Raw genomic sequence first — 71,592 nt, 5'->3', positions numbered from 1 at the left:
GCCTAGAGTTCCCCACCAGCTGGGATTTCTGGAAACCGTAATTTCAAAAATTCTTAAGGAGGTTTAGTTGGAAAAAAACAGTTCCTCCCAAAAACTGACTATTACTTCATGAGGTCCATGAGTACCCATTCCCAGTTGAGATATTAGAAAAGGAATGGGCTCTAGGACTATATTTAACAAACCAGGCTTAGCATATTGTTCAAACCCAACTAATTAAGGTTTATTTAACAGAGCCTTCTTTAGCAAACTCAAGTTTATCACACTAGTTGAATCAAATCTGCATCTGCTCAAGAAATCCAATGAATTAACAGAAAGAGGATGAAAGAGAAGTCCTCAGTTATTACTGAAACCAGCTCTCTATTGGCAGGGAGACCATTATTTAGCAGAAAATTTGAGTTAACATCTTCAATTGGATTATGGATGGCAACTCACTGATGGGGGAAATACAGGGATTGCCATGGAATGTGACTCAGAAAGCCATCCATTTGAGAAGGTGACTCATCTACCCCAATCCCAGCTAAAAAGGGAAGCTGATCTAAGATTAAATATTACAAAACATGCCACAAATCTCAGGAGAGCTCTCCACCAAAAGGAAGCCAAGTTTTGTTAGAACTGCCTCTGGAATTTTGCGGTGCTCAGAGAAGCAAGGAGCAAGTAACTCTAAGGTTGTTTTTTTTTTTATTTTTAAAGCCAGTAATTCTTGCAAACTATTCACTGATTGGGTAAACCCATTCTTTAGTCTGCCCATCACTACATCATGTTCCCAGTTGGAAGTTTTCATGTTAAAATACGATTTCACCTGGGTAAGATATACAGTGCAATTTCTCAAATTAATGAGAGAGATGGGGGGAAAAAAACCCCGATCTGTTTCCTCTGGAAGGGGATGGCGTAAGCAAGTTTCAGTTTGTTTTTATAGATTGGCTGTTCCATAAATCCACTTCAATCCATCGCTCTTCTGCTGCTCTAACCCCCCACTCCTTTCCCCCCCCTCCCCAAGGCAGAATGGTTGGGAAAGAACACACAGGATTCAGGCAGTTCCCTATTCCCAAGGAATGACCGTTTTGTAATTGTAATTTCATTAACAATCAGCCCCGTCCAACAGAACCCATCTAATGATGTCCTTCTTAAGATTCTAGTTTTGTTTCAGCTTAAGTGTCGAGATGTGGAAAGGGACGAGAACAGCAAAGGACAGCAAAGAGTTTGAGTTTCTTTTGGAAAAGGAGAAGCAAAAAAAAAAATTGCATCTTCAGTTGCAGTAATGTGAAAGGCTAAATGTGGACGGAATAATAATATGTAAGCAGTTTCTAAAGTTTTCTGATGGGAATACTTAACGGCAGAAGTATGCTTTCCCCTGGAGACCCTTCTCCACCATTTGGTCCAATTTCTTACTCTGAGAACTGAACCAGTTCGTGATGTAATGCTCAGGGGAAGACATTCCTCTGAAAAGTGTGCCTTTCTAGGATTGGAGTAAACATCTTAATATTGCTTAAATCAGTCTGGGTGTTTGCTAGCTGGTGTCTTTGAATTGGGAAACCTGAAAAAAACCTGAAAAGGAGCTCTTACTTACTTACTTACTTTGATTTATATACCGCCCTACTCCCGAAGGACTCAGGGCGGTGAACAGCCAAACAGTAAAAATACATAGATACAAAATTTAAAAGAAATGGAGAAGGATGGAGAAATAATGTAAAAAAAAAGAAGAGAGACCAAGGAAGAGAATAAAACATTTGGGTCTCAAATTTCATGTAACACCGCTCCTGCGCGAGCTGCACTGGCTCCCGGTGGTCTTCCGGGTGCGCTTCAAGGTGTTGGTTATCACCTTTAAAGCGCTCCATGGCATAGGGCCTAGCTATCTCCAAGACCGCTTGCTGCTACCGATGACCTCCCATCGACCCGTGCGCTCCCACAGAGAGGGCCTCCTCGGGGTGCCATCAGCCAAACAATGTAGGCTGGTGGCCCCCAGGGGGAGGGCCTTCTCTGTGGGGGCTCCCACCCTCTGGAATCAGTTGCCCCCGGAGATAAGAAGAATCCAGGACCTCAATGCCTTCCGTCGTTCCCTGAAAACCCATCTTTTTCAACAAGCCGGGTTGGCCTAAGAAGAAATTTTTAAAATTTTTAAATTCTTTTAATTAGTCTGTGATTCTTAACTTTCGGGCCAAAATTTATATATATTTTTAAATGTTTTAATATTTGTATTCTATGTTTTTTATCTTGGCTGTACACCGCCCTGAGTCCTCAGGGAGAAGGGCGGTATATAAATTGGAATAAAAAAAAAAAAAAAAGTAAAATTGAATTAAACAATTTGGCCCAGACAGATTAAAACACCCCAATCATTTAAAAACCGATTAAAATTTGTATAATTAAAAAGAGGGAAAGGATTAGGCCAGGCCCGCCTGGTGGGATACAAAGGTCTTAAGAGCGCGGCGGAAGGTGCGCAGATCCGGGATCCTCCGTATCTCCGGGGGGAGCTCGTTCCAGATAGTAGGTGCCCCCACAGAGAAGGCTCTCCCCCTAGGGGCCACCAGTCGACATTGTTTGGCCGACGGCACCCGGAGGAGCCCCTCTCTATGAGAGCGTACTTGAATGTTCAGGACAAGCATGTTGCACAATCCAAGACTTCTAGATTATTTGTGGATCCCAAGAACCTACCTAAGGTGTAGCCCCTGCAATCTTTCTAAATGCTGTCATTAAAAGTGTGATTTTCAGACAGATGCAACAGAATGGGAATGATAGGATCCTAACAAAGATGTCTTCAAATATTTTTAAAATGCAAATGAATTAAGTCAAATTTGTTTCTGTCATGGTCAAACCTATTTTGGGGACCAAAATCTTCACTTTGCATGGGATATCCAAAGGACCTTGTAACCTGTTTTTGAGGCTCCATCCTCTACACTTCACTTACTTTTTCAGGCTCAAAGACTATTATTAGGCTGTTGAAACCTATCCATTTTTTAAAAATTGCTCTTCAGATGCAGTTTCTTCCTTAGCTCCCAATCCAGTCTCCCGTCCCACTCTCTCCACAATCTCTCCCTTTTATTAATTTCTTATGTGACTGAACAACTTGTCCAGTCAGTGAGCAGGAAAACTATAGGCATGATTTTTTAGTGGAGAGGGCTGGAAATCAGGGGTGGGCTTCACAAATTTTAGCAAGGGGTTCTCTGCCCAGTGGGCGTGGCCATGGTGGGTGTGGCCTAGTCAGCCTCCTGCACCATGGCGTGGGGGAAGTGTTTTTGCCCTTCCCGGGCTCCAGAGGCTTTTCTCAAGCCTCCGGGAGGGCGAAAATGGCCTCCCCAGGTTCCAAAGGCCTTCTGGAGGCCAGAAGCGGGCCTGTTTCCAGCCTTCCCGAACTTCCGGTAGGCCAATTTTCCTCCTCCCCGAGCCTCTGCACGTGCCCTTTGTCCAAAATGGTCCACGTGGGGGCTCCTGGGAGCGGAGGGGTGGGTGGGGCTAGCCAGGAGTAGGATTTGGGGGTTCTCCAAACTGCATAGAATCTTAGCTAGAGGTTTTCTCGAACCCCTGCGAACCCCCAGCAGCCCACCCCTGGTTTTGTGAAATTGTCTGTCTTTTGACCTTCAGCTAAAATCTGGCAGAATCACATATAAAAAGAGATTAAAAACTGTTGTTCGATGCCCCAGTGTAGTGGAAGGACACTAACTATTTGTAGTGATTTAATATGATTTAATAATAACATTGAGTCATTTTTAACAATACTGAAGAAGCTAATGAAGAATGAATTTCTTTTAATCTGTATTATGATAGCTGTTAATTTTATTTGCATATATATTATTATATATGATACATAATTAAGTAAACTGGCCCAGTTAGCTTTTGGCTTATGAAACCTGACTAATTGCAGTTTTGTGGTGAGGAATAATTTGGTTTTAATTGTGTATTATATTTAGCTTTATGACATATTGTACTCTGTGTTTTATATTTTGTTTAACGAGTAGAGTTGCCACTGCTCTGTTGTGAAATCATCTTCCTTACCTTTGTTGGCTGTATCAATTATATTGTATATCATAGACAAGAAGCCTATTTAAAAATTGAGCCTTGGTAGTACAGTGGTCTAAAGCACCCTGTTATTAAGACCAGCTGCCTGCAATTACTGCAGGTTCGAATCTCGCCAGGCTCAAGTTTGACTCAGCCTTCCATCCTTTCTAAGGTAGGTGAAATGAGGACCCAGTTTGTGGGGGCAATAAGCTGACTTTGTATAAATATACAAAAGGATGAAGGCTATTGCTTAGTGCATTGTAAGCCGCCCTGAGTCTCCGGAGAAGGCCGGCATATAAATCAATTTTTTTTAAATAAAAAAATCTTATTCTTGACTTTACTTAGGTACTTGAAATTTTAAACAATGTTCTTGGAATCTCAGCTGCCTTTTTTATTACCAGTTGCCAGCTGGGTTGATATGAGAAAAATAATAAAGATTTGCAAGGGGTGGGGAGAACTAACATAAGGACAATTTATTTGCCAATTAAAAACCTGTTGGTAAAATGTGTGGGTGGAGAAGCAATACAGAAAAATATGTCAGAAGTGCATGAGACAATGCATTTGAATGTGCATTATTATTATCATTATTATGGCTGGTTGCGGAGTCAGACAGATGTTTAGAATAGATTTGGCATTTGTATCCACCTATTGAGTCCTTCCCAAGGATCAGGACAGGCAGATGTTGTTTGATGGTACTAAATAATAAGCTATCCCAAGTAAAGCTGCCTTTTGCAATTGACTGATTTTGTCAATGCCGATGGTGTTCAAGTGATGCTCCAGTTGTTTTAGGATTACATACAAGGCACCTATTGCTATTACAATTGGTACTATCTTTGCTTTTTTTTTGCTATAGTCATTCTACTTCTACTTGCAGGTCTTTATATTTCATTGTCTCCTCCAATTCTTTCTTTTCTCTTCTGTGGTCTCCAGGTACAGCTACGTCCACTATCCACTTTTTGTCTTTTATATCAGTGAATATTAAGTCTGGGGTGTTAAATGGCAGGTGCTTGTCTGCCTGTTTGAATTCTAAAACTCTATACTCTGTTTCCCTGAAAATAAGACATCCCCTGATAATAAGCCCAATCGGGCTTTTGAGCACATGTGTTAAAATAAGCCCTCCCCCAAAATATTTAAACGTAGAGTTATAGGCAAGAGAAGCCCCATCTTGCTCCACGCACCCCAAAAATAATAAAACCACCCCCAAAATAAGGCCCTTATTTCAGGGTTCAAAAAAATATAATACAGGGTCTTATTTTCAGGGAAACACGGTAGTACTTTAGCTTCTTCATTTTCTATTATTTTACCTATTCATGGTCTCACCAGTCCTGTTCTTGCTTGCAGGCAAATGGTACTTCTTGCAGATCTTCCAATGAGCCATTGTTGCTACTTTATAATGCCGTTGTTTGTAATCAGTCAGTGTGAATTTCTTGCAGCAGTTAAGTAGGTAGTCCATTGTTTCTTCAACTTATTGTTAATATTATTATTACAAAACTGAATAATTTTACGGCAAAAAAAACCGAGATGTGCTTATGAAAAAGATCTTTGATTCTGACAAGGACTCTGATTCATAGAGTTGAATCATAGTTTTGCAATCTAAAGATGATAGGAACACTAGCGAGAAAAAGAACGCTTGGCCTCTTTGTGTGTGTGTGTGTGTGTGTGTGTGTGTGATTGCACACATATACAACTGTTTATACACTCAAGATCAGTGGTGGGTGTCTACCAGTTTGCACTGGTTTGGGTGAAGCGCACGCAGAAGTGTTCTCTTCTGCTACTTACCTAGCAGAAGAGAAACTCTTGGTCAGGAATGACATTTCTAAGAGCCCCTTTCCTTCCAGTTAACCAGCCTATGTTTGCACTTCTCTGACCATCGACAGAATTTGAGCAGCATCTGCTGACAGAGCACCAACATTACGTTATTAGTAAAAGGGAAAAAGGGGGAGGGAGGGAGGAAAGAGGGAGGGAGGGAGGGAGGGAGGGAGAGAGAGAGACTTTCTGGGAGTATGCAAGATGTCCAGCCATATCCAGCAGAGATACAAATTTTGAAGTTACTAGTTGAATGAAGGCATTGTTTTAGTTTAAGGCAGTGTACCAGACTGATCTTGTTTTTCTTACTCATCCTCTAGGGGCTATAGACTTTATTTTATTTATTTAATTAATTTATTTATGTTGTCGAGTACATATTAGATAATATATATAAGTATAAGCATGAATTGAATACATAAAATGAATACAATTAAAGGGAACATTAGGACAGGGACAGTAGGCACGCTGGTGTGCTTAAGCACGCCCCTTACAGACTTCTTAGGAATGGGGTGAGGTCAGTGATGGGATTCAGCCAGTTCACACCATTTCGGGAGAACCAGTTGTTAACTTTCTGAGCAGTTTGGCAAACTGGTTGTTGGAAGAAATCATTAGGGCAGAGAACCGGTTGTTAAATTACTTGAATCCCACCACTGGGTGAGGTCAACAGTAGACAGTCTTAGGCTAAAGTTTTGGGGGTTTGGGGATGAAACCACAGAGTCTGGTAGTGCATTCCAGGCATTAACAACTCTGTTACTGAAGTCGTATTTTCTGCAATCGAGTTTGGAGTGGTTCACTTTCAGTTTGTATCTATTGTGTGCTCATGTATTGTTGTGGTTGAAGCTGAAGTAGTCAAAAAAAAAAAGTACTTCCTTTTTTGTGATGGAGTTGTTCTGGCCGACTTGTTGTATGGCAACAGAAAGTGTTGTCCAATTGCCCATCATTGTAGCACTCTACGGCTTCCTTGACTTCTTCTACCTCTTGATTCCATGGTGGGGAAGATGAGAAGATGGGAGAGGGTAAGGATGGAAACTAGGGGGAGGGAAAATGGGTTTCCTTCCAATTCTTCCACTGAAACCATGAGAGGTCAGTGGGGGGGGGGGTTGCACATCAGAGAGAAGATTGAGGGGTCCTTGGTGCTCTCTGAGCTTGCTTGTTTTTTTTTTGTTGTTGTTGTTGTTTGTTTGCTTTAATTTATATGCCGCCCTTCTCCGGAGACTCAGGGCGGCTTACAGTGCATTAAGCAATAGCCTTCATACTTTTGTATATTTTATACAAAGTCAGCTTATTGCCCCCACAAACTGGGTCCTCATTTAACCTACCTTGGAAAGGATGGAAGGCTGAGTCAACCTTGAACCTGGCGAGATTTGAACTTGCAGTAATTGCAGGCAGCAGATGTTAATAACAGTGCATCAGGCCACTGTATTACATCTGTTTTCTTGCAGATGTGTCATTACTCAAACTAGGTAACATCATTAAGCCTGATGATATTACCTAGTTTGGGCAAAGAAACATCTGCAACAAAACAAGCTGGCTCAGAGAGCACCAAGGACCCTGCATTTCAAGCCTGAGCTACAAATATTCTCCTTTACTGAGAGAGAAGATTAAACATTGAATAACGGGATATTTGACCCTCCTGTCCTCCCGTGCTTGTGAGGAAATAAGCACAAAAATACAACATGCCAACCATGAAAATTTCACTGCAAATCTTTTCTTTTGGAGGGCAGCGTGAAGGGGATGAAGGCACTTTCTTTCACTGTCAAAATGTGTGAGAATATCAAAGGAGGCAGAAATGAAAATTTCAGCACAGGGGTCGTTTTGACGCTGCTGGAAATACTTATCCTGAAGAACAGAGAGTATAACTCACGCCTACTAAATAAACAAAATTATATCCTGTGACCGAAACAACCAATGTTCTTGATACTGTAGTAATTGTTAATTGCAATCAAGAATCTTGGTTGGGTTTTAGTGGCAGAATCTAATTTTGCAGGTAATTGTTTGGGCAAGTTATCCACGTGCAATTATACAAACGCCAGGGTTCCTCTGTAATGAGAGAATTTGTAACTTAGATGACGTGTATGTGCTCATGCAGGTAGTCCTTGTTTAACAATGACAATTGGGACTGAAAATTTTGTCATTACGCAAAATAGTTGTCACGTGAAATTGTGACTGTGCTTACGGACTTGCTTTAACTTTCCATAGTTTTAAACACCTGTCAAGGTCATAAATGCAAAAACTGATTGCAAAGTTACTTTTCCATCGCCATCCTACCTGCAAATGGTTGCTAAAGGCAGTTGCTAAACAAAGATTCGACATGCTTGCATAAGCTCTCCACATGTCCGTGCGTTTGTGTCTACACATAGATCGAATTCGTCTAATTTATAAATATAGGTACCCATGAGCATTTAGAGAAATACACTCTTATTACCTTGCAATAATAATTCCTCCTTTCTAAATTGGCCATGGAAATTAAACTTACCCTGACTTGAAGGGGAATTCCCAAACATTCAGATCAGGCTAGGTTCTGAGCACATGCCAATCTTGTTTGCGCTGCCTGTCAAGCACCAGGGAAATCAGGAGATCCAGGCATTTTAAATGAGTATAAAGATTGATTAAGCCCTCTACAAGAATCTGAACTACTAACGGTCAAGGGAAATTAGGACTTAAGAATAGAAAGGAATTCAAGGTGGTCTGGACTTTGATCTCTTGTGGGTGCAAAGGATTCATGACTGATAATCATCTCCTACATTACCTTCCATCATACAGTTGAACAAAGCCAACAAATTTGGAGATTAAATTATTAAGTGAAATTAAGTTGCTTTTTCTTGGTTAGTATTGTTTAGATTGCTTAACTTTTTATTTGTCCAAGGAGATTTTATCGGGAAGGTGATTTTATCGGGATTTTATCAGGAAGGTATTAGTCTTAGAAACACCACATTTACCTAAAACGTGGAGAATTTTTGGCTCACCTCTTTTTTGCAGTGCCTAAATGCCCTTGTAGGCTCCCTGCCAAAAAGTTATAAGTTTTTATTAATAAATACAGTTGTTATGCCATAAAACCCGATGTTGCATTGCGTGATACCTTTTTATGATTATTGAACCATAGACGTTCATCACCAAAGTGATTTATGCCGTCAGAAAGAGCCTTAACAACTATTCATAAGGAGGGCATTTAAAACAAAGCAGAACTTGGAAACTAGTCCAGAGAAAGCATCTATCGGGGGATTTGATTGCCGTCAGAGTGTTTAACTGTAAAATCTGCCCAACTTAAACATTTATGGAAATTTTGGCTTGCATAAGCACTCCCTAAAATTTAAAACTTTGATTCTCTGCTCGGCATTATCGCCCATCAAGGAGCGACGCTCAAACTGCCTTTTAGGAAAGAAGCACCTTCTGAGCCGGGTTTGTTTCAGTAAAGCCTACAAATTGAAAGTATTCCAAAAAGCACTTTATGAGTCCTGATCTTATCTGAGTTTCACCTGCAGAGGATAAATATAATCTCTCCCCCCCCGCCTTATATTTTCTTTGGCTTTAATGTCTGGGGCTGAAAATGTCCAACACCAAATCTAGACTGAGTGTAGAACTGTAACTCCTGCCAGTTTGAGTGAAGGACACATTGAGGGTTGGGGAACACAGTTTTGTTTGTTTTGGCAGCCTCGTAGGGTAGAAACGGTTTCCATTCCATCCGAAAGCAGTCAAACGCTATTGAAATATGGCACAATAAAAGTCATTCATTATAACTGTCTTCTTGGCTTTCTGAAAAAAAAAGAAAACAAAACAGAAAAAGGCTGACCAGTTTCAAATCTGTGCAGGGGGCAGGAAGTGAGGAGGCGAGAGGTCATTGGAAATAGACCAACACTGAGAATTTTTTTCCCCTTTCTGGGTCTCGGTTAGGGAATATGCTTCATATTTTTATTTCCATCACATACTAGATTTCCCTTGAGTTCTCCAAAGACTAGCTCAAGTAGTTAATTGCTCTGTTATGCACAATTTACAAGGTTTAATTACAAAACTAATACATTAACCTTCTGGTCTAAGTGTCAAAAGCAAAGTTATGCCTTCCCTTAAGCCCTGTGGGGCAGTTATAGCCGTCTTCAGACATCAGCGTGAGTGCGAATTCTGACATTGGGAAAGACAGGGGTCTGTACAGAACGCGGAGGGAGAGAAAGAACGTTGGAATTATTTAATCATTATGACATTTCTTTCCTGCATTCTCTTGCGGGTATCGAGTAGATACACAAAGGTTTCCAACTCATTTTAGAACCAAGAGTCCTGTTGGGTAGGTTGGCTCGAGAGAAAGGGACAGAACTAAAGTCACATGCATTTAGGAGCTGAGTGGAGGTTGGTTTAACGACTGCAGGTATAAATTAAGAGAAACTTTTCCCTTCTGTTCTGTCCTTTGCGTTTTCTCTTATCCTTTTAGGTGCCAGCATTTGAACCCGAGACTTTGATAAATGAAACATTTCACTATGAAACTCTGCTCCCCCAAGATTATCTCTCTCATATAAACACTTGAACTCTCTGTGCTTGTGTGTGACTAAATAGGACACCCCAACTAAAATCAATGAACAATTAAAAGGTTGAGAAACACTGCTCTAATGAATTATTTCCAGTCCAAATATTCCATAGCAGATAGTCTCATCTCTTATCAAAATCTTAAATTGGAGATGCTAGTAATAAAACCAGAGACCTTCTTGATCAACTGTAAGGAAGAAAACTTGCATATACATACAGGTAGTCCTCAATTTACAACCACAATTGTAACCAGAATTTTGGTGGTTAAATGAGTCAAGTCAGATTTCATTTTTTTGTGATGGTCGCTAAGCAAATCACTGCACTTGTTAAATGAAATATGCGGTCATTAAGGGAATGCAGCTTCTTCCATTGAATTTGCTTGTCAAAAGCCGGCTAGGAAGGTCACAAATAGCAATCATATGACCTTGGGTATGGTAATCACTGTAAAATTTTGGCCAAATTTTGATCATGTGGTTGAGGATGTTGCAAAGGTCTTAAGTGTCAGGACCAGACATAAGCCATTTTATTCAGTACCACTGTAACTTTCAACGATCACTAACTAAATGATTGTAAGTCAATGACTACCTGTAATCGATCAAAGCATTGTCTCAAGAAATAATGCAGCACAACGAAGAATTTTTCATTTTTATACAGCTGAACATCAGAAAGAACACACCAAGATACTTCTGGCACCATAGATTTTTCTAGAAATGCAAACAGAAATCAGAAAGTTATCTCTGTTTTGAGAAGTACTGCAGGCAGGGGTGAAATGCTCCCGGTTCAGACCGGATCACTCGATCCGGTAGCGATGGCGGTGGATGGTTCGGAGAACTCATAGCAAAAATCGCTGCTCCCCCCCCACGCCCAGCTGAGCTGCGCGATCATCAGAGGCTTTTTTTTTTATTTTTAAAAGCATTTTTTTACAACCTCTTCAGCTGAAGAGGTTGTAGAAAAATGTTTTTAAAAGAAAGAAAAGCCTCTGACGATCAGGCAACTCAGCTGGGATCGTCAGAGGCTTTTAAAAGCATTTTTTTACAACCTCTTCGGCCAACTTTTTTTAAAAAAAAAGTTGGCCACACCCACCCTGTCACATTACCCCCACCAAGCCAACCCATAGAACCGATAGTAACAAATTTTACATTTCACCACTGACTGCAGGTCTGTGCACGGGAGACAATTGAGATTAGAAGAAAAAAAAAATAGCCCTTAGCCCAGCTCTATTTATTTAAAAAAAAATAGAGGTCTTTTGAATAAAGCAAGGATGTCCAACCACAAATGAACAATCCTTCTCCCCAAAATCACAGCACTGATCAAAAATAGGATTTAAAAAACTTTACTTGTAAAGCCACTGATAGGCTCTTACATTCATCTGTGTAAGATTAGACTAACATGAGGGCTGGATAATTCAGTTTGATGTGGGAACAAAACTATTTGGTATATTGCGCTTCGTTCACGCAGTCAATATATATTGTTTGCACGTCAACATGTTATGTGAATATTTCAATTGTGCATTGTTAGCTGAATTTAGCCTTTGTGCCCCTGCGGCTAGCGACTTTTGCTAAGCAGTACAATGCAAATTTCCCTGGGTTTCAATCTCTCTCCCAGTAGAGGAAAAATGAAACTACGCTTGAAACGGTTAATGTTCAAAATTCATGTTGCCCTTCTGGCATTCGTCCAGATTTTCCAAATGGGAGGCAGATGTGTTTGACTCCAAACCCACAACAGGGAGCTGAGAGCCTTCAGAAGCTGTAAAGCAGCGTTTCTCAACCTTGGCAATTTTAAGAGTAGACTTCAGCTCCCAGAATTCCCCAGCCAGCATGCTGGCTGGGGAATTCTGGGAGTTGAAGTCCACCCATCTAAAAAAATTAATTTTGATAAAACCTGTTCTAAAATACACTATTCTTCGTTCCTCAAAGATGCAGAGGCTTACAGTTACTGGATGAAGTGTTTTACTTACATAGTTCAGAAGTGAACAAGCTCTTGCCAATTTTCAAATCAAAGGGTCCCAAATATATAGGGAGCAAGTTGCTAAGTGTTTCAGTGAGATTTACTTTACTCTTTAATTTACGCTTCAAGCCCTGATTTTGCTCAGGTTACAATGCCCAGCTTTCAATTATTACGTGGACTGAAAGGCTAAACAATAGCTGTTAACAACTCCCGAGTCATCTTGGATTCATTACTTTATTATTTGCACTCAACCTTTCTTTGTATATTAGCAAACTTGTCTTTTGATGCCAAAGGTAAGTGTACAGTAGAAACAAACCAAGACTGATAGATGGATCCCAATCTATCATTCAATCATGTATACACAGTGTGAACCTCTCCGTTCCCCACCGACCCACCCACGTTTTACCTACTGCTCCTCAGTACAAAAACAGTCAAGAGCGCTTCACAGCATCCATAAAACTGAAACGCAAAAGGTGAAATGATTTAAGGTAATGCGCATTTCAGACCATCAGAACTGGAAAGGAACACCTCGTTTTGAAATGACATGTATTTATTTTCTGCCTTCTGGTAGCAATAAAAGGCTCTGGGGTCATTGACTGCTTAACCTACGAAACTAAAATATGCAGAAACTTTTTTTTTTATTTTTTATTAAAGACAAATATCCTTTTGAACTGGAAACGTCAAAACTTGATCCCCCACAAAACTAGAAATTACAAATCAGAGCTATGTTTTACTGTTCTAAAGGCAGCTCCGATCCAAGCAATACCCAACTTCCTGGACTGGTAAATAAAAACAGTAGCCCATTCGGCTCTGTGCACAATTGCAGTGAATCAGGGTGTCAGCTCTGGAAGCCATATTAGGCCGGAAGCTTCCACGCTGCAAACCATGGGATGGATACTCAAAGGATTTAGCGACACCCTGTTTTCTCCTTCTGAAGAAATGGTGCGATCCATTGAGGCTGTGGAGGAGGCCCAAAGGCTAGGCGCTCGGCCCAAGGAGTCGGATTCCTGGAAAAGTTGCCAGCCTGATCCAACTCCAGAAAGGGACCAGAGGAGAGACCGCTTGGATACCGTGCCACTCCCAACCCAATGAAGTCATCCCAGGAGCCAGAGTGGAGGAGCGGGACAGCTTTGGGATCTGGAGATTCCCGGGACTGGAACCTGTTGCCCACATCGCGAAGCCAATCATTAACTGGGTTCCCTGAGCATTTTGAACAATGGAAGTGGGAAGTTATGCACATCCTTCCCAACCTCAAGTGAGATGGAGCTTAGCGCAAACTACATTCACTTTCCCCAATCCAGGACCTGGCAGAGGAATCAGCGGTGCAGGCACCTCTCAAAACGAGGAGCAGCTCAGCGCAGCATGGCCATCCCGCAGATGGGAGACATCAGACACAACCAGCATGGGGAATGCAAAAACCCCCTGCTGGCCCCCTCGCCAGACTGCTTTTGTGCTACCTCCTGCTGAATGTATCCCCCCCAGGCTGGGGATTCAATCCTGGCCAGGGGTGGGTCCAGTGCCAGTGGTATCCAGCATCATCTGATTAAATTTTCCAGTGATCCCCATGGCCCCAATATGGCCCAACAATCCCAGCACCGCAAGGGGGTGCTTGTTGTGGCTCCGTTGCCTGAGCCTGGGCTATCGACAGATGCAGACTCTGAGAGTGAGGGAGAGGAGTTGGCAAGCCCTCCCTCTCCAGGACCTCCTCTCTGGCAATGCCTCCGGAGGACACTGAAGGCCAAACAATAGGCTCAGAGCCAAGCATGTCCCTGCAGCCACAGGTGGACAGCGACGAAGAAGATAAGTGCTGGCTGAACCCGCGACAGAGGCGCAGGGAGAAGCGTGCACAGCAGAAGGGAAGGCGTGCCAGATATTAGCTGAGTCACTGGACCACACCCCACAGGGTATAAATGTGGGTGTGGTGGCCGGTTCAGATTGTGACGAGCAAAAACTGGAAATACTCCATGATCTCTGCGTTACTGGACTTTGCCTGCTTTATCGGACTGCATTTGGATTAATCCTTGTATTGTTAACACTCTCCCTGTTTTATCGGAATGCTTGCAGTCTAATCTTTGTTTTGTGTGAGTAAAGTCTGAATTGGCAGCTAGCCACTGGGTTACTGCCAGCTTTATCTTCAAAGAGTTTTGTCGTTTGGCTTATAAACTCCGGGCCATCTGTGGGGGTGCGTGTGGGGGATGGGGACAGAACAGTGCTAATCCAGCAGCTGACTGGAGTTTCCCTCCCCCAACTTTGTAGCCCAACAAGCAGCTCAGCTGTCGGCCCGTCTCCCTCAGCAGGCTGCCGTCCAGCAACCAGCAGCAGCTCCGCCACAGGTTCCAGCTCAGCCGCCCGTCGCCAGGCCCAATCCACCTGCAAAGCCAATGTCACCCCACTTCAGAGCAACATTTGATGGTAAGCCTGCCAAACTGACTTATCTCCTCAGCAGGGTCTAGGCTCATATAGATCAGTATGGAGACCAATACGAATCAAATCGGGTCTTGGTATCAGCGATTTCTGACAGGATGAGAGAGACTTCTGAATGGATAGCCCAGCTGCACAATAAGGGCGCTGCGGAACTAAATGATGCCGATGGATTTGTTGCGCTGCTACAGGCCAGATTTGAAGACCCAGACCGAATCAATGAAAATAAGCCACAATAAAGGTGATGAAGCAAGGTAATCGACCCATAAAAGACTTTGTATGGGACTTTAGATGGGTCACAGGGAACCTGGCGCATTGGCCGGACCGCATACTTCTACACTATTTTAAAGAGGCCATTGATCAATTAGTCAGAACAGCCTGTGGGGTCCGAGGGCTGCCAGAGCGACTACACGACTGGTACACCATGTCCATAGCTCTGGGCAGAGAAATTCACCCCCACCGCAAAACCCCAGCAGAGAAGCCTCCTTGGAGAACTTTAGCTAGATGGCCCCTTGAAAGCCTGCTGAAGTCTCCCCCTCCTCAACCGGCAGGGGTGATTAAATGCTATTGGTGTGGACAAACGGGGCACCGAGCTTCTGAGTGCCTGGCCCCTGCCCCAGTTCCATGTCTGGCCATGGCTGCCCGAGGCAGAAAGGCTCCAAGGAAGGCCCCAGACACCAGTCGATTTGCCAGACAAGCCGTAGAGGTTGCCCTCTCCACTGAAGAGAGTGAGGAAGCTCTGGCCAAAGAAGCCCCTCCCTACGAGGCTAGCAGAGAAGACGACCTGATGGTGAGTTCATCCATCCCCCACTTTTCAATTAAAGAGAGACTGGTAGTGCCAGAGACAGGGGAGCAAAGAGAACTGCCAGCAATAATAGATACAGGCTGTACCAGATGTTTAATTGGACTTCCAATTGTTGAACAATTGGGGATCCAAACAAGAGCCTTAAAGCGCCCAATTAAATTTCAACAGGTGGATGGGACATTAATTGGAGGAGTCCCAGCCCCCCAAATTACAGAACTGGTTAGATTAGAAATTGGAAGACATTATGAACTTATACAATTTATAGTAACCCCAAAGATGTGAGAATCTGTCATACTGGGCCTGGCTTGGCTGGACAAATGGGCCCCCACCATTAAATGGGAAGATGGATACCGGAAAATCATAATGAGTGTCGGCCCACTATCTCCTGTCCGTCCTCCCAAGGAACAGCCTACTCATAAAAGCCAGCTGCCAGAAACAGCAGCTGCTGGTTCAGACAGGCCTCCAGGCGAACCCCAGATTCCTAAAGTATATACAGACTTAGCTGAAGCATTTAGTGAGGAGGAATGTAACATCGTCCCCCCTCATCGGGCCACAGATTGTGCTATCGAATTAGAACAGGGAGCCAAGTTGCCAAAACCCAGGATGTACTCCATGACATCTGCTGAAATGACCGAGCTGAGGAAGTACATTGACAACAATCTAGCCAGAGGGTTCATCGAGCCTGAGAAATCCAGGGTGGCCGCCCCCATATTGTTTAAAGAGAAGATGGGGGGGGGGGAGGCTGAGATTATGTGTGGACTTTAGGGGCGTAAATTGAATTTGCATACAAAAATACCTACCCCCTACCACTAATGAAAAACTTGCTGAACCACTTGTCAAAAGGCAAGATTTTCATCAAGTTAGATCTAAGGCAGGGGTCTGCAACCTTAAGCACTCAAAGAGCCATTTGGACCCATTTCTCACAGAAAACAAAATACCAGGAGCCACAAAACTTGGGTGGGCATGGCCAACTCAATGTCATTCACTTCCACCAGTCACATGACCCCCCTAGCCACGCCTACCCAGCCGGTCATTAGGGCAGAAAACCAGTTGTTAAAAAACACTGGGAACCACAAAACCCTTTTGACATATCTCTCTCCCCTCCGTCCCCCTCTCTCTCTCTTCCCCTCTCTGTATCTCTGTTTCTGCCCTGGCCGCTTCACCATCTCCTGCCGTTACCCTTCTCAGGCCAGGCAAGTGACTGGGAGGGGAGGGCAAGAGGTGGGGCCAGCCAGTGGTGGGATCACCTTACTCTAGACTTTACAGGGGTTGGTTACAATATTTGGTACACTGGAAAGGGTACTCGTTGTCTGAAGCTACTTGGGTGAAAAGTTGGGATGTAAATGCTGATACTCTAATAAAGCAATTTCATGATAAATTCCCTGAGAAACCAAAGGGTCCTCCTGGAGGGGGGGTTAAGAGGTTATGTACAAGGTGTTAACCCCATCTTTTCTGTTTTGTCTGTTTTATTTTTCAGGGTGTGTTTTTTTCTGCAGGGGGACACACGCCTGTCAGCTTTGGAAGCCTTATTATGCCGAAAGCTTCCATACTGCCACCTTCTCATGTGTGGGAAAGTAGGAGGATTTAGTAGAGGGGTTGTCTTTAGACATAGTAGCATTCTTCCTGCCGGTCAAGGTCAGGCCGATCTGGAGAAGGAGTGGTCGGAGTGCTGTCTCGAGATGGGACGGATGGTGATTAGAGCATGTGATCGACTGAGGAGTGAGGGGATGGTTTTGGGGGTTTTGATTTACTGAGGGAAACCCTGGACCTCTCAGATTCAGGTTTTCCCAGATGTGCCAGTTTACCTATTCTAGTAAATAGAACTTTGAAAAATGCTTGCTTCAGAGTTTTTATTTGGAATGGGGGTTTTCTGGAACGCTGACACAGGGTGGTGATGAGAAGGTAACAGATGGAAGAACTTTGATCATAAGTGCTACAAGAATGGCCTCATATCACCTCTAGAAGAGCAAGGGAGAAGACACACTCTATACAGGCAATTGTGAAGCCATATTTTTGTTAATATTATATACAAAGCAACATGTCCAATAGGGTATTTTACAGGTATTTCCAGCAATTGTTAGGTCTACCCCAGTGGGTATGCTATTTAAGGCTTACGGGAAATATAATCAAAGCAATATTTTTCAACTTTAGCAACTTTAAGACGTGTGGACTTTAACTCCCAGAATTCTTCAGCCAGCATGCTGACTGAAGGATTCTGGGAACTGAAGTCTACACATCTTAAAATGGCTAAGGTTGAGAAGCATGGATCCAAAGCCTGCTGGTTGGAGAATTCTGGGAGTTAGAAGTCCACACATCTTAAAGTCGCTAAAGTCTTAAAAATTTCTTCTTGTCCCGCAAAGAAATAAGGATTATGTAGATTTTATTTTTATTTCTTCATATTCAATGGTAGGTGTCAAAAGAGAAAATCTCATTGATATAGCAAGTCAGGCAAAAAGAAACCGGGATCTAGTAAAAGGTTTCTTGTTACTCTTTAAACCCATAGCGAGCTGCGTGTAGATCTTGCTGAATTGAGGCCCAATGCCAATCTGGCCCCTGCTATTTTATTTCTTAATGCATTTCATGTCTATACACATGGAGAATCAACATTCTCCATCTAAGAAATAGCCTTGAGGTTTCTAGGTGATGAAAAAAAGGAAACAAGAATAAACCAAAATAGTGGAGGGAAATGGGCCAAGCATAGCTAAACTCATCTATAACAAATGATCAGCTAGAAAGTATAAGTTAATGTCTCCTCTAAACATGCCCCTGCTCCTTTTCACTCTATTTTAGCCAGAAAATACTTCATCACACTTTAGCTTGTATATCAGTCTGGTTGCCATTCAACCCAAGTGATGTCTTTCTTCTTAGATGCCTACTAAGTCAACAGTAGCGTTAAACGGGGAGTTTAATTTCTCTAATTGATGCTAAAGACAATTAGAGCAATCACCACCTTGATTGCCACAGACCTGCCCTGCTTGGAAAAGGATTAAAATACATCTCTATTCACCTAAATTTTGTCACTTCACTATTTTTTTTTTTTAAAAAAAGCAAAAACAAAACTCCCAGTGTGATGATATACAGTGCTTTTCACAAAATTAAAGATGCAATAACTTTAAAAGTGTTTAGAAACACCCATCATTATAGATGCATAAAACTCATGCACAGCTATACATCTTGAGAAAGGAAGAAGACAGAACACTTGGGGCTGCCCTCCCACCCAAGAGTCATAGCACCCAAGATATTCTTTTAGTACTTTAATGATGTCCACTTCAAAATGTTTGGAGACCTGTTTCCAGGGTTATGTGTTTGATTTTAACTCTTATCCACATTTCTGGTAGAATTCCATTCAACAGTCGGTAATAAGAACCACACTTCCTACAACGGATCAGTTTTGACAGCTAGGTGCAGTCTTAAATTTCCAATTCTTCTGAGTAGAACCTATTTGATTGCCATTCCTTTCTCCGTTTGTTTTTAGTTCCCTTAGTTTTTCTCTTTACTTCTTTTTGGGAAAAACAATGGAAAGGGAAAAAGTCAAAGGTCTACGCATTCTTACAAAATATATCTGAATGACGACATTTAAAAGCTTTGCGTAACTTGAATGGCTGAAGCAAAATCTTTCACACATTCCCATTTTGGACAGCATCTTAATTTAAACAAGAGCAGGTTGATTCATTAAGAATGTACTCATTTCAAAGGTTTTTCGATAGCGACGGTCACTTTTGTAACCCAGACTGGCTCTTCTATTCCTTCGAACGTTGACGGTGACACCTTGATCTTTTTCAGCATCCAATGCGCAGAAGCTCCTTCTTCTTTTTGGTCCATATGGGCTACTCACTGCGTGCTTTGACTCTTGAGGACCAGCAGATGACAGCCTTTTGGGGACTTTGCAAGGGATCTCAACCCAGGCCAGGCCCTCACCTTCTGCATCTTTCAGACCCCTCATGCTGCGTCTTACTTTTTTTGTTACATTCCTGTTTTCCTCAAAATGGTTTAAGAGTGCAATGTCATCTGCTGTCCAAGAACAAGGTGGCAACCCGCCCAGGTTTCCTCCAGGAACACCAGTGCTGTTTCCAGGGCTTTTTGGCTCAGCGCCCTCGATGCTCAGAAAGTCTTCCGTCAATCTTCTGCTGTTTTTTGGGTTCCTTTCAAAGTTCTCCCCGTTGCTTTCACTCATTACCTCCGTTGTAAAATCTACGGTGAAAAATGAATTTTCTTTAGCCTTGATATTTTTACTAGGTCCACAGATGTTCAGTAACTCCACCAGCTGCATTTCTGTCCTACTCGACAGACAGTCCCTTCCTACCACCTGTTCATTTCCATTTAAAGAACTCTTCAGTTTTTCAGGAGAGATTTTTTCGGGCACGCATCCAGGAAGCCATTGTTTTCTATTCTTCAGAGCAAGTTCTTGAAGCTGCACGAATGAATTAGCTAAGCCACCTTCTTCCTGAGGGGTAGAATGTTGATCATGGCTGTCCACTCCTACAGCATAAGGTAGACTCTTTTTGTCTTCAGCCGTTTCATCGATAAACTTAGCATGCAGGTCACTTAAAGAATCGTCTAAAACAAAGTTTCAAATGAACAAATCAGAATGTGTTGTCATCTAATTGTACTAAACTAGATTTAACACAAGGTACTCAACCCCATTGCTTTAAAGACATTTTGTCTTATAATATCCTCCTTCTAGCTATTTTCACCACTAGCTATGAGAGTTTTGCATGCTATATTCTCCTGTTCTTTTACCAAAGTCAGTTCATTGCAATCTGGCCCTTTGTGAAACAGCTTCCTGACTTATGCCTTCCTTGTTTACTTTGCCTCTTTTTGAAATATTTTATTATCCTAGGCAGCAGTCCTGGGTCATTCAGTACTTTACGTTCATTTACTAATGAATGTAAAGTATATAGAGGGAGTCCTTGACTTATAACCATGTGTTTAGCAACCATTCAAAGATTAAATGGCACTGAAAAAAGCTGCTTACACCCAATTCTCACACTTATGATTGTGTCCTTACAGTCATGTGATTGTGATTGGGACGCTTGGCAACTGGCATGTATAGTTGCAGGGGAGTTACACAATCACCATTTGCAACCTTCCCAGACTGGAATGGGACAATTGTCACAGCCAACTCGCCACAGCCAACAAGCCATGGGCCAGCTCGCTGTGGGACAATTTAACAATTCTGTTGAATTATTTAAAATAAATACAAAAAATATTTTTATTTTTGTCATTCACATTTCATTCTGTCCCTCCTTTTGCATTCTTTCTTTCGTGATTCTATTCCACCATTTCTTTGATATTAGTGTAAGTCCTGTCCCGCAGTGAGTTGGCCACAGCGAATTGTCAGAGACCTTTCCGAGACAGCTTCCAATAAACAATGTCAATAGAGGAAGCCAGATCTGCTTATCAACCACATCAAAAAACAGCAGTAAAATCAGGCTTGGCCACGTGATAGATCTTTTACAACTGCAACACTTAACAATACAGAAGTTCTAATTCTAATTGTGGTGGTAAGCCAAGGTCTACCCGTAATGCATATGGCTAAACTATTTTTAAATTGACTGGCCAACACATCCTAAGATTTTGTTGGTGGAAACAAATGTGCTTATATTATGAAATCTCCATTACCTATGCATATAATTCATGTTTGTTTGTTTGTTTTTCTTTTCATTGCTAAATGAAATAAATCCATGATACTTAGGAGAAAGAAGATCCAGCTTGAAAAATACTCTGACAACACAAACAACATAGATATTACTATTTATCATATATCTAAACTGTCATCAGTAGTAGTTCTATTGCAATTGCAATGAATTATAACGTCCACCCACATTGGACTGAATTCTAGTCTTTGGCGTTTCATTCTTTTAACTTTGTCTGTGATCTATTCTCACATAGCAACGGAAGGAGCCTTGTTAATCCACTAGTTAAAGAAAAGATGAAGAAAGGCAGCCTGTAACTTTACATACCTGAGGTGGAAACGTTTAATGTTGGCGTATTTGGATAAGAAAAACAAAAGGATGCATTTTCTGATATTTCTAGGATAGGACTTAAGAGAGGTTTCTTTGATACTCTCTCGCGTGGCCCGTAAAATACTTTCTGCTCCTGTTTCTTCTTTCTCCCCCTCCTCCTTTTCCCTGCCACTTTGGGTTGGACAGCCTGAAAATAAATGGGAAGACACCCCATTAATCCAGTGCTAAAGATTGTCACTGTTTCTAGGCACTTCCTTATGGATTCAGAAAACAAATTTACATATGAAATCATGTCATGAAGTGGCTCGGCTTTTTTATCTTGCTTTCTTCTTAACCTTATCACAATAAGGATTAATATAACACACAGTTCAGTTGACTTGAATTGTAGCAAAGGATATAGATAATAACAGAAGATAATAAATATACTGTAGATGACACGGGTAGTTCCCCACTTACAACTATAATTGAGTCTGGCAATTATGATGACCATTTTTATGGTGGTCGTTAAATGGATGTGGCAGTCATAAAATAAACCCCTTATTTGTTATGCTTACTATTTTTTGCTAAATCGGAAGTAGCTGGCGATTTCTGACAAAAACATCATAAATGGCAGTCAAGTGATTGCAAGGCACTGCAAATGGCTATAAATGTGGGATGGTTACAGGGTCCCCAAAATGTAATCAAGTGACCATATGGGCCACCCTCCCAATGTCTTTTTTTTTTTTTTAAATTTGATTTATATGCCGCCCTTCTCTGGAGACTCAGAGCGGTTTACAATGCGTTAAGCAATAGCCTTCATACTTTTGTATATTTATACAAAGTCAGCTTATTGCCCCCACAAACTGGGTCCTCAATTTACCTACCTTAGAAAGGATGGAAGGCTGAGTCAACCTTGAGCCTTGGCGAGATTCGAACTTGCAGTAATTGCAGGCAGCTGGATGTTAATAACAGGCTATTAGTCTGCTGCGCCACCAGGCCCCTAGGTCATAAGTAGCTTGGAGTAGCTCATTGTGACTTTGAATGGTTACTAAGTGATAAGCGTGTATAGATAGAGCTATATTTGTAGAGCGCCAGTTTGGTCTAGTGCAGAGGTCTTCAAACTTGGCAGCTTTAAGACTTGTGGACTTCAACTCCCAGAATTCTCCAGCCAGCATAGCTGGCTGGAGAATTCTGGGAGCTGAAGTCCACCGGTCTTAAAGCTGCCAAGTTTGAAGACCTCTGGTCTAGTGGTTAAGGCTAGAAACCAGGAGACTGAGAGTCTTATGGAGATTCTCAGTCATTCAGGTCATGGTTGTCCCAAAGGTGCTTTTTCAAGGGGGAACTGGACTTTCAGCTTTTTTCTTTGACGACAGTTCGCTTCTCATCCCAGAAGCTTCTTCAGCTCTGACTGGATGGGGGGAATGGAAGGATTTATATTCCTTGCAGACAGCTGGTTATTTGCATTCTTTTAGCGGGTCGTTACGGTCACCTGGAGATTTATCCGTGTGGTTATCTGTTGTAGAAGTTTGTATCCTTTCAACAGGTCCAAGAAGGCTCCACACCAATTTGCATCATTCAGGTGACCCTGAGGACACAGATAACCCTCCAAATGCATCAACGACTCTTTAAAAGGATGCAAATGACCACCTGTCTGCAAGGAGTATAAATCCTTCCATTCCCCACCATCCAGTTAGAGCTGAAGAAGATTCTTGGATGAGAAGTGAACCGTCTTCAAAGAAAAAACCAGGAAGTCCAGTTGCCTCTTGAAGAAAAAAAAACCCTTTGGGACAGGAGACTGAGAGTTCTAGTTCCATCTAAGGCTGGCCAGGTGACCCTCTGCCCAATTCACCTCACAGGTTTGTTGTTGTGGAGAAAACAAGAAGAGGAAGGAATGTGAGGTATGTTTGCTGCCTTGAATTACTTATTAAAATGATAAAGGTGGGATGTAAACAAATAAATCATCAACAAAGTGTTTAACAAATGTATTTTTTAAAAAAAATTCCGACCTAGGACAATGTGTGAAGGCAACCATCACAAATACCACTATGAGAGTCACCTTGAGGCGAGATGGACAGCGAGTAAGTCAAACAAACAAACGACTATAAACTACATACATCTATAATGTCAATTACTTACCGGGTTTTTTGGGCATTTGGTTGAAGTTTTGGCTTTCTGCAATTTGCTGAGCTGATTCTGGGCTTCAGTTTTGATTGCAAGTTTTTTTTCTTCTGCTTGCACTACACACTATTGGGAAATATATGTATTAAAACACAAGGCCTGCTACTGTATGTAAACTATATCTTACATACGGAGCTATAAAAACAGGAACGTGCAAAGAAACAATACCACCCAACTTGGAATTTTCAAAACAGAAGAGAGATGCAATAGATTTCACATTCTCATCTACTGAACATTTGCTAAATAGCCTTAGTGAAAAATAAGGAGAGGTAGTCCTAGACTTAGGACAACAATTGAGCCCAAAATTTCTGTTAAGTTAAACATTTCTTAAGTGAGTTTTGCTCCATTTTATAACATTTCTTGCCACAGTTGTTAAGTGAATCGCTGCAGTTAAGTAACCCGGTTGTTAACCGAATCTGGCTTTCCCGCTTGTCAGAAGGTCACAAAAGGGGAGCACATGACCCCGGGACACTGCAAGCGTCATAAATATGAACCAGTTGCCAAACATCTGAATTTTGATTACGTGACCATGGGGTTGTTGCAAAGGTCGTAAGTGTGAAAAACGGTCATAAGTCACTTTTTTCAGTGCTGTTGTAACTTTGAATGGTCACTAAATGACCTGTTGAAAGTCGAGGACTACCTATATTTCAAACAGGTATCTATAAAGAGAATGGAAAGTTCCAGCAAAACTGCAAAACATTTATATCTGTCAATCAACTTCCTTTTTATTTATACCTTCCTTTTAGCAGAGTTTCGAGTGGTTCTAATCAAAGGAGCCCGATGGTCAGAATTAGCTTTTCTTCCTAAAGATGAACAAAAATTACGTTAGACACAAATCTTTGGCTTTTATTTCAGCAAGATGTATGGTAATTGCTTTATTAGAAGCACGTACAACTTATTTTTAAAACCCAAGTGCAGTTTGAAATAATGTATTTTTAAATAAGGAAAAAAAGAGAAGGCAAAAATTACATAGTTGCAATGGCTGGGAAAGATCAGCATAAGAAGATAAGATTTAACAGATGCCTAAGGCACATATGAGAGGCAGTATGGGGTAATGGTTAAAGCACCAGGTTAGAAACCAGGAAATTGCGAGTTCGACTCCCACTTTCGGCATGCAGCCATTTGGGTGACCTTAGGCCAACACACTTTCTAAGCTCTAGGAAAAAGGCAATGGCAAACCACTTCTGAAATCTTGCCAAGAAAACTGCAGAATTTTGTCAGACAGGAGTCAAAAGTGACTCGTAGATGCACACAAACACACATGGCACATACTGTACGCACATGGTACAGCACAACACAAAGCAGAGGCTGTTCTGTGAGATAAGTATTGCTGCTAAACTATTTCTACATCAACACCAAAAAGCAGTTTCTAAGTTATTGTGCAGAGGGCAAGTTCCCCGGTAGGCTAATAGAGTTATCTATTTATTTAATCAATCAATTAGCCATTTAAATTGCCAAAGGAATTCAAGGTAGCATGCAATAATAAAAAATAAAATCAAAACACTCTGAGGGGACCTGAGCCTATGCTGTTTAGGGTTTTATATATATTTATTTTATTTATTTTATTTGTTACATTTATATGCCGCCCTTCTCCAGAGACTGTGCGGCTTACAATGCATTAAGCAATAGCCTTCATACTTTTGTATATACCTGCTTAGTAGGGCTTTCGCCCCCCCCCCCAAGCGGTGTTCCTTTTTATACAAAGTCAGTTTATTGCCCCCACAATCCGGGTCCTCATTTTACCTACCTCGAAAGGATGGAAGGCTGAGTCAACCTTGAGCCTGGTGAGATTTGAACTTGCAGTAATTGCAGGCAGCTGGCAGCTAAGTACTACTTTAACAGCACTTAATCCACTGCGCCACCCAGGCTCCTAAATATTAACACTAATATTTAGAGTCTGGTTCTCTAGCAGACCAATACTAAAATACAAATTGTAAAAAATATAGGAACACATCTTCACCTTCAGGGTCAAAAGATCCAGGACATATCAGTGTGGCCATTTCCCCTGATGATCCTTGAAGATCCTTTAACAAGCAAGCAACATTTCAAGCATTAAGTTCTTGAAAAACCTGAAGAAGGTTCTTTAATTGGTTTCAAGGTATTTGTTGAAGATTTGCCAGAGAAAATAAACGTATAGTTAATAATTCAACACCAACCTTCAAGCCTTCCGCTACGATTTTGACTGGTGTTTTCTTCAGAACTGAACGAAGGGAATTGGGAAATGAATGGCCTTTTCCCACAGGTGTAACGGGTGGTTTGCTTTCGTCAAAGGTTTCCAAACTCTGCTTTTCTGAAAACCGAACCTTCTTACCGCTGGGTTGAGATGTGTCGCTTCTGCTCAATTCTTTGTCTTCACCTCCACAGTACAACAAAAACCACATTGCAAGCAATTATGACAACACTCACTCAATGATAAGCCAGAAATAACTCCACAGAACATGTGTCCATTGCTAAAATAAGGTTCTCCCTTTCCTTTGCAGCTTATAAGCAATAATGTGCTTAAACATTTGTGATCAGCCTTCATGCTGCATTTAAATTCAACAACTTTTGGACTCCGGTGACTAGAACTTAGTGGGCAGCTTCCATCAGTGATTCAGTGACTACAGAGTAGTCCTCGACTTAACAACCATCTGTTTAGTGAACTTTTTGTCAACCTGGTTTAGTGAACCTGGCTGGAGCCATCTTGGAGGATTCAGGGTTGCCACACAATGATGGGAGGGTGGGAAATAGTTAGATGGGGTTTTGTAGCCAAAACAATAAAGTTTTCCTGTGGGAACCAAGGACATTCTGACAGGTGGCCGGCCAGAGGAGGAGTGAAGTAACCAAGCAACTGGCCAGCACTTTGATTGGACAGCGGGACCAGTGACTTGGGGGAAAGGGGAAGCTTTTATTTTTTAATTAGGTGAAAGCCGCGGGAAATTTCAGAGTCGGCTTTCACCAGTTGTGCCAATATGATGTATCCAATAAACTGTTCTTTGAGGAACTCGCCTGCCTCGGAGTTTTGTTTTCTATGGGTGCATTACTTGGAACACTGACACTTTTGAAGTTACGACACTGAAAAAAGTGACTTATGACCATTTTCACATGACCGTTGCAACATCCCTGTGATCAAAAATAACAGGGGCTTGGCAACTGACTCATATTTGTGACGGTTGCAGTGTTCCGGGGTCATGTGATTCCCTTTTGCGACCTTCTGATAAGCCAAGTCAATGGGGAAGCCAGATTCACTTAATCATCGTGTTACTAACTTAACAACTGCAGTGACTACTTAACAAATGTGGCAAGAAAAGTCATAAAATGGGGCAAAATTCACTTAGCTGTCTCGCTTAGCAACAGAAATTTTGGCCTCAATTGGGTTGTAAGTCAAGGACTACCTGTACATGAACATTTAACTTAACTAATTTGTTGTTATTAAGCGGCCATTTCTAATCGGGCATCGCTGAAGATATTGATAGGAACAACTGCAGATATTGTTCAATATATTTGGAAAGTGGACTGTTTCTAGGAATTGGTGGGATGCGTTAACTTACAAAGATAAGTCAGCATTCAAAACTATTCGTGTACCATTTTCATATTTGTGGCCAATATTACAAAAACACAATGAATGAGACTTGCTATAAAATCAATCATCATCAAAACGGATACTACAGTATTGTTGTCTTTGCTTTTACCCAGAAAGAAACCCTACACATCTTTTTGTATTAAAATAAAGCCTTAACATGCAAGTTCATTCTTACCACTCTGACTCTTTGATATGCCCGTATTTGGAGTAGCTACCAAAGATACACGTGTAGATTCCACAGCGTTCGCTGGTGAGACCAGAACGGCCTGAGAACACACAAGTCAAGTTTCAATTCTGACGCATTATTTTAGTTTTAATATGTGATCAATGGCCATCTTTGGAGTTTGGGGATGTAGCCATTCAAAACAATGCAGAAAAATTATTGGGAGTGGGGAAATAGAAAGGCTGCTGTGCTACCAATCCATTCGCTGGTTGTTTAGCTTCTAAGATTAAGGCCATAGGAAAATTTAAGAAAAGGAAATTAAAATCTGCTTCATTTCCTACACTTAGATTAGATTAACAGAGTTGGAAGGGACCTTGTAGGTCATCTAGTCCAACCCCCCGCCCAAGCAGGAGACCCTACACCATTTCTGACAAATGGCAATCCAATCTCTTCTTGAAAGCCTCCAGTGATGAAGCTCCCACAACTTCCGAAGGCAACTTCTGTTCCACTAGTTGATTCCTCTGTCAGAAAATTTCTCCTTATTTCTAGGTTGAATCTCTCCTGGATCAGCTCACATCCATTATTCCTTGTCTGGCTTTCAGGTGCTTTGGAAAACAGATTGACCCCCTCCTCTCTGTGGCAGCCCCCAAATATTGGAATGCTACAATCATGTCTCCCCTGGTCCTTCTCTTTCCCAGTTCCTGCAACCGTTCATCGTGTTTTAGTCTCCAATCCCCTAATCATCCTAGTTGTTCTTCTCTTCCATGGAATAACTGAGACTATATCTTTGATAGATTGAAAAGAAACACAGTTGGCAAAGTCATACAATGCTACCTTACTCTATAGAGATATCTATAATTCGTACCTTAGACATAATATTTGTGCCAGACAGAAGGGGTTTCCATGATGGAAATCTGGGACTGTGCATCTGGATATCTACTGATATACCATCTCCGTTCATAGATTTATTATTTAAGTTTTCTTCAAAAGCATTATTCGTATCCTCCTGGGACCATGTCTGGCTCAACGTTGATTGCTCATGCAGTCTTGTGTTTGCTGCATTCAACACAGATGTAAACATTACTAAATAATGCCCATTGTAAAGGACTGAGTTTTTTCAGCTATACAAGTTTCTACAATGCAACTCATCATTCAGTTTCTCTCAGTGCAATATCCTTCACCTCCAAAAAAAAATAAATAAATCGTAATTTAAGCCAGGAAAAAAAAAAAACATTTTGGTTAAAATATTCTGTACTTCTTTAACAAATCTTTGTTCAATAATAAAATGCTTCTTATAACTGAGATTAGATGTGGGTTACTTACAAGTAGAAGGAATATGGACTGCCTTTTCTTCAATTTCTTCAAGGGCTTTAAATGAGGATTGGAAGGCAGCTATTTTGTCTTTCAGCAACGTGTTCCGATGTTGACAAGGGCTGGACTGCTCAAAATACAAGGAAATATCCAAATAGGTATTATTACAGAATAGTTTTTCTTTTCCCCTACTTCCCCATGTTATGGCAAACTTGAGAAATCCCTAAACGAATTTACTTATGTTGAATCATATAGAGGGCTTGCATTATACACAACTAATCCAAATATTTAAGTTTTATTTCAGTAAAGTGTCACATTATTACTTACTCAAAGTCTGCTTTATATACATATACATCTATGTATGTATTATTTATGATAGATTTTAAACAACTGTTGATTGAATAAGCTACATTTTGCTGGCTTCATGTACAACAGGGGTGCTCAGGTCCATGACCTAGTGCTGAGCTGCAGCCATTCAGAACCAGGCCACAGAAGCAGAAAAGGTTGGAGACCTCTGATCCGCAACATTAAATTAGAAGCCATAATATACAGACCCTTATCTCGATATACATACAGATAAACACATACACACATGTATGTATGCATGTATGTATGCAAGCATGTATTTATGTATGTATGTATTTATTTATTTATTTATTTATTTACGGGAGATAGATTTTAAACAATTGTTGGTTGATAAGCTACATTTCGCTGGCTTCATCTACAACATTAAATTGTAAGCCATGGTATACGGATCTCTAGAATTAGATCCATATGCTATCCTAAAGGAATATTGAACAAACCAAGTTATGGCTTAGTGCAAAACCCAAATCCAGCCAGTAAAACATAAAATGCAGTTAGATGCTCCAGGACTTTTGAAATGCCTTTCAGTTCCAGAGCAATAGTCCTGTCAGCACCTACTTGGAAAAGGGAATAAGGGAAAGACCTCCTGCATGGAAGGAAATACACCATCGCCACCCAGTGGCAAACTGAAAGTTTAATAATCCACCAATATCTGAATTTGCCTCTTAAATCAAAACTCCAAAATAGATCCCTGTTAAAGTCAGCAATTGAATCTTCAAAGCATGACCTTCTCAGCACATGCTTTTAGCCTATGCTAGATTTCAGGAATGAATCAATACTTCTCTGAAAACACAAGCTTCCAAAACATTTTGTCAAAATAGCCAAACTATTTTTTTCCCCCAACTGGATCTGATTCTATCATCCATGTCCAATGTGGATACAGTTACCTGATCTGGGCTACAAAAATCTTTTTTTTTTTTCCTTTCCATCCAGCAGTTATCTGGAGTTTGGCATCCCAGATATTAATCTTTGCTCATTTCGACCTAAAACATTTTTGCGCATCACACTTACTTGTGACAAAGTTTCTTGCGCCTTCATTCTCCTTTGCCGAGCCATATATTGGATGAGAGAATCATTTTCTGGAGAACCTCGTGCTCCAATTGTAGACCGTCGTCTTAATTTTTTCAATACATGCTTGAATTCCTCTAAAACAAAGGCAGGCTATAAGAAACACCCAATGAAGATAACACAGAAAAAGCCATTCAAAAACCCACTTTCATTGAGGAAAAAACTTTAGTATTCTTCTTAATTTCGGGATGATAAGAGTTAAAATACCCACAACACCACAATCTTACTAATTTTCCATATTCAGTCAATCTTATGCTGTGGTTCTCTCTGAATTTAGGTGTTTGTTTGCAGGCATTTCAATAGCTTGCCCTGCCAGTGAGATTAAGATTAACTCTGGACAGGCTAAATCAGAATTTCAACTGGGCAACTATTAGCATTTTAGATCAAGCCAAATCTTAAATTAAGCCAAACCGCTAGAATCTAGACAATTAGTGGAAGCTTGGTACCGTGTTTCCCCGAAAATAAGACCCTGTCTTATATTTTTTTTAAACCCCGAAATAAGCGCTTGGGCTTATTTTCGGGGAGGTCTTATTGTGGAGCAAGATGGAGTTCCTCTTGCCGTCTTACCTGATTTCTAGCTCTGTGTTTAAATATTTTCAGGGAGGGCTTATTTTTTGGGAGGGAAGGTTTATTTTAGCGCATGCACTCAAAAGCCTGATTGGGCTTAGTATCAGGGATGTCTTATTTTCAGGGAAACAGGGTATACAGACAGATCAAAACAGTAGACACATAGAGATAAACCACATTCACACGCCATTCAAAAGGGACAGTTAAAACTCCTAGAAAGGAAACAAAAAAACTAGACAACATCCCCACTCCCCCAGAATCTGATTAGGGATCAGCACCAGACAATCAAGCAGAAAACCATCCTCTTATCAAGGAGCTACGAAGAAAGAAACTGCATCTTCACTGGTAGGGCAAACTATTGAATATAAAAAAGCAGCAAATCCCACACTCACTCACCCTGTTGACATAACCCAGTTGGGTAGTAAAACATCTGCAAGCAAGCAAGCAAGCAAGCTCAGAGAGCACAAAGGACCCCACAGTTCATCCCTGAAGTAGAGATTCTTTTCTATTGGAATCCTAATTCTGCTGCATAGCAGAGGTAAGTTATGAATATACTATTCTTCAGAATGCTAGCTGCTTGATGGTATTTTCCCAACCATCCCTAATGTTCATAATCCTTACCTTTATTCTGGCTTGTAGAAAACTCTGGGTTAATTTTATAACCAACTGCCGTACTGTCAGACAAGCCTCTATACGGTGTAACTTGGTTACTTGCAATTTCAACATTTGTATTCTCTTCTGATTTTCTCCTGGGAGTTGTTAAATGATCTGTATCATTCATGACGATAGGGTGATTGTTTATCAGGGTGCTTCCCAAACTCTTAGGCACGGCAGTGCTTGTACACAAGGTTGCTGCTGGGGCGTCTGATGAGCCACTTGTGAAGAGAGAGTCCATCTTCTTCATGCTATTGATTGGGTTTCCATGCCCCAAATACAAGTTACGTTGAGTATTGGAACACTCGAAAAGTACCTTTTTAGTATTCTGATTCTCCATTGGGAATGTCTTTGCTGTTGCCAACTCATTGGTGATATTGCTGCTTTCTTGACAAATAGTTTGGTCTTCCGACTGGGACTTTTAAGCAATATTGTACTACAGAAGTCTGGATATCTTTCTTTTGAAAGAAAGGGATAATATTAGTCATTTGCCTGGTTACCTATATAGCACATGATCTGCTCCATGATTAATAGTCTTCAGGCTTCAGAAGTCAAAGTTCAACAAGGCATAGAACAAGCACAATTCCCCTCCTTTCCTTTTACTCTCCAGAAAACCTCCCCAGGGAGGGTCAAAGTTTACAATACTCCCCTTCCTTCTATGGGCCGAGATCCCTTTTGCATGACAATTGTCTTGTCCGCTGTTTCTGTCTCCCAAACCACATTGATGGGCTATCTGCTAAAATAAAGCCAGGTCGTGACACACACTTGAAAGTAAGTCAGGAAGACATTAATTGTGGAGTCTGTCTGGCTTATCCACAGGAAATATGCATGTGTAAAGCTTGTAACAATTCTGGGTAGTTAGAAAGCTGATAAAAGTAACAAGTTAGGCAACTTGCAGACCTCAGCTAAAACTTAGGAATAGAGATGGCCTGCAGCAAATAAAAGGTGTATTGTTAGATAACTCCTGGAGCATTCATTAGCCAAGGTTTAGGAATAGGGACAGCTAGAGACCAATAGAACAAATTGTAGAATTATTACTAGAATGTTTATTAGATATTTCTTATTATCCCAGTGATGGGATTCAGCCAGTTTGCACTTATTCGGGAGAACCTAAGCAGTTCCGAGAATCAGTTGTTGGAAGAAATCTTATTTTGTTTTTTTCCCACTTCACAGGGCTAATCCTGTAAGGAAGGCAGGAAGGAAACATTCTGGTGTTATTTCTAGCCTAATCTTTATTGCCTTGCTTACAGAAACTGCCTCTCTGGTTAATCCTTATTACACTGTAACAGCTAACGCGAAGCGCCCATCGACGTGACGTTGAGTTGGCCATGCCTACATGGTCACATGACCGAGTCATGCCTACCCAGCTGGCCATTAGGGCAGAGAACCGGTTGTTAAATTATTTGAATCCCTCCACTATGTTATCCCGCCTTCTTTAGTGAAAATGTATAAAGCTTTCATAATCCTTTGTTCTTGGCTCTCTTGGCATTTTGGCCAGGAGCCCTTTTCCTTGGGGGTATCCCAATAAAAAGCAATCAAAACCTGCACCTCGTGTCTGGCGTTCTTCTTTTTATATATATATATATAATTTTAATTTTCCATTTTTCCAATTTACATAACAATAAGCATTTTTTAACATTACTGTGTCATGTGTCTCTTACAGTTATCTAGATTTATTTCTATACATTTTTGTTTCTCTGTTCTAACCACTTATCCCAAAGCTCATAAAATTCTGTTTCTTCCCTGCCTTTTATTTCTAATGTGAGCTTATACATCTCGGCACATTCTAATATCTTATGGATAATATCGTTGGCTGGTATATTTTCAAGTTTCCAACATTGGGCATAAACAATTCGTGCTGCTGTTACTCTATGTAAAATGAGATGTTGGAGTTGCTTCTTTATCTTTTGATTAATTACTCCTAATAAAAATAATAATATTGCTGAGCACATTGTAAGCCGCCCTGAGTCTCTGGAGAAGGGCGGCATATAAACCAAATAAAAAAAAAAAATAATAATTCAGGTTTAGATTCAATTTGTTCTCCTGTTATGCCCTGTAACCATCTCCTTATCTGTTCCCAATATGTCTTTGCTTTGGGGCGTTGCCACCACATGTGATAGAATGTGTCTGGCGCCCTTCATTGGCCTCAGCACCAGGCTCAGATACAAATTGATGACGACAACATCTGTCTCCGTCTGGCCCACACGAGGTCATTTGGAAATCAGAAACCAAGCGTAAAATAAGTGCAACTGCCATGCCCCGCAGTACAACTTGCACTGCATTTTATTTTGCTGGTGATTTTTATTTTATTTTTTTCCCAATTTATGTATGCGCGTGCATGCCTACGCACCTTCACAGCCCTGTTGGATGGGGCTTTCCACAACAAGTCCCAGTTTCTCATGTCCCGTCCCTTGAGAAAATGAATGGCCCACCCTATCTCAGAAGCATTGCAAACTCTGGACCAAGAAGGTGTCTAAAACCTCTGTATCTGGCCACACGCTCCCTCTTGCACATCTGCACACTAACATGAAACGTGCATTCCCAAAGAAGGGAAGGTGCTTTGCTTTCTCCTTCTTAGCTTGGCATATACAAGGAATGCCCTTAGACTGACTTGTTTTCCAAGCTTGGCCCCTTTAAGATGGGTGGACTTCAACTCCCAGAATTCCCCAGCCAGCTTTGCTGGCTGGGGAATTCTGGGAGTTGAAGTCCACCCATCTTAAAGCGGCCAAGCTTGGAAACCAGTAAGTCTAGAGCTTCTCTATTAATCCGTCGAAGCTTTCAGGGCTGCTGTTGGGCTTACCGTAAGTATGCAAAAGGATGCGCCCTCGGTGCGCTCAAACAACACGATCCGACGACTTCGGCGCTAACCAACTGCCGCCGGCGGGCCTCCTCTCGCGCCCTTCATTCAAAAGCGTTTTCTCACCGCTTGCCAGAGCCGTGTATCCCTCCGCCGCAAGGAGGAGGAGGAGGAGGCTCCTTCTCTCTCCACCCAAACGGAGCCCGAGAGACGGTCCACCGGCCTCAGATAGAGAAACCACTGGGGATGCCTGCCCTCTCCTCCGCCGCTGAAGGAGACAAATCGAGCAGGCCAGTCGCGGACTATTTTTTCTCCTCCCCTTGGAAGAAATCCCGGCCCGGCGGATGGGTTTTGTTCGTTCAGCAACGATGAAAGAACGGTTGGTTGGAGCATCACGTGATACGAGTCTGGCCAATGAGGAGCGAGGCTCGCCTTTCGGAGAAGAGGAGGAGGAGGAGGAAAAAGACGAGGAGTCTGCCTGCCCCGCCCTTCTCCGTAAACCCCGCCCTTTCTGCCTCCTGAAAAAGCCAATCGCACGGACGGACCCGCCTCCCCAGCCTAAAAGTCCCGCCCCCAACCTCATTTTCCTTTGAATCCGATTGGGCAGAGGGGAAAAACAAGCAGGGTGGCGGATTGGTGGGTGGGCCTGTTGGTTAAGGACGCCACTCTTCCGGGTTTGTAGCCAGGCTGGTAACAGCAACTCCTAGAGGGAGGACATGAAGAGAGTCACCCTGTTTGTTAATGGCAGCCCCAGAAATGGGAAGGTAAGCCGGGGAAAGAAGCCCCCTTTTACAACTGGCCCTCCCTCTTTTTGATTCTGGGTGCATTACAGTAACAAGGGTTAGAAGGGACCTTAGAGGTCATCTAGTCCAACCCCCCCTCTGCTCACTCACTCGGGATTCGAACCGGCGAACTGCCGATCTTTCTGATCGACAAGCTCAGTGGCTTAACCCATTGAGCCACCTACCCAGGTTAGCATAGGAGGTCTCTAGTGCAATAGAGTCCCTATTATAGAGACTAATAGAGACTATTGCAGTCTCCAATAGGGGAAAAAAGCCGGGTAGGGAAGCTACTGGAGCTGCAGATGGAAGTTTTGGGGTTTTTTTTTTTCTCTCTCCTGGGAATCCTAGGGGTAGCTTTCATGGCAGCAATTCCCATTGGATTTGATGAGAGTGGAAGGATGGAAGAGAGGTCCAAGCTTGGCAACTTTTAAGACTTGTGGACTTCAACTCCCAGAATTCCCCAGCCAGCCCTGGGCTGGCTGGGGAATTCTGGGAGTTGAAGTCCACAAGTCTTAAAAGTTGCCAAAGGCGGACTCTCTTTGGAGTAGTGCTTTCCAGCACTGAGCTGATAGAAAAGGCTTGCAACCAACCAAGGTCTACTTTTAGCTTCCTTTGGAATTCTTCTCCCCCAGAAATTTTGGAGCTACTTCCTCCAAGGTTGCCTGGAATTCCACCCCACCCTTCTCTGAGCTGGCCACCTTCCCAGAAAGGGGGATGAGGAAGTCTCTGTTTGCAAGAAGAGAAACCTAGGTGGTGGTTTTTTGGGGGAGTGGGTGGGGGAAGTGGAGGTGACTGGCTTCGCTTTTTTTCGTTTTTTGTTTTAAACTTTATGATCTTGGCTACAGCCCTAGGATTTCCTGGTGGTCTCCTATCCCCCCAAGGATTTTTTTTTTAAAAAAAAATGATTTATATGCCGCCCTTCTCTGGAGACTCAGGGGGGCTTACAATGCGTTAAGTAATAGTCTTCATACTTTTGTATATTTATACAAAGTCAGCTTATTGCCCCCACAAACTGGGTCCTCAATTTACCTACCTTAGAAAGGATGGAAGGCTGAGTCAACCTTCAGCCTGGTGAGATTCGAACTTACAGTAATTGCAGACAGCTGGTGTTAAATTACAATGCTTTTAGTCTGCTGAGCCACCAGGCTTGGTTTAACCAGCTCTCATCCTGTTTGGAAATTGGGATTAATCAGATGAGGGCAGCCACCTGATTTGGCACTCCCATTCCTGGTTTCACTCCTATGAAGAGTGACGAAATGTGTTGTTCGACAGATCTGGAAGACATGAGAATATGAAAATAGAGGCATTGGCTGTATATTGGCTAGTGCTGGGGTCAGCAACCTACGGCCCCGGAGCCACATGTGGCTCTTTTGGCCCTCTGCTGTGGCTCCCTGTCAGGTGATCCCAACACTGGCTGGCCCCGCCCCTCGCCTTCCCCTCCCAGTCACTCCTTGCCTGGCCTGAGAAGGTAAGGGCAACGGTGGGAGATGGAGAAGCGGCCAGGGCAGAGACAGAGAGAAAGGGAGAGGGGGGGAGAGGGAGGGAGGGGAGAGATGTCAAAAGGATTTGGTGGTTCCCTGTGTTTTTTAACAACTGGTTCTCTGCCCTAATGACCAACTGGGTAGCCGTGGCTAGGCGGGTGTCATGTGACTGGTGGAAGTGAGTGACATCGAGTTGGCCACGCCCACCCAGATTTTGTGGCTCCCGGTGTTTTCTTTTTTGTGGAAAATGGGCCCAAATGGCTCTGAGTGTTTAAGGTTGCAGACTCCTGGGCTAGCATATCTGACCTGCAAAAATCTGAAAGAACACCAGAAGGAAAGAAAACTCTTTGCAAGCCATCAAATTCCTGTCCTCACCTTTTTCAGACCAGCTGTGTATAGTGTTCTTAGTATGTTTCATTGCAATTTGATGTTTAGCCCACAATAAAGTAATTAGTACTTATCCTATTCCTTTTCTGATGATTGCATTATATTTCACTCAGCGATGACCTTCAAATTAGAAATAAGTATTCAAAGCATTTTTGATGCACGGCGCTGTAGAACATCACGTTACACGGAATCCACAAAATAAATGGTTGCTTTGGTAAAATTTTTAATTAGCAATTATATGATGTTTGTGTGTCTATATTTTTCTTGACTGTACACCGCCTTGAGTCCTACGGGAGAAAGGCGGTATAGAAATATAATAAATAAATAAATAAATAAATAAATAAATAAATAAATAAATAAATAAATAAATAAATAAATAATGCAAACCATCAGAACTGTGATGTACAATAGTATCTACTTTTTGATTGAAACCGCTTTCTTCCACCAAAGGTGCTATTAACTGATGCTGATCGTTAACAATTTAATTTAAATTTTGCTCTTCTACCTAGTGGGTAGTCAGTAATTTAAAACCAGTTATTGCAAAAGGAAGAAAGTTTGCATTCACACAACGCTCTTAACCTGTTAATGAATTTTTCTGCATTTTTCACAATGTATAAATTAAATGGACTGGTGCATGCAAATCACAGTGCCACAGAAATCCTATCTTAAGCATAATGTTTTGTGCAGATACAGCCACTACATCTTCTAATTCTCCTAGTTAGGTATATTTTGTACCCTTAGCCAGAGTTGAGCTATACTCAGAGTTGAGTTGTCAATACAGCAGGCTTAGTTCCTTCCCTTGTTTGCCTACCCTCATTCCCTAAATGCTGCTGGATTAAATGTACAGGATTATAAAGATTGCACTGAATTATCATAGGTTTAATTAATAGAGGATCGTGATTTAGGAGAAGGGAACAGGAGGAATTGCAGTCAGACGACGGACAAATTGGCCTAAGGTTCATTTATTTAGGACAATTTCCTAACAGCAAATTCCAGATTAGCCTATTACGGTATGTTTTAGAACTGTGTATGAAATTAGTCAGTGACTTGGCTGGTTGTGTGCCAGTAAAAGTCCCTTTCACATTAATGAAAATGCAAGCTTTGCATCACTTTTTCCTGGACCAAGGAACAGGCATAAATTAATGAATGTCGTGCACTTATAAATCTGTTTGGAGACATGCTGTTTGCTCAGGACTTAGTCTTTAAAAGATCTGCGTCAGCATCCAGCTGTACAAATAACCTGTGTGTGTATATTTATTTTGATAAAATGGAGCTAGGTTTCCTCCCAAAATATTTTTTCTTCTTCCGCACGCTGTTTTTAAGGAGAAGAATGCAGTTTCATATTCAAACAATATTGTGTTGCTTTCCTCCATCTTCCCAGTGCAGTGAAAAATTCCAAAAGTCTAGCTCGTACCAAAATAGATTTTTTTTTCTTTTCCAAAATAGCTACATCATTGTGCAATATTTGTATTCATTTACCAATGTATAGTTTGGGCATACATGGAATATGTTGTAGCTTTATTCTAGCAGCAATCTCTCTTATCAGATTCCTTGAGAGTATGGTTGGGTTCTCACATCACAGGATGTTGTGGTTAGATTTTGGCTTAGCACGATGTGTGAATTCAGTTATTATCTTTAGTCGTACTTGTCCAGCAACTTATTAAATCAACTGTTTGCTTGCCTGCGGTAGAATAGAATATAGTAGAGTAGAATTTAGAATAGAATAGAATAGAATAAGTAGAGTAGAGTAGAGTAGAGTAGAGTAGAATTTAGAATAGAATAGAATAGAATAGAATAGAATAGAATAGAATAGAATAGAATAGAATAGAATAGAATTTTATTGGCCAGGTGTGATTGGACACACAAGGAATTTGTCTTGGTGCATGTGTTCTCAGTGTACATAAAAGAAAAGATACACCATCAAGAATCCTAAGGTACAACACTTAATGATAGTCATAGGGTACAAATAAGCAATCAAATCATATTAGGAAACAGTCTATAAATCGTAAAGATACAAGCAAAAAAGTTACAGTCATACAGTCATAAGTGGGAGGAAAAGGGTGATGGGAACGATGAGAAGATTAATAGTAGTGCAGACTTGGTGAATAGTTTGACCGTGTTGAGGGAATTATTCGGTATCTTTCTTTTACAATTCTATGGTTAATGTAATGTATTAATGCTGTGGCTGTTTCAGTGAATTATAATCGCAACAAATTGTAGGATCTGATCTAGGACGGTCACCGGGACCAGAGGTTTAATCTTTCGATGCTGGAGCCCATCTTCAGGAAATTTCTTTCTAGCAAAGTGTGTGTTTTGGGCTATTCTTTGTGTGGTGTTTATATAATGCCTGGTTGTGTGTGGTTTTTTAGTTGTTGATTGGGCTGCTGTTTGTTGGCTGTTGTTTCCTTGTGCACAAGGAAATAACAGCCAACAGCTTAAAAGCCAGCCATCAATATCCCATCAACTAAAAAGCCACACACAACCAGGCAGCATATAAATATCACACAGAGAACATCACACACTCTGCTAGAGAGAATCTCCCTGAAGATGGGCTTCAACATGAGTCTGAAAGCTCAGAATACTAATCCTCTGGTCCTGGTGACCGAACCAGACTGGATCCTACAACATTAATCCTGAGACACGTCCATTTGCCTTCAGTCCCAACAAATTGTTGTCATCTTGATCCCTAGCCTTTTCATTCTTCCTGTGCCAAACACTGGTATTCTTTTGGCTTCAGTTGGTTGGGTAAAGTACATGGTTGAATTTCCCCAAGATGCTAAATCATAACTCCCTGATTAACAAGCCATAATGATTGAGATCACATGTAAACATCCATCCAACCAACCAACCAACCAACCAAACCCTATTACAGGTCAGCAGAGTATACAAGACTCTGTCCTAGGAACTCTTGAGTTGTCACTGGAGTGTAAGTAATCCGTAAGATTTACTTCTTTGCTGTCATAATCTAATAATAAGTCAACAAGCAGGAATGAGAAAAGCAATATTGTGTGGAGCAGGGGTTTCCAACCAGAGTGGATAAAAATCAATGATTTTTTTTAAAAAAATCAAAAAAATCAGATTTTTTTATTTAAATCGGATTTTTTTGATTTAAATCAGATTTTTTTGATTTAAATCAGATTTTTTTGATTTTTATCGAATTTATTTTAATAAAAAACTTTTGGGGTAAAAATCTATCGTAAGACAGTTTTCTATTTAAGATACATAAATAATTTAGTTTATTCAGCATGAAATGGAGCTTAGTTATGTAGCATGAGGCTGTATATTCTGCAACACTGGGACTATCGGTGAGTCAACAGCGGGTCAAAGGAGTAGCAGAGATGACAGTGGCGCTTTAAAAATTATGATTTAAATCGAGTTGATTTAAATCGAGCCTTTTTACTAGTGATTTAAATCACGATTTAAATCGTGATTTAAATCAACTCGATTTAAATCAAATCCACCCTGTTTCCAACCATGGCAACTTTAAGCAAAGCTGGCTGAGGAACTCTGGGAATTGAAGTCCACAAGTTTTAAAGACGCCAAGGTTGGAGACCCCTGGTATGGAGGGTTAAGATCTGAACGCAAAACAGAGTTTGTCTTTAGTATTTCCAGTGTTTTGTTTTTACAGTGTTCTTTCCCACAAATTCTTTTTCTGATGTTGTGCATCAAGGACTAATTATTTGGAAACAGCTGTCCGTTGTCTAAATTTCATTCCTTCCATCTGAGGTGGTATTGAGCAGATTCTGACCAGTTCTGGAGAACCGGTAGCGGAAATTTTGAGTAGTTCGGAGAACCGGTAGTAAAAATTCTGTCTGGCCCTGCCCCCATCTGTTCTCTCCCTCCCGAGTCCCAGCTGATCTGGAGGAAACGGGGATTTTGCAGTAACCTTCCCCTGGATTGGGGAGGGAATGGAGATTTTACAGTATCCTTCCCCTGCCACACCCACCAAGCCACGCCCACCAAGTCACACCCACCACTGCCTTCCACTCACTCTCTTATGATTCAGAGTGTAATAAATGAAGCAGAGTTTAGGATTTGAATGTGACTCTTCTAAACTGTGACAGTCACAACAACCTTCTGCCCTGCTTATGGCTGTGGCAAAAGTTTATAAAGAGAGCCTGCAAAAGCTAAAACAAAGATTTAGGAAAATCTTTCCTAGTTTTTCTTTGAAATATCCTGGATTGTAATCACCATCATACAGGTAGTCCTTGATTTACAACCATTTTTATTGACCGTTTGAAATTTATTTATTATTTATTTATTATATTTCTATACCGCCTTTCTCCCGTAGGACTCAAGGCGGTGTACAGTCAAGAAAAATATAGACACACAAACATCATAAAATTGCTAACTAAAATTATTACTTAGTTTGGTCAATTAAATAAAACCCAGAATTAGATAACATTAAAAAAAAAAATCATTCACATGTTCATATGTTTAGCCCCGCCTGTTGAAACATCAGGGTCTTGAGGGCACGGTGGAAAGCACGGAGATCAAATTATGATAGCACTGAATGAAAAAAGTGATAGATTCTATTTATGATTCTATTTATGACCGCCATATCATCTGCATGGAGACATATTCAAAATTTGGGCGCCTGGCAGCTGACATGTATTTACCACAGTTGAAGCATCTCAGGGTCACGCGATCACCATTTGTGACCATCTCAGCTGGTTTCTGACAGGCAAAAGTCAGTGAGGGAAGTGGGATTCGCCTCATGACATGATTCACTTAAGAATTGCATTGATTTGCTTATCAATCATGGCGAAAAAAAAGTGTTTTTAAAATCGGGCACTTACTCATTTAACAACGGCCTTTGGAAATTCTGGCCCTAATTCTGGTCGTAAACCGAGAACGTTCGGTATCTTGTAGCACAGAAGTTGATTTTCCTGGTTTTGGAAGTTGAGCTTAAATTCAATAAATCAGCCGGTGAAGGATGCGGATAGCAACAGATTAACAGAGTTGGAAGGGACCTTGTAGGTCATCTAGTCCAACCCCCTGCCCAAGCAGGAGACCCTACGCCATGTCTGAGAGATGGCAGTCCAATCTCTTCTTGAAAGCCTCCAGTGATGAAGCTCCCACAACTTCTGAAGGCAACTTTTGTTCCATTGGTTGATTGTTCTGACTGTCATAAAATTTCTCCTTGTTTCTAGGTTGAATCTCTCCTTGATCAGTTTCCATCCATTATTCCTTGTCTGGCCTTCAGGTGCTTTGGAAAATATCTTGACCCTCTTCCTTTCTGTGGCAGCCCCTCAAATATTTGAAGATTGCTATCATGTCCCCCCTGGTCCTTCTCTTCACTAGACTAGCCATGCCCTGTTCCTGTAACCGTTCATCGTATATTTTAGCCTCCAGTCCCCTAATCATCCTGGTTGCTCTTCTCTGCACTCTTTCTAGCGTTTTAACATCTTTTTTTATAGTGTGGCGACCAATCACATGTTTAGTGCCTCACGTGAATTAGGTAATTGTGTGAAAACGTATTAAATTGCAATGTCTTAAAATAGAAGACTTCCATCATTTTTTTAAAAAAAAGTTTAGCAGTAAATTTCATTCCATAAAATATATATTTTTTTAAAAAAGCTTGGGGGGGGGTTAGGTTATTTGTAGCTCTTTTTTTTCCCTCAAGAAATATTTCAATTCAGATATGCTTTACACCAGCTAAAGAGAAACAGCATCCTGTTTGTCATTGACATAATGCACAGCTCGAGCCCTGATCGATTTTTAGGACAGGCGAGGAACTTCTGGAGAACTTTGCCACTTGAAATTTCCCAGATATTCCTCTCGGTTGACGTTTGCTCATTTTGATGGAGTGTGGACCCTGGAGGGCTGGCTAGGAAATGACGTTTGGACCGATCAGAAGTTTTTCTGACTGCTGTTTCTGCTCACTCTTAACAACAGGTGGCAGGGCTGTGATTGGGAACAGGTATGGAAACTCTGGATTATAAACAGCGGATGACTGGGGATTTTGTTTTTTGTTTTTTTTAATTTCGTGCATCAGATCAGCCAGCACCTGTGGAACCCTGTTGCTTTGGGTTTATGAAGTGACTGGCGTTTTAAAATGATGGTCTTTGACATACGAATCTGTGCTTTACCTTGTTGGGAATGGAAAACAAAGGACAGGCACAGGATGTGGTTTCCCATCTGTGGTTGAGAGACGCACAAAATAAAACAGGAGCAATCCTCCATCTGCCGCGGTAGACTTCGTTGCCTTCTAGCATACACCGAAGTTATAAACATCAATATTGGAGGACATAAAAGTTTAAGAAAAAAAAAGAGAAGAGAAAATTATCTCCAGCGATAAAGCTGGAGAATTCTATAGGGGGTGATTCAATCTCCACCATCCCTTCATCTAATATTGATATGGCCTCTTAACAGTTTTGAAATCATTTTGTCTTCTGATTGCTTAGTGGCCCAGCTTCCTTCAATTAATAATGGGACTGTTCTGAAATCATTTGTAACTCAGAAGTGTTGAGGGTAAAACTGCCCTCTGCAAAATGGTGCAACGGACCAGACAGCAAATAGATAACGTTGCTTAGCAAAACACACAGATACTCACAGACTCTGAACGTTTAAAGAAAAATAAACAGTCTTTACTTGTTGTAAAACAAACAAACTTGGCTTCTCAAAACAAAGATAACACTTCTTCAAATAATCATGGTTCAGCACAAAAACATAGTTTGCTTACAATTCCAGTTCTCTTCAGTAACACAGACACAGTTCCTTTCAGCAGTTCAACCTTCTCATAGCAGGAGCAGAAGTGAATGAACTTCCTGCCTTCTTTTATGTCTGCTTAGCACAGCCAATTAGTTAACTTGTAGCAGTTAAAGTTACAGAACATAGTTTTCTATATATTACCTACCCAACCGTAGGATAAGCATCCAACAAGAAGAATCTTCCCAATTTGGAAATACTTCCACTGGTTGCTTTTATCAGCTGCACAACGTATTTAATATGTACAATACTCTACTTTTTATAGCCATAGCACTTAGACTTATATACCGCTTCACACTGCTTTACAGCCCTCTCTAAGCGGTTTTACAGAGTCAGCCTCTTGCCCCCAACAATCTGGGTCCTCATTTTACCCATCTCGGACGGATGGAAGGCTGAGTCAACCTTTTTGTTTTTGTAAACAAGTTTTATTTTAAAAAATTCTTTATTATACATATTTTATGAACAGAATGTTGACCGGGTCACATCTTATACATCGCTTTTTCCATATTCATCTCTTTTATATAAGTCTTTATTACAAATCTATCATTTTTCACCGTGTCTTGTTATTTCATCTCCCCCCCCCCCAATTTTTTTTTTTTTTTACATATTTCCAATTTTGGCCATAATATTCTTTCCATATTTCTTTATCTTATCTTAATCTCTTCTTAATACATAATACATCAACCATATCACTATCCACCCTTTAACTCCTAATTTCTTACAATAACATCAATTAATTGTCTTGTTTCTCCATTTGCTGAATATATTTCTCAAAATTCCCCATTTTTCAACTATACACAATATATGTCGTCATGTTCAATTCTTACATTAAAACATTAAAATTTAACGTAATTAGCTATCCACATCTTATCTTACTCTCTTCTTAATACATAATACATAAACAGTATCATTATCTCCCTTGATTCCTAATTTCTTACAATAACATCAATTAATTATCTTATTTCTTCATTTACAGCATATATTTTTGAAAATCCCCATCCCACTTTTTAACATTTCAATTTTAATTTATCTTGTCTTCATAATTAAACCCAATTACCACTTCATATTTCATCTGCTAGTCTGTTTTACTATAAGCAATATACATCATCATATTGACTTCTTACATTAAAATTGTTTAACTTAATTGACTTCCACAATTAATAATATTAATACAATTCCCTTAAATCTTTCTCCTTTCCACTATTCTTCCCCTCTTTAACAATTTTCTCTTGGTCTCTCCAAAATTCCACTTCTTAGTAATTTCCTCCTTTTATCCCGTTCTTTTAACTTCTCCTTCTTCTTTTTTTTATTTTTATATTTATTATGTCTTTTCTCCTGAGTCCTTTTTCTCACTTTTAAATATATTACTCGAGTAATTCTCCCCAAGTTTTCTCCTACTCTTTCTACTTTTTCCTTCTTTTCCCTTTGTTTGATTCTTTTTGGGGGAATATTCCCCCCTATCCACTCTTTTTTTGCCACTGTTAATCCCAGTGAAATCATTTAATTGCTTTTTGCTTTCAATTCCTTTTCTTTCAGTATTATTTTCTTGCTCCTTACTTATACTCTCTTTTTCCTGCTCTGTAAATTCCAGCAAAATTTCTAACTTTTTATTACCCTTTAGTGATTCACACATATTTTTAAACATCTCAATTAATTCTTCACACATCCAAGATGTCAATTGGATGTGTGAATTGACAATATTGACTCCATATTGTCAATTAAAAAAATTAAGTTTTACTTTATATTTAGTTGAAATTCTAAAGTCCATATAGTCTCTTTTTAATTTCAAATGGTATTCAATTCAAATATTTATCCAATCCACTCCAAATTAAAGCTTTGTTATTTTCCACAATTGTTGAGAGTCGAAACCAAGCAGTTCAGAAAAATAGATACTCCTTAAAAGTTCTCACAGTTTCCAGATTAAATCACAGTCACAGCTGGGTTTTTTTCTTGTCTTCCCACCAATATTGCAGTACTCATTTTCCACCAGCAGATGTCTCTTTCAAATCCACAATATTCTCAGAGCAACTAAGTATCCAAGCTGTCAAAAATATTTTAAATCCACATAAAGAGTTCTTTTCCTCGGATTTCTTTTTCTTTTGTTTCTCCAAATTCAATTTTAAATCCAGATAAACAAATTTCTTTTTTGGGCTTTAGTATTTTAACTTTCTCTTTGTTCTTTTCCTTCAGATCTCAAAACTATCAAAAATATTTTAATCCACCTAAAAAGTACCTTCCCTCAGGTTTCTTTTTCTGTTATTATTTTTAATTTCTCCAAATCCAATTTTAAATCCAGTTGTAAACTTTTCTTTCTTAGGCTTTAGTATTTTAACCTCCTCTTTGTTCTTCTCCCTCCATTAACTTTCCCAAGTGCCAATTAGCCGCTCATTTCCGCTCTGGGACACCTTTTAAAGTTTTTAAAAGTTTTCTTTTTTACCTGTGAGTTGGTCAATCACTCACCCAATACCAGCACTCCTTTCAGACACCACATCTGCACAAACAACTTAGTCCGGTTGCCCCAGCTTCAAAGCGGTCATTTTTCAATGGCCACTGCCAGCGCCAGTTCGAAGAACAGCCTCCGACCTTTCGAGGAACTTGCCTGTTCCTCTTGGTTGTCCGAGGCACCTCTCCTTCTTCACTGTCCGTACAGGACGGTTCCAGTCCAAACACACACACACACACACCAACAACAGTTTGTCCGGCTGGATTTTTGTGGGACTCGTCGAAGCCTGCTATTTCTCCAGCCAATCTTGCCGTGATGCTTCCGGTTTCTCGGGCTGAGTCAACCTTGAGCATATATATATATTCTGTTTTTAAGTATAGTTCTATACACGTTTACACAAAAAAAGATAAATCACTCAGTTTGCAGATGATGCTGTGTCAAAACCAAAAAACCACATTGAAATACAGCTAGTCCTTGTTTAGTGACTGCCTCATTTAGTAACTGCCTCATTTAGTGACCGTTTGAAGTTATGACAGTGATGAAAAAGTAACTTTATGAACAATCCTCGCATTTACCACCTGGGCAGATCTGGAAAAGCTGAAATAAGATCATAAGCAGAGTTGCATTTCACTTTGTTATTGCTTTGCTTAAATAACCAAGTTGCCAGTTCCAATTGCAGACACTAAACAAGGACTAGTATGGTTTACACAAAACCAGCCAATTGTGGCTTATTACTGAAAACTGAAACAAATAAATTACATTGTGGTGGCACAAGCTCAGCCCCTTAATTCTGCAGGATAATGACGCTGTTTGGATCCAATACGAATCTAGAAATTGACTTCATTTAATGGAAAAGGTATTGGTACAATGACTGTTCTCTAAAATGCCTTAAATATATTAAATTTCAAGTGTAGATAAAATTATTTCCTTGTTGCAATCTACATTGTGGAAACTGAGAATGAGAAAGAAGCACAGATTTTCTAAGGCTGATCCACTTCTTCAGGGGGGAAAAAATGGTGCAATTTATCTCAGGCTGACTTCGAAGTAGATCAAGAGCGCTGCACAGCACATGGCTGTGTATACTAGTATAAAATATAAATGGATGAAAAATCTAAAGCAGCTAACTGTGTGTATCGAATGAAAAGACTAACTTTCTCTTATAGGTTGTGGCTGTTTATGGAACATTGTCTGATTTGCTTTCTGTCGCAAGCAATAAGCTCGGAATAAAAGCAACCAGTGTCTACAATGGAAGAGGTGGACTTATTGACGACATTGCCTTAATTAGGTAAGATTATTACCTTATATTGGAAATGTGTTCATTAGAGCCCTTTTGAATAAGCCTAATAGGCGCGAGAAGTGCTTGGAAGTTGGAATAAAAGCTGATTCAGGAATGCCATATTTGTTGTACTACAGTAGAGTACAATGTATTGATATTGAAATGGCCATGAACCCCTTTCCTACAAAGCCATCAACAGGGATTCTTTTATAGAGAATATATTACAGCTCCATCTTCTTCTGTAACAGATGGAAGACTACCAAAGAGAGTTCCAACCTAGAACCTAAGGAGAAATGTTCTGACAATCAGAATTAACCAATGGAATAACTTGCCTTCAGAAGTTGTGCTCCATAACTGGAGGTTTTCAAGAAGAGACTTGTGGTATAGGGCCTTCTGCCTGAGCAGGGGGTTGGACTAGAAAACCTCCAAGGTCCCCTCCAACTCTGTTATTCTGTATTCTTCCATTTCCACTCTCCTCCCCCCCTCCCCAATCCCTTCTTGCTTATGTCATATGGCCAATTTGCAGACCTCAATCCTGAAAAACATTAAGTATTGCCTTTAGCAACCAAAATGTTGCCCACCCCGGTTTAAAAAACAGTTTGTTGGGCATGTCAAGGTGTCCCATTTCACACACAATATTCAGCAATATAATGTGGTTGCTAAGCTATCCTGGCTTAATTGAATGCCATACCCAAGGCCAAATCTAAATAATCCACGATGGTGGCTTAGCCATAAAGCATGGGTCTATTCTAACATCTGAAAAGCCCACTCTGCAAATCATAACCCCCAGCCCCATTCAAGCCATGATTTGATTCTGATTTAGAAATGACCCAAGATTAGCTTAAAAAAAGTCAGTGAAGAATTCAAAATTATTGTGAACTAAGAGTAAGCAACCTGATGTCTTCCAGATGTTCCAGAAGTATAATTTTCATGCTGGTTGGACATGGTGAGAGCTGTAGTCCAAAGCATCTGGAGGGCATCAAGCATTTATCCTTGTTGCACACTCTGATTACAATAAATGTAAAAAACAGAGGAAGGAAAAGCCTGAGCTTCAGTCAAATTATATGATTTATATAGCTTCTCATCTGGGACAGGATTGTATGTGGATTCCATTGTGTAAGGGTTACAAATAGGTTTGCATTCCATCTCTCATGGCCAGAGAATTAATATCCCATCCTATAGTTTGCCTTCTAACAAATTATTTCTACTAAAAGGGTTTGCTTGTTCTATGCTTATTGGGTTTGTTGGGAAGTATACTGTAAACAGAGCCTCATTACCAGAGTATCTTTGCATAAATATGAATCTGACTCTCCAGCTTGACTTCTTAACTTTCCAACTTTCCCAAACATGAATGTCATTGCATTTAAGGAATTTGGATCAAAACCATCTGCAAAAACAATTGGATTTAGAGCATGGAGAGATTGTTAATTTATCAATGTATTTTTTTTTTCCTGACACTAAAGCAGTGGAGTGCAGGAAAACAAAAATCAAACTCTGAAAAGGGATGGTTTTAGATAATGGTGCTCATTTCCTCTTTAAACAAAAAAAAAAAAACAGTCTTGGTGATTTCACATGTTTTCTTGCTCAAACACTGCATTTCAAAGCAAGTCTGACATACAGATGACCCACAAATGACTATTGCATAAAAGGACTAGCTCAAACTCCTTCATATGAAGCCACTTAACATGGTTGAATTGTTATCTAGATCTTCAGCACTTAAACCATTACCATAATGTAATAGGATTGATTTTAGCATCTCTAAAGCTTGGAATCTGGAATTAACAACTACTGTTTTCCAAAACATTTGTCCGGCTTATTCTGAATCCCTGGTTTTCTTTCTCATTTCCTTCAATCTATAGAGATGATGATGTTCTTTTTGTATGTGAAGATGAGCCATTCATTGGTAAGTACACCAAGTTGTTTTCCTCCTGAAGAACAGGAAGTCTAAAGTTGTTACTGTATGTTGATATGCTTTCCATGTTCATAGATCCCCAGAATGACATCAGCTCTCTAGAAACATTAACAGGATCTCATTCAGATTGGATAACACTCAATGTAGGAGGACGGTACTTCACAACTACCCGGTATGAGTCTGTTTCCTTATTGGAAACATTGGAAAGATAATATTGCTAAGAGTTAAATGTTTGGTTGAGATCGGCATATGTGGGACTGATTGGTGTAGATTGTAGGGGTGATACCGAAATATAATTTTATCATATTTTATTTATATATTAAATTATTGTATTTTATTCCAATTTCATTTTAAATTGTATTTTATCCAATTACATTTTAAACTATTTTTATCAGATTTTAGTAATAATTTGTGTCTGGAACTTTGCACTTTGATATGGCCCAAGGGCTAATCAATAAACTAAGCTAAGCTAAACTAAGCTAAAGGTTAAATGCATTGTTTATTAATAAAGCTGTTGACAACTTTTGGGTACAGTGCTCTGATTCAGGCTTCATGCTAAACTGTAGGGCTGTTCATGTAGCATGATATGTGAAGGCAGTTGTTAGTAGTTATTGTTGGAAGAAATATCCTTCTGGGTTCTGCTCCAAGTGGGGAAAAAGACACTGGAAACATGGAGACTGCTTGGAAAGATGGTTTAATGGTGGACAGGATCACATGGCTTGAGTTCCCGAACAGAAAAGGGGCGAGATACAGCGAGTCTTCGGGTTTTATGCTCTCTTTGGCTTTGAACTTCCTGGGGCCCAGAAAGAGTATCCTGATTGGTTGTCAGACTCCCAGGGGATGGGGGTCTTAGCTAGCCCTGCTGGCTGATGTAATCTTCCCAGGTGCCATGTGGTGAGTTTCTGTCCTAGATGGGTCCCATTGTCTTGCAGATGAGGTCCATTGACAAAGATTGAGTTTCTGCCTCTGGCCCATTAACAAAAGGGTGGGGGCAGGAAGGTGGGAGCTGCTTTTTTTTTTTTAATTTGATTTATATGCCGCCCTTCTCCGGAGACTCAGGGCAGTTTACAATGCGTTAAGCAATAGCCTTCATACTTTTGTATATTTATACAAAGTCGGCTTATTGCCCCACAATCTGGGTCCTCATTTTACCTACCTTTGAAAGGATGGAAGGCTGAGTCAACCTTGAGCCTGGTGAGATTTGAACTTGCAGTAATTGCAGACAGATGGTGTTAATCACAATGCTTAGTCTGCTGAGCCACCAGGCCTGTTGTCTTTAAAACATGCTTCTCCATTTCTCATCCAGGGAAACATAATATTCTGCCTTTTTAATATTTCCCAAAATATTTCATTCTTCTAGGAAAGGGGTGGGTGCTAACTTCCTACATGATGATGATGATGATGATGATGATGATGATGATGATGATGATGATGTACAACCCAGACCAAATGATTTTTCAACCATTCATGATTTTAAAATGCTGGTTTAATATGATATTGTCTTGGCTTTCTCTAATTTTTTTTTAAATTAAGCAATTCCATAAATTAAAGGTTCCACCAACATTTCTCAATCTGGTGTAGAACCACATTTCCCATTACTTAAGTCAACATTGGGACCCAACTTGCTTGTAAAGATAAGATAACCTTTATTGTCACTTCTTTCTGCGGACATAAAAAGAAAATAAACAAACATAAAATAGAAATGAATAATGAATAAGCCATATGTGTTTTTTTAATCCCCACCTGAATGCTACTCCACATGCCAAAGTGGCCAATTTATTCATTAATTTGTCTATATTTCTTTCTTAGGAGCACTTTGGTTAGTAAAGAACCCGATAGCATGCTGGCTCACATGTTTAAAGATAAAGGTTGGTATGAGATACATATGTGAAAGTTCTATCCAGTACTCAGTTTGCAAATCCATGTCATGTAAATAGAATAGAATAGAATTCTTTATTGGCCAAGTGTGATCGGACACACAAGGAATTTGTTTTAGGTGTATATGCTCTCAGTATACATAAGGAGAATAAAATACATTCATCAAGAATAAAAAGATACAACACTTAGTGATAGTCAAGGTTACTAATAAGCTATCAAATCATACTAGGAAACAAGTAAAAACAATATAAATTGAAAGATTCAAGCACATGGTTATAGTAATAAGTGGGAAGAGATAGATACTAGTAAGGAAGAGAAGAATAATAGTAATACAGTCTGAATTATTTGACAGTGTTGTGAGAATTATTTGTTTAGCAGAGTGATGGCGTTCGGGAAAAAACTGTTCTTGTGTCTAGTTGTTCTGGTGTGCAGTGCTCTATAGCGTCGTTTTGAGGGTAGGAGTTGAAACAATTTATGTCCAGGATGTGAGGGGTCTGTAGATATTTTCACAGCCCTCTTTTTGACTCCTGCAGTATACAGGTCCTCAATGGATGGCAGGTTGGCAGCAATTGTTTTTTCTGCAATTTTAATTATCCGTTGTAGTCTGTCTCTGTCTTATTGGGTTGCAGAGCCAAACCAGACAGTTATAGAGGTGCAGATGACAGACTCAATAATTCCTCTGTAGAATGAATCAGCAGCTCTTTGGACAGTTTGAGCTTTTTGAGTTGGCGCAGAAAGAACATTCTTTGTTGTGCTTTTTTGACGACGTTTTTGATGTTAGGTGTCCATTTTAAGTCTTGAGATATGATAGAACCTAGAAACTTGAAGGACTCTACTGTTGATACTGTGTTGCCTAGTATTGTAAGAGGTGGTAGTATAGGAGGTTTTCTTCTAAAATCCACCATTTCTACGGTTTTGAGTGTATTTAGTTCAAGATTGTTCTGGTTGCACCACAAGGCTAGTTGTTCAACCTCCCATCTGTATGCAGATTCATCGTTGTCTTGAATGAGACCAATCACTGTTGTATCATCTGCAAACTTCAGTATTTTAACAGAGGCATCTTTTGAGATGTTCTTTGTTGCAAAGTAAGGCTTGATGTAGATGATTCTGAGGAAACTACACAGACCCCAGTGGCACACTTTAGATTTGTGTCTATAAACAAGGATGAGAGTTTGGGCTTGCAGCATTGTCTAGCTAGCTCTTCTTGAGAAGCATGTCCAAAGGTGCACGAAGAAGAAAGGAGCAGTTTAGCAGTTCATTTAAGTCAGGAGTGAGGAATGATTTTCAGGCTATTTTGTTGGCCATGGGCTACAGAAGTGCCACAAAAGAAGAACATAGTTACTAATATCTTTACATACTATATATAAACAGGTTTGGGGCTCTTTCCTGGATCATCCAGGGTGGAGCAACCTGAAGCTCTCTGGATGATGCCAGACTACATCTTCCAACATTCTTATTGAAAGCTATGCCAAGTTCTGGAAATATAATTCAACTATATTTTAGATTAGTCTTTCCCAACGGGTGGCCCTCCACATAAGTGGGCTTCAATTCTCCGAATTCTTAGCCATCTCCACGCTCAGTGGAGAGTTCTAGAAATTGAAGTCCACCCATATGGAGATACTCAAAGCAGAAAAGAAAGCTTTGGTCAGATTATAAGTAGTGTGTTAGAACCTTTTCTGCAGCCTCCAGAGCACCTGTTCGGACTGGGGCCAAAAATGTTATCCCATTGCATGGAATTGGAAGAGTATTATGTTCACTTCTTAAAACCATGACTACCATCTTGTTACCCTGGTCCTGCCTGCTTTTAGAAGGTAAATGTAGTAGAATCCCCAGCAAGCCAACAGAACATGCTTTTCCAGTTTAGACGATGTCCTTTCCTGCTTATTTACTATGTCCCCAGTCTAAATTTGTGGTGGCAATCAGCGGCACTTAAGTCTAATTTCTAATCTTGGCTATGGATGATCCATTTTAGCTGCTGGGGACAGATGGAGATGAGGAGGGTGAGAGATGGACTTATCTCAGGACAGGCGAAGGAAAGTTTGTTTGTTTGTTTGTTTGTTTGTTTTTAATGTGTCCATCTGCAACAGATGCTTGGGGAAACAAGAGAGATCACAGCGGAGCTTTTCTGATTGACCGAAGTCCGGAGTACTTTGAACCGATCTTAAACTATTTGCGGCATGGACAACTAATTGTGAACGATGGCATTAATTTGTTAGGTATGTATTAGGACGTATAAAACATTTTGTTGCCTTTGTTATAACCATGCTTGTTCTCGGACAGTTCTAAAGCCAAGGTTCCTGAATAGAACCAAGGTTGTGAAAATCTCACGCAAACTTTTGGCGTTCGGTACAATCTTAGAGGGATGCAGTGATTCAGTGGCTAAGATGCTGAGCTTGTCGATTGAGAGGTCGGCAGTTCAGCAGTTCGAATCCCTAGTGCCGTGTAATGGGGTGAGCTCCCCTTACTTGTCCCAGCTTCTGCCAACCTAGCAGTTCGAAAGCACCTAAAAAATGCAAGTAGAAAAATAGGGACCACCTTTGGTGGGAAGGTAACAGCGTTCCGTGCGCCTTTGGCGTTGAGTCATGCCGGCCACATGACCACGGAGATGTCTTCAGACAGCGCTGGCTCCATTTCTTAGAAATGGAGATGAGCACCGCCCCCTAGAGTTGGGAACGACTAGTGCGAGGGGAACCTTTACCTTTACAATCTTGGATTTCTCCAGTCCTAGTCCCACGCCGTAACCAGTAGACTATACTACACTCGTTCAAGTCACTGAACGATTTGGGCTAGTCATTCTTTCTCTGCCCAAACTGATAGGATTGCTGTTGTGGGGCAAAATTGGAGGAACAAGTATTAAGTAAATAGCCTTTTGAGCTCTTCAGAGGAAAGGTAGGATTAATCCATCAGTCAACAATTCGGTAAACGGAGGTGGTGGGATTTTTAATCAAACAGATCTGGAAAAGGGATTTAAGATTAAGATGACTAGATAGCTTTTGTTGTTAACATGTTGATGCTGACCTGGTTTGCAACAAAACAGCATACTGCATGAAGCTGGGGGAGTGGTGCAGTGGCCTAGAGGTGGAACTCTTGCTTCACAATCAAGAAGGCTGTGAGTTCGATCCTAGGTAGAGGCAGATATTTCTGTCGCTGGGCACACTGGGAATATATCTGCCGAAAAAAACTCCACATTGGTAACAGGAATGGCATCCGGCCAGTAAACACTCAGTCCATTCAGGTGCCCAGACTCCACCCCTCAAGGGGTTGTTAAATGAGGATGATGATGAGTGCATGAAGCTGGGGAATTGCGGCTTGCAATTCATCTTCAAACCATTGTTTCTCTTAAGTACTAAATCATGGTTGATATCGGGTGAAATGCTCCCAGTTTGGACCGGATCGCCCAATCCGGTAGCAATGGCGGCAGGTTCGGAGATCCGGTAGGAAAAATCCCTGCCCCCCCCATGCCCAGCTGAGCCACGCGATCATCAGAGGCTTTTTTTTTACTTTTAAAAGCATTTTTTCTTCGGCCGAAAAAATGCTTTTAAAAGTTAAAAAAAAAGCCTCTGATGATCGCGCGGCTCAGCTGGGATTGTCAGAGGCTTTTAAAAGCATTTTTTCTACAACTTCTTTGGCTGAAGAGGTTTGTTCTGTCCCCGCACCCAACCAGCCAGCCGAGATTTAAATAAACTCTTCAAACACTCAACGTCAGTGATAAGGAACTTGGCAGCAACTCCGTGGCTGCCTGCCAAGAACTTTTTACTCGGATAACACAGACAAAAATACACACAGTTTGAATAGTCCAGTTTGTAATTAAATCCACAGCAAATAGGTGTTGTGTCCGAAGGTGCAAAGTGACTCGCCAGAGATTAGCTTTGTCCGTCACAGAGTCCGAATGGCCACCACACTCCCTTTTATAGCCTGTGGGGTGTGGTCCAGTGACTCAGCTTAATCTCTGGCATGCCTCCTTTTCTGCTGCGCACGCTTGTCTCTCCGACGCTGGCGTGGGTCCAACCACAATGTTTCTTCATCACTATCCGACGGCTCAGAAACACCTGGCTCCTTGCCAATCTCTTCTCCTTCGGGAGACACCTGAGGCATTGCCAGAGAGGAGGGTCCTGGAGAGGGAGGCCTGGCCGTCTCCTCTCCTTCATGTTCGGAGCCTTCCTCCTCCGATAAAATAGGCTCAGAGGACGGAGCCACAACAAGATTATTTAAAAAATGCTTTTAAAAGGCTCTGAGGATCCCAGCTGAGTTGCCTGATCGTTGGAGGCTTTTTTTTTCTTTTAAAAGCAAAAAAAAAATGCTTTTAAAAGAAAACAAAAGCCTCTGATGATCAGGCAACTCAGCTGGGATCATCAGAGCCTTTTAAAAGCATTTTTTTTTACAACCTCTTCAGCCGAAGAGGTTGTAGAAAAAATGCTTTTAAAAGTTTTTTTTAAAAAAAAGTTGGCCACACCCACCCAGTCATATTATCCCACCACCACCAAGCCACGCCCACAGAACCGGGAGTAACAAATTTTACATTTCACCCCTGGTTGATATTTAATATTAATTGTGATTGAAACCAGTACTGGCAAAGGATCTTGGCCCAATGAAACTTCCTATAGCAGTGTTTCTCAACCTTGGAAGCTTGAAGATGGGCGGACTTCAACTCCCAGAATCCCCCAGCCAGCGCTGCTGGCTGGGGGATTCTGGGAGTTGAAGTCCGCCCATCTTCAAGCTACCAAGGTTGAGAAACACTGTCCTATAACCTGCATTAGAGAGCAGGAAGGTTGAGTGGTGAATCTTATCATCATTCCTAATCATTCCTAGCTTTTATTGTATCGCTCCCCTTATGCTAGGTATCTTAGAGGAAGCGAGGTTCTTTGGAATTGACTCACTAATCGAACACCTTGAAATGGCGATTAAGGTAATGCTAATTTTTATATCTCCTTCCTTTCTGAGCATTTGCCTTTGTTTTGTTTTTTCTGTTACATTTTGATTTTTGCGTTACCTTGTGCCATGGAAATGTTTCTTTTTCTTAAAAACAAAACAAAAAAACATTTTGAAGACTTTTTTTTTCAGAAAAAGAAATATTTCCTTTTTTTGCACTTTGTATTTTTTGCCTTTCTTTATGATATTACATAGTATATTATCTTTTAGCATTGTTAGAATCCCTAATTTAAAAAAACTATGAAAAGGCGAACAAAAGCCAGTAACATTTTTTTAAAAAAATATTATTATTATTTTTCTTTCAAAACAAAAACAAAAGAAAAACTTCCATTTTACAACAGTTCCGTATCGGTATATATCCACAGTTTATGTTTCCCTGCCCCCCCACATATTCACATACTTATTTTTGTGGTTCCCTTATTTCTTATATATTATAAATACTATTCCTTAGTTATTATACAAACTATTATATCAATATGTTACTTTACACATATTATATATTTAATATTTTATTAATGCTTCCTGATTTATAGATCATCTTTATTATATATTTTCTTGTTTGTTATTCCTGTCCTCTAACCATTTGTACCATTTTCCCCATATTAAGTAATACTCCGTTTTCATCTTTTCCTTTTATTTCAGCCAGTAACATTTTTTTTTATTTTAAAAACAAAACTTTATTAAACATATAAAAAGTAAAATATTATACCATGTATATATACAAGATACATATATATATTAATACAGACGACAATACATAAAAAGAAAAAGTGACTTTGGTCACACGTCCATTATCTTATTAACGGTGCATATTTGTTAATTATTATCGTATAGAATTTTACATTTACTCTCATTTCTACGAGTTATCCAATCATACCACCTATTCCACACTATATAACATTTTGAGTCTACCTTTTTGGCTTTGCCCAAAAATTAGGAAATATTGGGCAAAAATAAGAAAATAAGAATTTGGCTAATAGAAATAACATCGGAAAAAATATACTGTTCAAAAAATTAAAGGGAACAGAAGCAGAAGACATCCGAGATCTGAATGAATGAAATAGCCTTATTAAATACTTTGTTCGTTACATACAGTAGTTTATACACTGCTCAAACAACTAAAGGGAACACAAAACTACTGTATGTAACGAACAAAGTATTTAATAAGGCTATTTCATTCATTCAGATCTCGGATGTCTTCTGCTTGTGTTCCCTTTATTTTTTTGAGCCGTGTAGAACTCAAACCAAAGATTTTTCTACTAGGGATGATTAAAGGAAACTATAGGAAAGAAATAAAGTATTTAATATTACCTATAGTCACTGCAGCCAGATTGACGCTCGCCCAATATTGGAAAACTGATCAACTGCCAACAGATCAATTGATAATCCAAAAAAATCTAACTGTGCGGAAATGGACAAACTAACATTTGAAATGAAGGATAAGACAGCCAGTAACATTTAATTGACAAATGTTCTGAGTGGATCCCACTCAAGTTGGTTATACCGTATATGGTTTAACTTAATTTCAACTTAATTTTCTTGTATATCATAAAGAGCTGCACCACCCTAACTTGGCAATTTATATTGCTTTGTTCTTCAGACCTAGACACTAATGGGCTCAACCATACAGTGTGGCCAGAAAACGTAAATTAGCAAAAACCAATGATTTCTAGGTGAGGTTTAGAGGAAAGAGACAGAATTAGATGTAACAAGCCGCTAAGGTCAAACATTCCCAACAGCTTTTCTGTGGATAGTAAATATCCTTCTTGAAAATGCCTCAAAAATCCCCCACACTGCTGCATATCGCCCGACGTGAGCTATTCCATCTTGTATTGTTTGGGCCTAAGCGCTTCTTCCCTTCCTTGACAGAATTCCCAACCTGCAGAGGACCACTCCCCGATTTCCCGAAAGGAATTTGTCAGATTCCTCCTTGCAACCTCAACCAAGTCTGAGCTACGCTGTCAGGTACCATGATTTACTGAAATAAGAAATCAGGGTGTCTTTTTGGAGCCTTTTTGCACAGCTTGTAAAGAGAAAAGGTCCCTCCGATTTATTAAAAATCATCACAGGCTCATTGCAGCCCTGGATAGCTAGTGATGCGGGCCCCACAAGATAATAAAAATGTTGAAAAAGTAAGGCAGTTTGCTTATATACATTAACTATGCTTTATGTTTTATACGCAGCCCATTCCACTTCGTTCGATGCAACCAAGGGGAACAAAAAGTTAGACAACCTGCTTTAGAGCAGTGGCCCCCAACCTTTTGGGGAACAGGGACCACTTCCGTGGAGAGAGGTTTTTCCGAGGGCCGGAGGGAGGCATGTTTTTTTTGGGTTTTTTTTGCTTTAAATTATATGCCGCCCTTCTCCGGAGACTCAGGGCGGCTTACAATGCGATTTTGCCTTGCTTAGATGGGCAAAATGATGGGGCTTCCCTTGTTTGTGTGAACTGATTGATGGCATCCCAAGGACCGGAGTTGGTCCATGATCCCCTGCTTTAGAGGAACCTGGATCACATGTTCTTGTGTATCTTGAATGGGATGTTTTTATTGTTTTAAAATGTTTTTATAAGATGTTGAGACACTAGAAAGAATGCAGAGAAGAGCAACCAGGATGATTAGGGGACTGGAGGCTAAAACATTGCAGGATAAACAGTTGCAGGAACTGGGCATGGCTAGTCTAGGGAAGGGAAGGACCAGGGGAGACATGATAGCAGTCTTCCAATATTTGAGGGGCTGCCACAGAGAGGAAGTGGGTCAAGCTATTTTCCAAGGCACCTGAAGGCCAGACAAGGAATAATGGATGGAAACTGATCCAAGAGAGATTCAACCTAGAAATAAGGAGAAATTTTCTGACAGGGAGAGCAATCAGCCAATGGAACAGAAGTTGTCTTTGGAAGTTGTGGGAGCTTCATCCCTGGAGGCTTTCAAGAAGAGACTGGACTGCCATCTGTCAGAAATGATGTAGGCAGGGTATCCTGCTTGGGCGGGGGGTTGGACTAGATGACCTACAAGGTCCCTTCCAACTCTGTTAATCTATAATCATATTTTTAATTGCTAAAAACGTTCCGAAGTGTAAACCACCCAGAGTCATTCACTGAGATGGGAGACTCTAGGAACTGAACAAATAAATAAATGTTGAATGCACTCCTCCTCTGGGCTAGGTTAAACACTTTGTCTCCTAAGCAATTGCATTTGGGTTTCTGAGCTGGATTTTGCCATTGTTGCTACAAAATGTAGATAACGAGGGTGACCCCAAAGTTTCCCTTTCAGAAGGCTTGTTTTGAGCTTGGTCTAACCATGCCAGAATTGCAACAGTTGTTTTGAACTCAACATTCTTTGTGGATTAGGTAACCTGACCGCTGCTCTCTTCTTCTCCAGGGGTTAAATTTTAGCGGAGCAGACCTCTCTCGTTTAGATCTCCGGTATATCAACTTCAAGATGGCCAACTTGAGCCGGTGTAACCTGGCCCACGCGAACCTCTGCTGCGCAAATCTTGAACGGGCTGATCTTTCCGGATCTGTTCTAGATGTGGGTATTATTTGGATATGGATTAACCACTCCATCTGATGGCTGGTTAGCTTTGTCCCGTAGCGGTGTGCCTAAAGTAGTTAGCACCTTCTTTGAAAAAGACTAAGATATGACTAGTAATGACACTTGTCAATCACAGCAAATGCCCTATCTATCCATGTGAACAATGGTATGTCTCGCATAACTAGAACAACGTCTAGTTCAGGGGTCAGCAACCTGCGGCTCTGGAGCCGCATGTGGCTCTTTCACCCCTGTGCTGTGGCTCCCCGTCACTCAAAATATGCGTCGCAACTGCCAATGTGCGACACCCGCCGGCAGGCGATTTATTGAGCTTTTCAACCTCTGGTAGGCCAACCATGGATAAATCCATGAAAAGAAAAGTTTCAGAAGAAAATGAAACATTTCATTCAACTACATATGCTAGTTTTGTGGCCGCTCAAGAAATAGTCAGGCACGGAAAGGGTTTTGTGGCTCCCGGTGTTTTCTTTTCTGTGGGAAATGGGTCCAAATGGCTCTTGGAGTGTTTAAGGTTGGCAGACCCCTGGTTTAGGTAAAGGTGAAGTCCCTTAGGTTTAAGGAAAGATAAAGCTCTTTATCTAAAGTTTTTTCTTTATTTATTTATTGGTTCGATTTATATGCCGCCCTTCTCCGGAGACTAAGGGCGGCTTACAATGCGTTAAGCAATAGCCTTCACACTTTTGTATATACCTGCTTAGTAGGGCTTTCACCCCCACCCCCCCCAAGCGGGGTTCTTTTTTATACAAAGTCAGCTTATTGCCCCCACAATCCGGATCCTCATTTTACCTACCTCGGAAGGATGGAAGGCTGAGTCAACCTTGAGCCTGGTGAAATTTGAACTCGCAGTAATTGCAGGCAGCTGGCAGCTAAGTGCTATTTAACAGCATTTTAATCCGCTGCTCCACCAAGGCTCCTTAACCTGAAGTTACTCTTTACCTGAAGAGTTTAGATAAAGGCAAAGCCCTTTAGGTAAAGCACTGTGGTTTGACACCTGCAGATTCCGCTAACGAAGGCTATGGAATTTTCTTCATGGAAGCATTTTAAGACAATGCGATCAGCCCAGCATCTGTCGAATGTAGCCTGCAGATTTCTAGATCGGAAGAAACGTGGCCTCTTTTTCATCTGAGATCTTTGTCTCCCTCCTTCTTTGACAGTATGCCAACCTCCAAGGTGTAAAGATGTTGTGCTCAAATGCAGAGGGAGCATCCTTGAAAAGCTGCAATTTTGAAGATCCTTCTGGCCTTAAAGCTAATTTGGAAGGTAAACTCCACCCACCCATCCAGCCTTTTCTTTTTCTTTTTCTTTTAATTTGATTTATATGCCGCCCTTCTCCGGAGACTCAGGGCGGCTTACAGTGCGTTAAGTACTTTTTATGTAATGCAGTCAGTATCGTTCAGGAAATGACTGACTGTGTCTTTTTGATCATTCAAAGTTGGTGGTTAAAATTGAAAGGAAATATTAATTAAATTAAATTAAATTAAATTAAATATTAATCAGATCAACAGATAACATGATGAAGAAAAGTTGCTTTCAGGAGAAATAACTCCCAGCATCTGCCTATGTAGACAAAAGGTCCGGTTTAAATCAGCAGGAAGCAGAGAAGGAAAACAAGGCTAGTTGAAATCCAAAACAGCTTACACACCTTTAATAATTAAATGATGACTGAGCATGTTGCATGGTATACGGTTTGGTTACCACAATTGCTCGGCTTTCGTGGCGGTGCCCCACTTCTGACCCCAGGGATAAGTAGATTTGAAAAAAATAAAAATAAATATGATAAAATCCAATTCACAAATATTGATTAAACATCCAGCCAGCATAACACGTATTGTTGCAATTCATAGCCTCTTCAACCATTTCTGAATGGCTGTGACTTCCATTACTTATATACTTGCACTTTGATTAATAGTAAGGCAGGACCTGGAGACTGCAGAAGAGAAGGGAAGGAACTGGAGCAGATAATAAAACATAAAGACTTCCAAATAGAAATAGAACGACTATGGCAAAAGCAAAGCAAAGATAGTACTAATAGTCATAGGCACCTTGGGTACAATCTTAAACCAACTGGAGCACAACCTGAACACTATCGGCATTGACAAATTCACCATCGATCAATTGCAAAAGGCAGCTATACTCAAAACAGCTTACATCCTGCGGCGATATCTGTAACGCCATCAAACATCCACACAGGCCATCCCAGGTCCTTGGGAAGGACTTGATAGGTAGGCAAAAATGCTACCGTATTTTTCGGAGTATAAGATGCACCTTTTTCCCTTCTAAAAGAGGCTGAAAATTTGGGTGCGTCTTATACTCCGAATGTAGCTTTTTCGAAGCTTTTTTTCACGAGGCACTAGCAAGCAACTCTCCGCTGTGCTTTAACACGCTGGTGAGTGAACGATCTCCCTGCTTTGCTCTGACTCTCAGCTCTTCTTTAGAAGCTTTTTTTCAGCCCTAACTAGGCGCTAGCCGAGTGCAGTGATCTCCCCGTGCTTTGCTGTTTTTCTCATTGCTGCTTCCTCTCAGCTGTACCTTAGAAGCTGTTTTTTATCCCCAAGCAAGGGATAAAAAACCAGCAAACTAATGTGCTGAAGCTGACCAGACTAAGGACGCTAGCCAGATGAATACCTGGTAGGCAGATTTTTTTTTCCTCCCCAAAAACTAAGCTGCGTCTTATGATCCGGTGCGTCTTATACTCCGAAAAATACGGTAAATCCAGTTTGAGCATCGATCTGACTAAGCAATGAACAATAATAATACTAACAATATCAGCCTATCCCAGCTCTTGGGAAAGACTTGATAGGTGAATAAAAATGCCAAATCCAATCCAAACATCTGGCTGACTATCCGACCAACTATAATAATTGGCTAAATTTGTATGCCATCTGGCTCTCAATGACTGGATGGCTCACAACATTAAGTAAAGAAATTACAATAAAATAAATAAAACAGAAACATAAAATATGGCAAACTTTTATAGTTGGAGGCCTTTGTTAATGAATAATGGTGTCCTAAGGTTTTTATGATTGTTGTTCAGTGGAAAAGGAAGAAGAGCATGACAGAATTTAGCTTGTGTATAATATTTCCAATGGTTCAATCAACATCAAAGTCAGTATCTTTTGCTATATCTTGTAATAGGATGTTAAAGGGACTAGTGAGAGAGAATGGAAGCTCTACCTCTTTTTTTGATGGGCTTGGACTTTGTGGCTACAGGTGCTAACTTGAAAGGTGTTGATATGGAAGGAAGTCAGATGACTGGCATCAATCTCCGAGTTGCAACTCTGAAGAATGCAAAATTGAAAAACTGCAATTTGAGAGGAGCAACCTTGGCAGGAACTGATTTGGAGGTGAGATCTCCCATCTTCCGATTTTTGATGGACCCCAGAGAGTTAAAAGCAAGGGTTCCATTGGGAGTTTCCTTCAACTTTAAAAGCCACGCTGCTTTGTAGGGCGAGTCATCCAATATCTGGACCTCTGCTAATAACTTCCTCTGTTGTTTCAGAACTGTGACCTGTCAGGCTGTGATCTACAAGAGGCCAACCTGAGGGGGTCGAATGTGAAAGGAGCCATCTTCGAAGAGATGCTGACACCACTGCACATGTCTCAGAGCGTCAGATAGGTTGCCCTGCTGAAGACTCTTGGTGCTCCAATGAGGGAATGACGTTCCTTCCACAGCACGTTTTTCTCAGTGGTATCTGAGAAGCTGCTGCTGGATGGAGAGAAGGACCTTCTCTTGTCTTAGGTATAGGAATAGCTATTGAATCCAGTTGGGACAAGAAGCTTGCTCATCACTCCCAAAGACATTGCTATCTTGGCTCTACCTTGCTTTAGAACGCTCCTCTAGAAAAAAATATTTATGAAAGCACAATATATGCAATTTATATTTATTCAACTTCCAATGAGGGTTTTTAAAACATGACCAGTTCATACACAGTAGCAAACTCTCAGGCTTTCAGCCCAGATTGGTGAACTTTTATTTGCAGTGGCTTATGAAATGTGGGAGGGGGAGGAATTGAAAAGTCAGAAGGGATCCAGATTTGACTCTTCTTGGCAAAACAGAAATACCGTATTTTTCAGAGTATAAGACGCACCAGACTATAAGACATACCTATCTTTTTTGGTGAGGAAAACAAGAAAAATAAATCTGCCTCTGCCTCGTTGTAGCAAACAGCAAACAGCCTGCTTTACTTTCATTTTCGTTTTCAGCATAGCTTGATTAGCACAAGGGAAAAAAAATCAGCTCTAATTTACCTCCTTGCAGCAAGCAGCAGAGGCCTGTGCAAAACAGCTGAGAGCAAAACAGCTGAGAGTCAGGTGTCCGATCCAATGAACTTGTTCTAATTAGGCTGTGCTGAAGCTGAAAGGAGCTGTTTCTTCTTGCTGCTTGCTGCAAGGAGGTAAATTGCTGGGAGGCAGAGGCCAAAGGGTGGGGGCCAGTGGGTAGGCAGGGCTACATTTGGTGTATAAGACGCACCTAAATTTTCACCCTCTTTTAGGGGGGAAAAAGGTGCATCTTATACTCCAAAAAATACGGTAACTATATTTCTTAAAAAGAGTCATCAAGGATAATTTGGGGTCTTATTTTAAGCCTGTTGTGTACTACTAATTTAAAATAGCTGGGCTGGGAATACTATGCATGGGTTCCTTGACTTAGGACAATGTCGTAAGTATTAATTGCAAAAGGGGAACACTCAGTGGTCCATTTTACTAATAATCAGGAATTGAAGGTGCAAATGTAATACAGAGGCTTCTGTGAGCCCTGAATTGCTAAGTTGTACTTTTTTTTATTATTATTGTCACTGGACCTACAAGCCTTGTGGACTAGAAACATTAGAAGTGAGCCAATTGCTCTTGGGGAAGTACGTCCTGAACATTTTAATAGGCTGGTATTATTACTGGCTTCCATGACAGTGAATACTGCCCCAATTCTCGTGGTCAAAAGTTGAGCGATATACCCTGGGGATCCTGGATAAAAATAGAGAGCAATCAGAAATAGTTCAGGTTACTTTACATAGTGATTTAAACCTAGTTTGGTAATGAAACCTCAGTAAGATTACAGCCAAGCTCAGAAAGCATCAAGGACCACACAGTTAGTATTCTCTTCTGTCAGTGCTAGGAAATAAAGCGCTAGGAACATACACAGCCAAAGATGCCCAGAAAATCTTGAAATGTTATGGAAAAAAAGGAAAGTCCCTATAATTCACATACTGTATTGTTGCACACCACACTTGCATTTCTTTTTTAATGGAAAAATAATTCTACAAAGTCTCCAAAAACAGTCGAAACTTTCAGCTCTTGTCATTCCAGTTATGCCAATACGAAACAAGGAACACCTTAGCAGCCCTCCATGCCAAGAAACAAAATGGGGTTAACTTTATTTAACCCAATCCAGATATCACCGTGTTAAGATTTGATCTTAAAGGTACTTCCCTACCTCACCCCCAATCCTTTTCATGTGCCTTGGCAAATAAAAATATGAACCACCTTCATAGTTTTATAGGGGTGGGGGGGAAATCGAGGAGTAAGGCTTGTTTAAAATTGCAAATGGAAGCTGATGTTTCATCAGCCTATAAATCTGGAACTGGTGTTACATGCTCAGGTTGTCGTTCTCATCATTCATTGTCATTAGCCAATTCAGGGGGTCTGTTGGGAAAGGTAATTTAATACCACCTATATAAATCTGGCCTCATAGATAAACAAGTTTCAGCTGCAACAGAAATAAGATTCCAGCTATATTTTTTCCTGCTAGAATATAATTAGGGAATCTGATCTCTCTGGATACCTTGGACTGTAACTCTCATCAGCTCCACAGCAGCATGTGGCTGTATGCAAACCCTTAACCTGTGCACATTTCTAGCTGAGTTACAGAAACAGAAGTAGTGGATCTTCCTGTTTAAAAGTAACCAGAGCAAACATGATTTAAATGGGCTTAGAAAATGCGATTGGGGCCACAAATCATGTTAAGCTGTGGGCTTGTAATTCAGCTCGAATTGGAGAATTTGTATAACGCACACCAGATCGTGGCTTACAAATTTTGTCAGTGCAGAACATTTCAACACTCTGTGCCTGTGGGCCTATAGCCAGATTATGCACACCCAGATATAAATGGAACTGGGTGAGCACTTACCTTAGACTCAGAGCTACAATCAACATCAAAATGTAGAGATTGAAGGGAATTTCCGATGAATGAGATAAGGGCTCCAGAATTACATCCTAAGGGGCTAAAATCTATACTTTGTCAAGTTTCCGAAAGATGCCCTAATTAATTCATGAGCCATGATCCAAACTTCAAAGGAAATACAGTCATTTATTAGGAGCAACATTCCGGCAATACTCGGATGCAGTTAGGACTGATCCCACGTAGATTTACATTCCCCTATGACCCTGTCTCTCCCCTCCTCTCTGGCCATGTCATAAATCACATTCTCCAATTAACCACTTTGGCTGGCTGGAAACCTAACACCCTCCTCCTGATTGCGGTCAGGAAGAATGTATGGAATTCACTTCAGTTCTCCCTCCCTCCTGCTCATGGCAACTTGGAAGCTTTGCAAGTTGACATACTTCTCCACTGTAGTTGCATTTGGAGGGATTGACCTATCAGTTCCTGGCTGGGTGAGGCTCATGGACACTGTAGTCATCTGGTCTGGACTTCATTTGATACATGCCTGCAGGAAGAATCCATTGTACTTAACACAGTTTTTCATTCAGCTTGTGGATGGGAAAGGGAACCGTGTTGGGGAGCATGGGAGTACTCTAGGCAAACAGAATCAAGAGGTTGAAATAGACACGGACTTTTCATTACATGGTTACATGGGGGGGGGCAGGGGAGTGTTTGCCTTATTTAGGCATGCATTAAAAAATTATGGGAAAAGCTTGTGTTATCGGACGATGGGAGTGTGAATAAGCTCTTAGTCCTTTCGTTTTCATCCTAAGCCACAAATGGAAGCTGACTGGATGGTCCATGCTGAATGATGCCTCTCATCCAATTTTCCCCCCAAAAAGGGGGGATGATTAAATTGGTAGGGCTTAGAGCAGAGATGTCAAACTCGCATCGTCACTTGACGTATCACAACTTTTTCCCCCTTCGCTAAAATGGGTGGGCGTGGCCAGAGTGATGCATCTGGCCCACGGGCCGCAAGTTTGGCACTCTTGATTTAGACGAACTGTACTTTTGTAACCCTTGAATGAAAAGCTAATAGCAAAGGGTCTATTGCGAATTCTCAGTCTTCCATATGGTGGAAACTTCGTTTTAGTCAATTTTGAGTGGTTTTTTTGAACTGGGTTGGTCTGGCTGCTTGGATATAGGATATTGTAACAACAGCAACAAAACCCTGGTGCTTATAATTTCACCAAAGTTTTTAAAAAGGAGCGTGGGGAGAGAAAGAATGACATTGAAGGATACCAAACTAATTTATGCAAGAATATATAATGAGGATTTTCAAGTTTGAAGAAAGCAGATTTATGGTGATGTGATATTGATTAATGCTAAATTGATGAAACCGATTTAGCTATATTTCTCCTCCCCTGCCTTTCTATTAAACACATATATCTCAGAAAGGAATAAGATCTTCTATTGCAGAATTCTATTTTCTTAATTCTCTGTGTGTAAGTTCTAGCCGTTTTGTTGAAGCTTGTTTGTCTTAAATAATCACAATATGTTCACCTATGCATAAGAGACCTTCACGACTTCCTTGATCAAACCATGGAATACACTCAGTATAAATAAAGAACATCAGAAACTTGCAAGCGTTTGTCTATGAATTTGGAAAGTAACACTATTTAGGCTGAGGTTGGGAAGTTTAATCCATTAGTCCTTGGATATAAAAGTAATTGGATATTTTGCAATTAAGGGTGTTGGGGGAGGGGGGGTTCCTGGAATTACAAAACCTGGCAACAGTTTCCTCTGATTTTGCAAATAAGTCCAATCTTCCAATATAAAAATTCAAAATGTATGTATTCTTTTTACTCCAGTTTCTCAAACATTTCCAGTATCTCATTCAAATTTTAGTTATTTTTAAATTGTATTTATCCAAGTGTGTTGGATGTGTTCACCGCCTTGAGTTATTTGTTAAAAATAAGTAAATAAAGGCAGGATATAAGCAAACTGTCAGCACTTCAAACTGCATTTACTCTAGTGCTGACATAAGAAGGAGAAGCGGAGCATCTGGAAAGGGACGTTTGACTTTTCACCTACTTATTTTCCCTGGAGATAATATCCCCTAGGAGATGGGATGGGAGGGGGGAAATTCCTTTGAGTTGGAGCAGTAGATTAGGAGTAGAGTGATTTGGAAGATGGCCAATGAGTGCAGGGGGGTGGGGAACGGAAAGGGAGGGTTTTGGGTCTGGAAGTCAGTGTTGGCTGCGAATGAGTTCGGATTTAGAATGTCGTGCTTAATAAATGGGAGTTTTTCTTCAAAGACTTTGTTTGAAATGCAATTTATTTGAGACGACCTCGAAACCTGACACAAACAACTTATAAATCTATATGATTGAGATCTCATCTTGAGGACCCCTTCAGCAATGGAATGAAGCAAACAAATGTAGCCAGAGTTATCATTGGATAACTCACCCGGCCATCCAACCCATTCAGCCAAAATACACATAGAGCATTATGCAACAAATATCCGACTTGCTTACGACAGCCCCACTTTTCTTTTAATTGCAAATAAACGTCTTTCACAGCTTGAATTTTCGCTGTCCCTGTAAGAGTTCTACAGGAGTCCTTGCCAACGCAGTGAAATAGAAGGAAAAAATACATTAACCTTTAACAAATCCTCATGAAATATTTTCTGCAAATTACCCTTATCCGTTAACACCCCGAGGAAACAGGAGGGAAACGCTGAAGTAAATTACAGTAAACCCTTATAAAATCCTGGAGGCGTGGAGTGTAATAGCCTTGTTCACATCTAAGACGCAGATGACAATATTTTAAAAGCTAATTCTCTTGAACACTCTACCGTAGTTGATTATAGCTCCATTACTTTTTCATTTATTTGTTATTTCACACCTGGCACGATGGACCAAATATCTTTTGGAAGACTTAAATCTTTAGCTTCTTCTAGAAGGTGGTCAGGGTTGAGACTGTCCTGACTTCAAAGCAGTTTAACCTCAATATGGCACTTTGCTCTTTTGATGATAGATGCATTCTCATTTACAGTATGGTTTTGCCTATCACACAGGGGTGCTATTCAGCAGATTCTGACAGGTTCCGGAGAACCGGTAGCGGAAATTTTGAGTAGTTTGGCGAACCAGCAAATACCACCTCTGGCTGGCCCCAGAGTGGAGTGGGAATAGAGATTTTGCAATATCCTTCTCCTGCCATGCCCACCAAGCCATGCCCACAGAACCAGTAGTAAAAAAATTTGAATTCCACCACAGCTATCACAGTGATTCTCAAAGTAAGGTCTGGGGAAGTCATATAAATAAATATGCTGGCCCACCCGCTATTTCTACTACTGATTTGCCTGAACCAATCCAAACCAGCTAAACACCACCTCTGAATATAGGAATGAGAAAAGGTAGAGTATAAATCATGCAACAGATATAAAAATACAACACATTTATAAGATAGGAACAGAAGATGATGGTAGGATCTTTGAGAATGCTTCTGAGAAAGTTTTTCTCTTGCATCCCTGGACTCAAAGGTTCTATTTTTGATACCCAACAGTGAAAGCACCACTGCAGCTATCGTTCCTTCCCAATCTTCTTAACAGATAGAGGAGAAGACCAAGACTTTTGAAACCAACCAGTTGCTCCTTAAAATGGCTTCCCCATTAAAATACTAAAATCACCTGGATTTAGCCCGTTTTCAGTTTGCCTGCCATCCCTCAGGAAACCTTATCTGTGAAGATTCTCAGTCATCTAGGTAGAGTTGTCTGGAAGTTGAACCAGTCTGAAGAAGTTACTTGGATAAGCAGTGAAACGCTTCAAACCGAAAGAGAAAAGAAGTCCAGTTGCCATGACTCATTTTCCAGACTCAAGAAAAGTTGTTAGGCTTTTAAAGAGAAAAGATCAACGTCGTTTTACCAGCTAGCCAGGAAGGACATCCAAATCCTTTCTTCTCGTTATGACTTAAATAAGGCCACAATTACAGTCAGCGTGAGACAAGTTATGAATGGGGCTTCCTGAGGCAAATGCGTCAAGGATGAGGAAACGGTATATTTATAAGGCAAGGAAGCACATTATCCCACACCTAAGAAGGTCTCAGAGGAACCACTTTCATCATTGACCATCAAGCAGGTAACGTATCTATAGGATATGCACAATGCATATTGGCATCTTCCACAATAACTGTTCAGAGAAACGTTAAGATTTTTCTTTATTTCTTCTCCATTAGCAGAGTTCCTCCTTGGTCTCCAGATTGTGACAAAATGCAGAAGATAAGCTTCTTTCTGTTGCTCATCTCCTTATCAACATGCTTTGCCCAACATTGGTCATATGGCTTCCAACCTGGTGGGAAGAGAAATGTGGAAAACCTAAGAGACTCTTTCCAAGAGGTAAGTTGGCTTTTGGTCATTTCAATCACATTATGGTGTGACATTTTGCCATTTATGGTGGTCTTGTGACAAAGCAAAGAAATGTTGGAGTAGGATTTGCATCTTAATACAGAAGATTCTTAAAGTGAATATAAAGATAAATCCAGAGACATTTCTTTTAGGCTTAATGGATAAAGAACTTGGGGGAAAAAATCCTGGCACTTTGATGTTATATATACAGACAGCAGCTGGAATACTTTGTGCACAAAAATGGAAGGATATTTTGATTCCCACAATGGATGAATGGGCTGCAAAAGTTGATGGAGTTAGCAGAGATGGCTTAATTGACTGCTTTGGTTAAAGGAAAGAATGCAATTAATTTTGTTTCTAATTGGAAACCTCTTTTGGACTTTGTGATTGAGGTGGGAAAAAAATTGAAACATTGATTTTGGGTTTTGCCGGTTAGATAGATTTGTTGTTATAGAAATGACTAGTATATATTATTATGTAAAAGTAAAAAGTCAAGGCTGTATGTTATTACCTTATTCTACTACAGTATGTCAAAAGGAGTCAGAAGTCAATGCTTTTTTTTACTTTTTTTTTTTTTTAATTGATTTATATGCTGCCCTTCTCCGGAGACTCAGGGCGGCTTACAATGTGCTAAGCAATAGCCTTCATTCTTTTGTATATTTATACAAAGTCAGCTTATTGCCCCCACAAACTGGGTCCTCAATTTACCTACCTTAGAAAGGATGGAAGGCTGAGTCAACCTTGAGCCTTGGCGAGATTCGAACCTGCAGTAATTGCAGGCAGCTGGTCTTAATAACCAGCTTAAAAACAGGGTTCCTTAGACCACTGTACTACCAAGGCTCTACACTTTTCCCTACACTTCCCCTTTTCCCTACACTTTTTCCTCTTCCCCTTTACCTCCCCTATTTTCCCATTATTTTTCTTTTTCTTTGTATTTTATACTTTATATTTTGATAAACTAATAAAAATATTTGAACCACGTTATGCGATACGTTGGACCCATCGCATGATAAAATTGGATTGTTTCTGTTCCCTGAAGCTCAGAGGAGCTTCAGATACTAATTTATAAGGATCAGAACTATCGCTGGAGGGGGCAACTAACAATGTGAGCCAGTTTCCCCCATCTAGGAATATCTCTGTGGTCAGTTTCTGGAATAGGGCGACTAAACACCGACTTTCTTCTATAAGTTTTTTTCCTTTGGAAATTCTGTCAGGACCAGAGGTGGGTTTCAGCAGGTTCTACCAGTTCTGGAGAACTGGTAGCAGAAATTTTGAGTAGTTTGGAGAACCGGTAAATGCCACCTCTGACTGGCCCCGTCCCCATCTATTCTCTTGCCTCCTGAGTCCCAGCTGATTGGGAGGAAATGGGGATTTTGCAGTAACCTTCCCCTGGAGTGGGAATGGAGATTTTACAGTATCCTTCCCTGCCATGCCCACCAAGCCATGCCACGCCCACTAAACTACGCCCACAAAACTGGTAGTAAAAAATTTTCAATCCTACCACTGGTCAGGACAGGAGATGTTTCTTACATGCTACTGTTGGAAGGTACTTGGAGCACCAGAGTACATGTCCCACTCAGTGGTGGGTTTCAAAAATTTTTACTACCAGTTCTGTGGGTGTGGCTTGGTGGGCGTGGCATGGCTTGGTGGGTGTGGC

The 71,592-nt window shown here is 40.7% G+C and overlaps 3 protein-coding genes and 1 pseudogene across 5 annotated transcripts in view; 3 read left to right on the top strand and 1 right to left on the bottom strand.

Annotated features, from left to right (window-relative positions):
* Positions 1–13,140: 13,140 nt before the first annotated feature.
* On the top strand, positions 13,141–16,246 carry LOC148112467 (uncharacterized; annotated as a pseudogene).
* A 1,071-nt stretch (positions 16,247–17,317) lies between these two features.
* Positions 17,318–34,498, bottom strand: CDCA2 (cell division cycle associated 2). Of its 2 annotated transcripts, none has more exons than XM_034436836.3 (12): positions 34,093–34,498; positions 31,260–31,750; positions 30,015–30,148; positions 28,653–28,767; positions 28,195–28,385; positions 27,342–27,432; positions 25,761–25,960; positions 25,565–25,628; positions 24,340–24,407; positions 23,563–23,670; positions 21,445–21,634; positions 17,318–20,038 (listed from the first exon to the last, which is right to left on the bottom strand). In XM_034436836.3, exons 2-12 carry the CDS (start codon positions 31,630–31,632, stop codon positions 19,131–19,133), a joined length of 2,442 nt encoding a protein of 813 aa, XP_034292727.2. In that variant the 5' UTR covers positions 31,633–31,750; positions 34,093–34,498; the 3' UTR covers positions 17,318–19,130. The 2 variants fall into 2 exon arrangements, with proteins under 2 accessions (XP_034292727.2, XP_034292728.2); XM_034436837.3 differs by having other exon boundaries at positions 31,260–31,746; positions 34,093–34,386.
* A 219-nt stretch (positions 34,499–34,717) lies between these two features.
* Positions 34,718–67,176, top strand: KCTD9 (potassium channel tetramerization domain containing 9). Its single transcript, XM_034436845.3, has 12 exons — positions 34,718–34,853; positions 47,057–47,178; positions 49,029–49,072; positions 49,157–49,253; positions 50,891–50,949; positions 53,047–53,175; positions 55,798–55,865; positions 57,758–57,853; positions 59,266–59,415; positions 60,588–60,693; positions 62,644–62,777; positions 62,933–67,176. The coding sequence occupies exons 1-12, from the start codon at positions 34,806–34,808 to the stop codon at positions 63,047–63,049; spliced, it is 1,170 nt and encodes a 389-aa protein (XP_034292736.1). The 5' UTR covers positions 34,718–34,805; the 3' UTR covers positions 63,050–67,176.
* Positions 67,177–69,581: 2,405 nt separating this feature from the next.
* The window catches only part of GNRH1 (gonadotropin releasing hormone 1), a 4,510-nt gene continuing 2,499 nt past the window's right edge, over positions 69,582–71,592 (top strand). Inside the window, exons 1-2 of one of the 2 annotated variants that reach the window (XM_034436847.3) lie at positions 69,582–69,669; positions 69,767–69,926. In XM_034436847.3, the coding sequence (XP_034292738.1) occupies positions 69,801–69,926 (126 nt within the window). In that variant the 5' untranslated portion in view covers positions 69,582–69,669; positions 69,767–69,800. The remainder of the gene's footprint in view (positions 69,670–69,766; positions 69,927–71,592) is intronic. The other variant, XM_034436848.3, reaches the window with a different exon arrangement.

Source organism: Pantherophis guttatus, chromosome 9 (assembly GCF_059756535.1).
Source record: "Pantherophis guttatus breed Tessera chromosome 9, ASM5975653v1, whole genome shotgun sequence".
NCBI classification, from domain to species: domain Eukaryota; kingdom Metazoa; phylum Chordata; class Lepidosauria; order Squamata; family Colubridae; genus Pantherophis; species Pantherophis guttatus.
The sequence above is the reverse complement of the archived record's forward strand: the minus strand, read 5'-3'. Positions and strand labels throughout refer to the sequence as shown.

Coding starts and splice junctions, on each gene's coding strand:
- CDCA2 (XM_034436836.3), bottom strand. CDS start 31,632: ATGGAGAATCAGAATACTAAAAAGGTACTTTTCGAGTGTTCCAATACT. Junction 28,768..30,014: donor CGCAAGAAACTTTGTCACAA/GTAAGTGTGATG, acceptor TATTTTGAGCAG/TCCAGCCCTTGTCAACATCG. Junction 21,635..23,562: donor CCAAATGCCCAAAAAACCCG/GTAAGTAATTGA, acceptor ATTTATTTTCAG/GCTGTCCAACCCAAAGTGGC.
- KCTD9 (XM_034436845.3), top strand. CDS start 34,806: ATGAAGAGAGTCACCCTGTTTGTTAATGGCAGCCCCAGAAATGGGAAG. Junction 47,179..49,028: donor GACGACATTGCCTTAATTAG/GTAAGATTATTA, acceptor TTCAATCTATAG/AGATGATGATGTTCTTTTTG. Junction 57,854..59,265: donor AGTCTGAGCTACGCTGTCAG/GTACCATGATTT, acceptor CTTCTTCTCCAG/GGGTTAAATTTTAGCGGAGC.